This window comes from Ostrinia furnacalis, unplaced genomic scaffold, assembly GCF_004193835.3.
Source record: "Ostrinia furnacalis isolate ACB-3 unplaced genomic scaffold, ASM419383v2 OfSCF6279, whole genome shotgun sequence".
NCBI lineage: Eukaryota > Metazoa > Arthropoda > Insecta > Lepidoptera > Crambidae > Ostrinia > Ostrinia furnacalis.
The window spans coordinates 1-53186 of record NW_021136518.1 but is presented as its reverse complement, the minus strand read 5'-3'; the positions used below and the strand labels follow the sequence as shown (position 1 = coordinate 53186).

The 53186-nt window shown below is 38.3% G+C and overlaps 3 protein-coding genes and 1 long non-coding RNA gene across 6 annotated transcripts; 1 reads left to right on the top strand and 3 right to left on the bottom strand.

Moving 5' to 3' along the window:
* Positions 1–8441: 8441 nt before the first annotated feature.
* Positions 8442–33412, top strand: LOC114362190 (N-alpha-acetyltransferase 15, NatA auxiliary subunit-like). Of its 2 annotated transcripts, none has more exons than XM_028317487.1 (4): positions 8442–8561; positions 19748–19875; positions 20575–20660; positions 32054–33412. In XM_028317487.1, the coding sequence occupies exons 1-4, from the start codon at positions 8466–8468 to the stop codon at positions 32074–32076; spliced, it is 333 nt and encodes a 110-aa protein (XP_028173288.1). In that variant the 5' UTR covers positions 8442–8465; the 3' UTR covers positions 32077–33412. The 2 variants fall into 2 exon arrangements, with proteins under 2 accessions (XP_028173288.1, XP_028173289.1); XM_028317488.1 differs by having other exon boundaries at positions 33016–33038.
* Positions 10570–15443, bottom strand: Cp190 (centrosome-associated zinc finger protein Cp190). Of its 2 annotated transcripts, none has more exons than XM_028317484.1 (2): positions 15283–15443; positions 10570–15063 (listed from the first exon to the last, which is right to left on the bottom strand). In XM_028317484.1, exon 2 carries the CDS (start codon positions 15005–15007, stop codon positions 11075–11077), a length of 3933 nt encoding a protein of 1310 aa, XP_028173285.1. In that variant the 5' UTR covers positions 15008–15063; positions 15283–15443; the 3' UTR covers positions 10570–11074. The 2 variants fall into 2 exon arrangements, with proteins under 2 accessions (XP_028173285.1, XP_028173286.1); XM_028317485.1 differs by lacking the exon at positions 15283–15443 and adding an exon at positions 15153–15263.
* LOC114362191 (uncharacterized) lies at positions 18742–19522 on the bottom strand. Its single transcript, XR_003656659.1, has 2 exons — positions 19078–19522; positions 18742–19003 (listed from the first exon to the last, which is right to left on the bottom strand). It is a non-coding gene; the product is annotated as an uncharacterized LOC114362191 (long non-coding RNA).
* Positions 23791–36231, bottom strand: LOC114362189 (uncharacterized). Its single transcript, XM_028317486.1, has 2 exons — positions 35840–36231; positions 23791–27518 (listed from the first exon to the last, which is right to left on the bottom strand). The coding sequence occupies exon 2, from the start codon at positions 27516–27518 to the stop codon at positions 24210–24212; it is 3309 nt and encodes a 1102-aa protein (XP_028173287.1). The 5' UTR covers positions 35840–36231; the 3' UTR covers positions 23791–24209.
* Between the last annotated feature and the right edge of the window lie 16955 nt (positions 36232–53186).

Below are 53186 nucleotides of genomic sequence, written 5' to 3'. Positions count from 1 at the left end.
ACAGACAGACAGACAGACAGACAGACAGACAGACAGACAGAGTTACTTTCGCATTTATAATATTAGTTGGGATTTTTATGTTTTGATAATTACATTGTAAAAAGAAAAAAATAAAAATAAGAAAGAAAAATGAATAAAGAAATAATAATAATTTAAGGGATCACTTGGTGGTAAAGTCATTTAGAGATGAGTGGCGATATCAAGTTCTAACTGAAATATTTTGTCTAAGTACGACTATTATCCTCGGCACTTCCAAGATTCGAGTGACGCAATTAAAAGACACGATACTTGTTTATTGCTGTATACTCGTACTTATTCAGATACTCGCTTGTAAATAAAGACACAAATGTGTTTGTTTTAGTTACGAAATAATTGAATTAGTGATTTCGTTCTTATCCAGTCGTATTTAATTGGCACTGTTAATTGCTTATTTTGCAAGAAAAATGAGTAAGGTAGCCTGAAGTGCTAGAAACCGTACTTTGTTCTCCCATCTTAAAAAGACACCCTATATTTCTTTCGCAAAACGCGGTTGCTATAGACACCTAGTACTTTCGGGGTTTGTTCGAAAAGTAGAATGAAATCTAATCTTCGCCCAAGTTATAATGAGGTTAGGTATCTACCTATTGTCTCGAAGTCCCAAATAACAGCTGGCTTATTATTTATATTCTTGACCATACTTTTAACTGAAATCCTTTTAAAACTTTCAAGGATTGTAAGTAATTCACAAGCTTTTCAAAAGTTTGCGGGTACTTCTTAAAATCTTTTGTTTGTACTATTTTGTTGTCTAAAATATTCAGAACGTAATTCGCAAATGGTTTTAGGGAGTTTTGGATAAAAAGCTTATTTGTTATTTTTTCAAAGTTAAAAACCAAGGTACCTAATACACAGTGTAAATTAGTTGTTAAAATATAAATTCATCCAAATGAAATACTGTACGTTTACACACATAGCATTGTAGAAGAAACTTTTTAAAATTATATATAAAACACATCAACTTTTCTGCAGTGCAATCTACAACTTCTTGATGTAATAGTACTCACAGTAGGTATTTGCATTGATTTCCGTCATATGTACATTGAAATAAAAGGGACCTTTATTTGTTTATAAGGAAAATATGACTTGTGTATTAAATATACAGTCTAAATTCACTGTTAAAGTGTTTGCCTGTCACTCCCTCAAACTATTATAAACCCGCCATAAGTTTCAGCGCAGCCCAGCTTTGTTTAATGAACAACACACTAACTAAACAGTAACTGTTGCTAGGCCGGTAAAGGTTAACAATTACGTTATTCACATCTTCTAGGAACCCATAATGAATAATAACAGAGCAGCCTAAATAAACAGACACGGAATTCCATGAGTATCAGGTAAATGGCCAGTTACTTGTTATTAATCCACATTAATATTGTGGAAAGGTAATAAAAAGGTTTTGAATTGAGCTACATTCTGAAAAACAAATGACCGCTAAGTAGCGAACGTATTTTTTTAAACCGACTGCGCTAGAATGAGCGTTATTTATCCTAGGACACTTAAACACGTCAAACTTATGTGTGTTAATTAACCAATAGTAGCCGCTTGAATCTAGGCAGATAATAAATAATAATTAAAGCTCTTGAGTTAATTAAGCGCTGTTTGAATAAAACATTCAACGTTAGATTATAAATATACTAAGCTGTCTGTTCACCTTTAGTAAAGTTCATCTATATCTATAAAAGCAAAAGGTCACTGATTGACTGACTCACTCATCACGAAATCTCAGAAACTATAAATACTAGGAGTCACAAATTTTGCACGGAGGTTCCTTTTAGAACGTGGGTGCTCACTAAGACGGGATTTTGCAAAATTCCATTCCTAAGGGGGTAAAACGTAATCCACGCGTACGAAGTCGCGGGCGGCCGCTAGTTTAGTATAAGTACGATAAAAATATCTTATACTGTGTAAATATTGTTATCTCTATTCTTGACCTTTAAGTAATGACAATAAATGAGCTTCCTATATTTTTGGCGAATCTAATCGAATTAATGCCCGATAAATATACGACTCAACAATTTGTGCGAACTCACAGAATTCGCAAAGGCATCCCTTTGTACCAGCTCCAATTTAGTCCAGAAGTTGAGTCTATGAGGAATCAGGAACGTGACCTCGACTCGATTTTAGCAATGCTCCATCTGATTTAGTGAATCCAATAATTGGAGAATTTAGTGAGAATTATAAGTCTAGGGCAGTGGTTCTTAACCTTTAAGTCACGAGGGACCATTTTACCAAATTTCTGTCTTGTCAGGGACCACTTTTTTTTTCAAAATACTTTAAAAGGGGAGGTCGATTTCTCGCCCACTGTGACTGAGCGCCGTTTGCGTTGTGTTGACCTGACTCATCACGTCACGTTACTTGTTTATTACGATGTCTTCGCGGACCACTTGGAATGCCTCCAGGGACCACCAGTGGTCCGCGGACCACCGGTTAAGAACCACTGGTCTAGGGCTTAATTCAGGCCGTATCTGAGGTAAGGGAGTGGCACGGGAGGGGTCACATTGAGATATTGTGACGTGGGCATATAAATCTGAAGGAAATCTGGAGTCTCGTTGATGTTTGTAAGAAAAAATTAAGATCTATAGTCTATACCTATAAATATTACTAACTAGCTTTCCACCCGCGGCTTCGCCCGCGTGGTTTGTTATTCCAAGTCTGATTCTTTTTTAATATACCACGTTTTATAGTGACTGACATTTCATGTCAAGTCACACGGGAATGATTTCGAACGGGATAAAAAGTATCCTATGTCCTTCTCCTGGCTCTAAACTACCTCCCTGACAATTTTCAGCTAAATCGGTTCAGCCGTTCTTGAGTTATAAGTGGAGTAACTAACACGACTTTCTTTTATATAATAAGAAGATTAATATCAGACTTCTAGTGAATGTGTTCTGTTATATCTTATTATGTAACATCTTATTCAACAAACACATTCTGCAAATAAAATAAAATTTAAATTTTTTCTCTTTTTTAATTTTTGACAGTAAGTAGTCTAAGTAGGTTAGGTACTTTCAAAGTTTCGATAAAAGTGTAAATATTTTTGTATATAAAAACATTCTGAGTTAAACTTTAAAACAACTGTTTAACATTATTATAAAAGTCGTAAATATAAAAGCACATTTAAGCTTTATAGGTTTCAAAACTTTTTAATTAAATTATTCATGATGTTTCTTAAAATTCATACTGTATTTTTTGGTCGAGCAACGTATATTCTATTTAAATAATATGTAAAACATTGAAATATAATTTCAAAGAAAACATTTATTAAAGGCCCGTCACGTATGCTTTAAAATCTAGTGTAACTGAATACAATAACTACTTTTTTTTAAGAAAAAAACAGTCAAAAGAAACAACATTTTATATTTACTCGTAATTTACACTTCTACAAGTTTTTTTTTAAGATAAAGAAATCTACTTTGACTGAAATAAATGTCTCTAGGTATTTTGAATGAAATAAATGAGAGATCTTTTTTTCTGTGAAAAGAAAGAGGTAGGTATACCCTCACTTTAACGGTTGACGAAATACCTTTATACAACATCTGTTTATCCCAGGTGCACATTTCTAAATTGCCGTCGGGATCACGCTTTCCTGTCCCAAATACAACTGTCAGACCCTTATCAAGTTCTAATTATACATTACCACCGCTTTCATTTGCCCAGTCAGATATTGCGAAGGATTTCTTGAGCGGCTTGGGCTCAGACCTAGACAAAGGTATTGATAGACGCCATATTATGTAATGGTAGACAATCATCAAGGTTTTAGTTCAATAGAATTTTAATTAAATATCATTACATCTCTATTATTGACTAATCGACACACCAGAGTACAAAGCTTTCCTAAAACCCATGATTTTCAATCGCATTTACACATAGAACTGAATACCAGTAAGTAATTGTTTAAAAAAGTATTATAGATATTTTTTGTCCTATATTCTTACCTATTTGCTGAGTTGAGCTTTGAGTTTTAGAATGTAAAGCCAAACTACGAATCACACGAGCATCACAAGCAACATGAAAATCTTACTAATATTATAAATGCGAAAGTTTGGATGTCTGGATGTTTGTTACTCTTTCACGCAAAAACTACTACACGGATTTTGATGAAACTTTACAGTATTATTGTTTATAACCCAGAATAACATTCTAGGCTATAATTTATGACGATCTGTGACAGACTAAATTTCACGTGGGTGAAGGCGCGGGCAAAAGCTAGTTCCGAATTAAAACAAATATTGGGCTGTCTATTACTTAAAGCAGTCTGTGAACACCGAAAATGTTTTTGTGAGGTCACTTTTTTGTCACTTGATTGGTATTACACTGATGCTGGCTGGTACGAATTCATTTGATGCCGCCAACTTATTTCAAGCCGATGTATTATGGCCGCTACATTTTGTGGGCGGCGACGCTATTGCTCGGAAAACGCCTGAATCACGTACCCATCTATCTTTTCTTTCATCTATTAATAGTCGGCTCCTAATGTCTAACTATCTACAAGAAACAATAAAATAAAGAGTGCGAAATGGGTTAGGGACTTTACTACCAACAGACAAATAGAGAAAAAATTACCTTTAAAGTATCTACATAGTTTAAAGAGATTGTCTTCTTTATTAATTACTTACTGTTTACCTATAAAAGAATGCGAGGAAACATTCCAAGAATCAGCCGTAATAAAAATGCACTTAAACTGTCGAAAACAACTTTACAGTCTCTCAACTTTATAACTACACACGTCCCGAACTCAATCCAAACAAATCTGAGCGACCATCTATTGACACATTAAGTAAATACACACCTAATATTACTTTTGCAAATAAGGGAGTTGCCCCCAGGGAAATTCGGGTGCGTTCTGCCACCAGATTGCAGCTATTACTCCCCCACGTTTGCCGTTTGCCACCAGATAGTTATACCGTTCTAAATTATTAGCCACAGGTAGGCTGTGAAATACGACATGGGATTTGGAAAAATAGGGGAGAAAATTGGGATTTAGAACAATGAATCGTCTGGTTGGTTAACGCGGCTATGCTAAAGCGGCGAATGTTCGGCGAACTTTCAGGATTTTTACTAAAATGTATCGTGAACTTTTTTTTGCAAAATACCTAAGTTTCTCAAAACTTGTCTTTATCTTCAGCCTCCAGTCCGCACATAAGATTTTTTTCGAGCAAATTAAAATGATGCCTTCAATTTTTTAAATTAGCCTGAAATGCGAAGGTTCTTCAGGCGTTGGAATTTCACGATGAGACACATCAATGAGTACGAGTATAGTTAAATGAAGTAATTGTTAATTTTACTACATAAGAAATAATCAAAGATCCGTTCATGATCGGCATGCTTGCTAGCAAGCCCGAAGTACATAGGTATTTATTGAATTTCCGCTCATCTCCAACCCTGAATATAACCGGTATAGAACTGAGCATGTTCAACGAACGCGTGCATACCAATTCGAGTACAACGTACATTGAGAGCATTATATTGAGGGAGCGGTTTTCCTCGAAATTGCAGGAACGCTTTAGTATTCCGAATGTTCTGTGAGAATACGCGGTGCGTGCTCTAATGTGGTCGCACCTTAAGCTGCATCGCTCGCCGTTATTAGGTTTGGGTGATGTGGATGTGTATAGCAACAGCCCCTTAAGCTATATAATTTTGTTGCAAAATAGAACGTATGACCACTGCATAAGATATTCCACATGTAGTTAGTATGTGGTATATCGTCTGAAAGAAAGTAAGAAAGAAAAAATATTTATTTAGTATGTATGTAGTCTGTATGTATCTTGTCTTGCGTGCTTCTTTGGATATTGCAGTATACTTTTTTTGTAGGTGTAGGTGTGGTGTAGGTAAAAAACTAATAATGTACCATAAAACAAAGCGCTTTGTTAAGCAAACACATCTATTTTAATATTTTCATCGTGTAGTCAAGTTAAATTATTATTTTAACATCTTGTTGATAGAAAAATATTTGATGAGATATTAAAACTTTCATAAAAAAAACGATAATTAGTCTTAAGGCACGTAGGTATTTTCTGAGAATAAACGTTGTCTATCCAAAACAAATTTTGGGATAGATGAAATGTAAAAACGGCAATAGTTCCCAAATTATCCTCCGGGAGTGGCACCCAATCCTTGGCCATTACTTGGCGAGTAGGAAAAGTGCCCAGAAGGGATAAGTGCAGATAACTCGTAATATTCGACTTCCCCTTTTGATGTTGGCCTAACAAGGTGCCTTTGGTGCCAGAGTAGTGCCACCACACGGCGGGAGTAGTTGGGACTATTCTACACTGGTCATCACAAAAATCGGCCCACCACGTTTTACAGGAAAACTCGTTTCTACTGACACAATCATGGTGCCCCAACAATATTGGTGTTATTTGAAAGCCCAATAAATATCCTTAAAGAAAAACACATTTAATTTCCTAATAAACGATTAACATATACAATAAATGTGACTTGAAAAACTTGAAAAAAGACCTCACTTTATGCTCACCTCTGGGATCAATTAGACCAATTTTTATGGTTATAAAACCAAATAATGATCTCACGTGTCCTCTTTAACAGATGGATAGCGATTAATCCCAACTTAACAGTTTTATAGCCATAAAAGTTGGCTCAAGCGTAACTACCTATTTTTTGAAGAAGTGACTCTGGATTCTTCTACAGACACATTTTTGGGGTAAAAACCTTTCCTTTAATAAAATGAAGTTTAGAACTAGGCTTTTAAATGGTAATACAGTTATAGTAATATTGGTGGGAAGTGGGTATGCATACGTTTGAAAGTGCTTGTCGCGGGTGGGTCGATTTTTATGATGACCAGTGTAGTTTTGGGCCAAAGTTATTGCTCATGTACCAAGAGTGTCCATCTGGAGAAGAATCCAGGTTTTTTCTACCAGTGGCCGGTGCTGGTCGCGAGCTTACGCTCATTGCCCGAGCTTCTTCTCGATCAGCTAGAGCTGGTACGTCAGAAGACGGAGTACGTTCCAGTGATTGTCACTCTTCGTACAAAGAAACTGCAACTACAGCGGTGAGGTGACAAAGACATTTTAAGATGCCGGTCGGAGTTATTTCTCACTCTGTCCATCAGAGAGCTTGTTTTCTTACGAGTGATGGTCGAAACCATCAACTTGGTCCTCTCCGAACATCCCTGAGGCACTGTAGAAGCGCGGTAGACGCTATCCTAAAGACATTGTTGTACTGGGTTCATAAGGATCTTCGTCGAGATGTCTCTAGTGCCGTAATGTTGTCATAATGTTATTATTTACTCATGAAGATGTAGGAACGTTTAATTTGCTATAGTGGAGCTAGGGTTGAATTTTCCAGACAACGTTAAATAAATTCAGGACATCAAAAGTGGGCAAAAAGTTGAGAATATAATTATTTCAATTGTAAAACGTGTTCCAAACTTTTTGACTACTTATGGGTGTAATGACTATTTGACGCTGACTGTCCCTTGCAAGAAAATAAATACTGGTCACACTATACATGACTGAGTGGAGCCATCGAGAAATAACGATCAGTGAAAGCCTGGTTGTTATCGTAATAAGAGTTTTGATTTGTTTATGCATAGTGGCACAAACAACTTTTGCTCTTCATGAATATTATGGGTGGGCTTAGCGTGAGAGTCCTAAAATAAAAAATTATACACTTACGTTTAGCTTCAGGAGATTAATTTTGTCCAGTCTTTTTATTCTATTGTTTTTTATCTTTACTTCGGGTATTTTATTTTGTCTTTAATTTTATACGTGGGGTCTTAGGAAGGTTATAAACACTAAATACCAGTACGTAATGTTTATACGTACACTTTTATAAACCAAAGAAAATCATGATTTAGTTGATGCCTACCTACATGAAGGACGACATGAATACACTTTTACTGTTAGGGTCACTAGGGGAGTGCATGGGGATGTGTTAGGGTCACTAGGGGAGTGCATGGAGATATGTTAGGGTCACTAGGGGAGTGCATGGAGATATGTTAGGGTCACTAGGGGAATGCTTGGAGATATGTTAGGGAGCGTGATGCATGGAGATATATTATCATCATCATTTTCAGGAGTTTTTTTTTATGCAAGGCAAGGCAGGCGATTGTGGTCAAATGACCGCAATCGCACCTGGTGTTAAGTGAGATGCAGTCTAGAGTATGCGTAAAGCATTTCCCGGCGTAAAAAAAGAGTTGCATGGAGATATAAATTACATAGCCTATTGGGTACCACACAAACTGCGAAAGATACACACAGGTTGAAGTGGCATCAGAAACTTCATGCTGCAACTTCTCTAAAATACGGAACCCTAAAAAAGGAATAATCTTTCATCCCTGAAAATGTATTTTTTAATTGTTCATTTCCAATCTAAGTCGTCAATCGAGACCCCCTGATGACGTCATAGTCTCACATGAACTATTAACCCGTTCGTTCTTCACAGGAGTGCCGGCGACGGAGAACTTGAACGAGATGCAGTGCATGTGGTTCCAGACAGAGGCGGCGGCGGCGTACCAGCGCACGCAGCAGTGGGGCGAAGCCCTGAAGAAGGCGCACGAGGTGGACCGGGTGAGTTCTGCTCCAACCCACTCTAAGCTACAAATTAATCCATCTTATTAGCACACCATTGTGGCGCAACCGCTCGTGCCACCAAAAAAAGGAGGATACCTAGTAGTTTGGTTGCTAAATAAATTTGTTACAGGTAACCAACAAAAGACAATGCCGGAAATTGGCGTCTTTTTTTTTTTCGCGCGGCCATCGACCAAACCATGTTTTTTGGATATAAAATAGTGTAATAAACCAAACTTACAGTTGGTTACTGTTGCAATTTCTTACAAAACTTGCGCGCTAAAAGCAAATCTAGTATGTAAATCATCAAACTTCTAACGCTCGTAACTCAGTTCAGACTGAGCTTAGAGGTATACATGTCATAGTAAGTTTAGTTTATTACACCATTTTGTAATCAAAAAACAAAGTTAGGTCGATGGCCGCGCGAAAAAAAAAAGACGCCACCTTCCATACAAAATCTGGCATTGCCATTTGGTAGCACTACGGTGGTGGGATAGGGGAGAAGATCATACCTAGTTCTCATATTGAAACTCCTTATATTACTCTTCGTTACTTCTCTTTTCTCATAGTGTGTGCAATTTGAGCATGTTTTTAAAAGTTGATTATTATTCCATATAATCTGCCCGTAATGTCACATTACATGCGCCTATACTACTCATATGGGACGCTGCGTGTTGTTAACATGTCAAGCGACATCTTAAGATATGAAATATTAATATCGCATGTACATATTTTTGTAAAGGAAATACACTGACGGTCTTATTCNATAATCACTGTTAAATGTTATTAATTTATCACTTTCACCGCGACTGTCGGTAATTATTCATAATAACCGGTTATTATTAATAATTTTCAATTTATCACATTAACCGTAACATAGCCATAAAAGTCGGCTCAAGCGTAACTACCTATTTTTTGAAGAAGTGACCCTGGATTCTTCTACAGACACATTTTTGGGGTAAAACCCTTTCCTTTAATGAAATGAAGTTTAGAACTAGGTTTTTAAATGGTGCTAATATTGGTGGGAAGTGGGGATGCATACGTTTGAAAGTGCTTATCGCGGGAGGGTCGATCTTTGTGATGACCAGTGTTATAGTTGCATCATGTCATCAGACCATCAGTGAAAAAAAAATCGCCTATTTTTTTGGCAATATTTCGACATTAACAGATATTTACTATATATCTATTTATTCGTCATTAGAGTGAATAGCCCAGAAAAATAAATTAGTTTTGAAAGGCCTTAATATGGCTTTTTTGTAACTTTTTGGACTTTAAATAAAAGCCGTCATTATTGTAAGCCATTTTATTGATATTTACCTCGAAGATTAATGTATTTCATTTTATTAATAGGAAATTGTAGTTTTTTTTAATATCCGGTATCCGGCCGGATAGTGAGTTACTATCCGGTATCCGGCCGGATAGTAAATTAGGGCCGGATATCCGGCCTACCGGATAGTTGCCGGATATCCGTTTCATCTCTAATGGAGACTAGTCCTTGTTTATCTAGCCAGGCGGACTTAGTAGCTACAGACAGGGCCTGTAGTACAGGCCCTACTAATCAAACCGAGCAGGCCATTATAAAATGGCCCACTGGGAATCGAACTCGGGATCGCCGAGTCTCTTTCCACCTCAGATTAAGGATCACGTGGCTTTCCACAGTAAAAATAGTTCTATGAGGTTCCATCCTATCAACTTTTTTTATCGCTAAGAATCAAGATTGTAAGCACTTATTTAATATTTGTAACAACAGCCTAGGCAAGTGGGAAAACTTTAGTTATAATTTCCTAAAGGCATTTTTGTACGACACGGAGCGATTAAAAAAAGATGCCGGGCGGCACGGCCAGCCAGCCAACCCTAAATATTGTGTGGATAAAGGGCCATTAGAGGGGCAGATCGTAACCCTGAGATGGAAGTTATTAATTTAAATAAAACAAGAATAATTATTACACAATATATTTCCTGTTCATACATCTAAGTACGTTTACAATCGATTCTGCTTTGTTGTAACAAATCCATAAATTACAAATAATGCAAATGAAACAACATGTCCATCTTGTTTACCAAAATAAGTAACGTTTTTTACTAAATAAATATTTACACAAAACTAACATTATTGATAGTTTGTCATTATGATATAGGTAATAATAATTAGGTGTGTATTATACAGTTACACAGTTTAAATCAGTACTTTTAAAAGCATAAAAAAAACATTGGTACCAAAATTTACTAATAAAGAAATCCTTTAAACATGTTTATAATTATGAAGGCATGATCTTGATGTTTATTAATTTGACTTATATAACATTATGCATAATCTACTTAACATTACTTATGAAACCAATATACCACTTAAACTAAATTAAAAAAAATACAAGATCATTTTGCCTTACCTAATTCAAAGCACAATATCCATAGTAACAATTAAATTATATTTTATCAAGTACCTGCTTAAGACGTAACATTATTTTATTTTTCACTTTGTAATGCTTTGTTGATTTGGTCTATCAACCTGATTATTCTTTTGTCTCTTCCTCTTCATCATCCCAATCACTGACTAAACTCTTAATTTTGTCATCTTTTTTTGAGTTGTCTTTAGCATCTGATTCCAGAGAGGTAATTTGCTCAGTGTGTGTATCTTTTGTATCAGTCCCGTTGGTGTCAATGAGGTCGCTTTCAACACTTTCCGTTGGTTTCTCATCATTGTTTACAATTGCTTCCTCTTGAGAGTCCTCCCAGTCATTTAAAAGTGACGATATTTTCTCTTGAGTAGCTTCTACATTTGCAGTCTCCAAAACCATTTCTGGTTCTTTTGTTTCAGTAGCAATAAATTCTTCTGTTGTAACCACTTTCTTGTCAGTGATTTGCTTTTGAACTTCTTTGTTAATATTTTCAATTGACTCCTCTAGCTCCGATTCTTCTGTGCCAGTTTCAGCAACAGAATTAGGGACATTATCATATTCATCTTCAGACCACTCAGATGTTAGGTTTTGGATTTGTTTTTTGGCTTCTACTGGTGCAATAATGCTTTTCACAGGCATTTCTTCTGCAACAGTATTTTCTTCTGAAGTGGGCACATCTTCCACAATATTTAGTGTATGTTCAATGCTGTCAGTGTTTTCAGTTTCTGGCACACTGTTGCATTCTTCAATTATTTCCTCACAGCTTTGTTCTTCTGTTGACATAGGAAGAGGATTCTGTTGTTCTTGAACAATATCGACATTTTCATAAGTATCATTGGGACATGTTATTTCATGTTCATTTCCCATTTCTGCTTCTTCAGTGATTGTGTGAACTTTATCTGACACAGATTCTATTTGAGTCATTTCAGAGGGATGAATATCCATTGCCGCAGTATTATCCAATTGATTTTCTTCAATTACTGATATAGGTTCTGGAATATCAGCAGGTACTGTTTCTAAATGTATGCTGTTTGGTTGTTCAACACTGTCCTGAATTTGTTCTGATACACCAACCATTTTATTAAGTTCTACTTCAGGCAGATCCGTTATACCAGTTTCGATATCTACTTGTGTCATATTGGTGGATACAGTTTCGTTAATATTCTGTAGTTCATTTTCTGATGCTACTTGTAAATGAGCCTGGTTTTCAACACTTTGGTGACTACTCTGTGGCCACGTTTCATCCATTTGAGTATCAATCACAGTAGTAGATACGACAGGAGTAGTTGTAGTTATTGTTTCAAAGTTTTGTGCCATAACGGCGGAAGACTGGACATACTGCGCACCTAATTCTTGTGACGTTATGATTTGGTATTGTTTATTGGGGTCATCATGTTCCATTGCGTGACTATAAACAACAACATATTTCGAATTATCAGCAGCAACTGCTTCGGACACATTCAAGGGATACTCATCTTGAATAATCATCATGTCATTAGATTGATTGTTGTCCAAATCTATGGTGGTAGCATTCAATGTAGGATTCTGAGCTGCAGTTAAAACAGTTAATGTTTTGTTTGGATCACCATCGTCGAATATAATGGAATGATTAGAAGCCATTAACGCCTTATACTCTTCCTCATTTGAAACTACAATTTGTATGGGTTGTGATATATTTGCAGATTTTTTAAGAACCATTTTAGATTGCTGAATAATCTCAGCCGGGTGGAGGTCTGTAAACTGCATGGATGTTGTTGGATTAACAGTATTCAAGTTTTCTATGTTCTGTTCAGGTTCCGTTTCTATGTAATCTGATAAAATGTACTCATTGGGCTTCATTGTTGACTTTCTGGCTATAATTTGGTTATCCTTCATTATGTACTCATTTTCATTTAAAACCATCACATTATCTGCAGGATTGGCAGGAGTTTCATCATCTTGAATGTATTCATTATTGTCATCAGACATATCATGAACTTTCTGACTTTGACTAGCCACAGGAGTGCTAAAGCCAGGATTGAGAATTTTTTGATTAGAAACAGAAATTTTAGCTTTTTTACCCTCATTTCTTTTTTGAACTTGATACCGCATTTCAGGATCTTCAAAATCTGTTTCAATTGGCAGTTCATATTTTATGGTAGTTCTGATTTCACTTGGTTTCTCATCTATGTTATCATCATCAGAATCTTCTATTATTCCATCTTTTAATGCCTGTTCTTTATGAGCAGTTTTTATGTGTGCAAAGTAGTTACTGTCCCTCATGAACACCTTCATGCAATAGTTGCATTGCGTATTCATCTTTTTATCTTGTTTGTGACCCGTTTTTTGTATATGCCAAATCAAGAGATTGGTTGAACTAAATGTCGCAAAGCATAGAGAGCAGCGTATTGGCTTGCGCTCATCAGTGTGCGTCAGTTTATGCTTTACTAGAAAACCTTCAGTGAGTGCAATATAGTCACACATATTGCACTTGGGGAAGTGATAGTGCGGAGGTGGAGGGACGCCATGTTTGGTGTATATGTGGTGAAGCAAATAATTACGCTTGTGGGACTTAAGTCCACAATACTCACAAATAGTGGACACCGCTTTTTCTTGATGAACTTCAACTAAATGTCTTCTGAAGTTATAATATGAGGTGAAGTTTAATGCCCTGCCAGGTGTGCCACATATGAGACAAATCCATGGGCCTTTGATATTCTCAGCCCCCATAGCTATTAATTTTGCAGCTTCTTTAGAATCAAGTACATCTGTTTCATATGTATAACAAACTTCTTGCTTGAGTTTCACATCTTTTTCTTCTGGTGGATTGGGTATTGGACGTGGCTTTTTAGTCTTGGTAGGTGTATTAAGAATCTTTAATTTAATGTTTTTGTTGCTTTTTACCAAATGTGGATATTTCTTGAGGACTTCACTAATAATTTTGGCATGATCTAAATTACCAGCTAATTTATCTTTAGATTCTATGGTGACTTTTGTGCCTTCATTGTTGTCTAAGATTTGATCAAACAGTTGATTTGTATCTTTTGGAGGATCATCCTTCACACTCAAAAAAGCAGAGCTGTATACATCATCATAGGAGATAGATTGATTGACACTGTCATCAAAAATGTTATCGTTTTTGGAAATTTTCTTGCATTCAACAATATCAACGGTTGAGCCAGCGTAGGCCCGTTTGGAGCTAGTTGGTTCGTTAAACAAGTTACTTTTCTTAGCAGAATATTGTTTTGTTGTTTCTGGATGAACCATGAGAGGTTGGGAAGTATATGAAATGTTAGAGAATGAATTATCAAAAACATTGTCAGTGTCTAGTTCTTCTGGCAATTCATATCTGGTAGGACGAGGATCACCCAACACCAATTTTTTATTATAAAGTGATGAATCCAATGGTAATGGCGATGGAGCACGATGATCTTTTCTCTGAGCTGTTTTGTTTATTGGTTGATGGTATTTCTTTTCTCTGTATACAACGCTATTGTCATTATTAGTAATAACTTTTCTAGGTGTTGACTTATTTACTTGTAATTTATCAACTTCCATGGCTTTAGTAACAGATTTGCTACTTTCAAATGCTTTTGTATAAGATCTCTTTGCTGATGATGAAGAAAATGATGGGGAATGTATTTGTTTTGTAATTTCACTGGATTTAGAATGTTTGGACTTGAATGACATTCCTTTGCCTCGGTGGGCTTCCAAAAGTTTGCTTAGAACGGGCATATTCATAACCAATGATGTTTGATATAGCTTATCCAATGCTTCCATCCTGAATTCCAACTGACCTGTGTACATGAAGTTGACAATGGGAACCACGACGTCCGCTTGCAAGTCGTCCGGCATCACCAAACAATCTTCGTACATCTCGCATGTTCGCTCCAATATCTCGAAGTACTCGGTACAAGCGTTGAGGACCAATCGGTGCACCTTCAGCTGGGCATTATCTTGGAACTGCAGCGTCAGATCACAGTAATCGGTGCGGTTGAAAAAGTGCTTCAATCTCTGGAGGAAATATATCCCCCAGTTGTCCACTTTCACTTGCTTCACGTCCGACATTGTGAATGCAATTTAGATCATAATTTGCACATATCTTCGTAACTGAACGGCACTACCTGAAAAAACACATAATATTTAATTTACTTATCATTTTTACTACGAAAAACAGTTAGAAAATGTAAACGATCGATGAGTGACACTCGACATTTTTGGTTAGTAGAGATTGTAGATTCACAACGCGTTTGCAAAAACACTTTTTTCGGATATTACAACTATAAAATGAATATCTTGAATTTTCCGCCATCGTAGGTACGTGTTTATTTTCAGGAACTTACCAATAAAAGTACCTACTAACACTGATATTTTATTTTAGTTGCTCTCAACGAGACACAAATTGCATCAAATTCCAATGAAACCTGTAGTTGACACTAGTCGCAAGATGGCGGTGTTGCGGTGGTTCATTGGCGTGCTCCATTTTGGAACGTTGGAACTTGGAACGACGCTTTGGCTTGCTTTGAGGTCGATGGCTTTTGTATTTGACGAGTCAATACCATGACTTTTAATTCCAAATTAATTAATGGAGGCTTTAAAATTTTGTTAAATATGTATAGGCAAATCTTGATAAATTTTATAAGTTTTGACATATAAATAGATTTCTTTACAGTAGTGAAATAGATTCTTAACACTACTATTTCGCCTAGTGATGGTGCTGACATCTACCTCAAATGGGATAGAAGTTAGTATTGATTGGGTGCGTTCTCTTGGTTCTTGTAAATGTGTAGGACAAGCAAAGGTGACTCATCACGTCATGCAAACGGTAATAGTACCGTTCTATTAATACAAAATAGCTATTAAAAGACAGTAGATGGCACTGTTTGCACTTAAAAGTTGAAAACTTTTACGGTCTTATTCATAATCATTTTTCACATTTTATCAAATGCTTATTAGAGGTTTATAAAACGTTTGATAAAAATTGTTATTCATAATCGTCATTTAGCGCTAAAATCCTCTTTTATCTGTGTGATAAGTTATCGAGAGCTCGGGCCTTGTTTAAAGCTCTAATAAACCTATTTTAACCTAACTTTTATAAATGTCATTTCATATGAATGTCACTTCGTTGGTTTATTTATTCAAAATATCCTTGCTGTGATCCTTGCTTGTGAAAATGAATGCTATAAATGCAATTGTGCATTTAGCCAATAATGCCGACCCAGCGCGACGTAGAAAGCTCTACCGCCAACGAAGCAACCCATTCGATTTGCGGGACCTAAATTTTAAAATAAAATATAGGTTCAATAAGGACACAGTGCGCACCATCATAGATTTGGTGGAAGATGATCTGGTTCAGAGCGCTAGAGGTGGTGGCACGTGTCCTGAACTGCAAGTTTTAGTGGCCATAAGATGTTGGGGACGTCGTGAGGTAAGCACAAAAAAGTGTTTTATTTTATCCCTTTGTCGTGGCTGCTATAATTATTTTCATACATTTTCAGGTACAAGATGATGCTGGTGACCTCCATGGCCTAAGTCAGCCGACAGTGAGCCGGATATGCGCCAGAGTCGCGCATGCAATCGCGAATAAGGCAAATTCCTTCATCAAAATGCCTATCACTATGTAAATACGTTTATTCAAGTCGTTATCTTTAAGTTTAAAAATTTATTTAAAAGTTTTTTTGTTTGTTTGTAAATGTATGTTTATTATCGTAATTTTTCAATTAATTTGGCCTTGTGTTCTTTGGAAAACAAGTGATTCAATTGGAGCTCCAGATATTTATGGTTATTAATCCTTAAAGTACACGCGACTTTATGACTTTTGTTCCTTTAGTAAATTACTAAGTTATAATTATCCTACTAATATTATAAATGCGAAAGTTTGTGTGGATGTCTGGATGTTTGTTACTCTTTCACGCAAAAACTACTGAACGGATTTTGTTGAAACTACAGTATTATTGATTATAACCCAGACACATTATAACATTAATAAAAACCCGTGTTTTTATTAAATTTCAACCGATTTCAACAGTTTTAATTAATAGACTCGAGACCCGAGAAAACTCGAGACTTTGGCCTCGAGAATTCCCGAAACTCGAGAAAAAAAATAAGTCGAGAAATCAGAAACCCTACAAATTCATAATATTTTTCAGAACAACATATGGAGCAGGTCCCTGTAACTCCGCAACTTTCGACGGAGAACAGTGTTCACGACAACCGACCTTCATTGTTGAGGCGTAGGTCGCAGTTGATACTACAAAAGAAGAACGGTCATCTGTGACCCAGGCCCGACAGAAACGAGACATACCTCAGTTTTTTTGTCATGTCTTAATTAGTTAAATTATATATTTTTTATATTCGAAATCTATGTATAACACCAAAATATTGCCCTTTGTTTTTGTTTAGGCGTTATACAAAAACTAATACAAAATGCCTATTTATCACCAAAATTGGTAAATGTGTGTACCTAAATGTCTATTACAGCTGCTATGGAATGTATCTAGGGACCTGGAGATACAGCCGGATTATACAGGGTGGAAAAAATAATAAGTTACAAAATCCAAAAATTCAATGTTACCAGCTTACATTAATCTGTACCCTATCAATGGTACCATTTGAAAGAGCTCGTGAAGCACTTTCAGAATCAGTAACTAGTTTTTCGATATCTTGTATAGTTTAGAAATAATCGAGTGAGATCACTTATCGTTCCATATGTGTGACCACCCTGTATAATCCGGTTGTATCTCCAGGTCACCTAAATACATTCCATAGCAGCTGTAATTGACATTTAGGTACATACATTTACCAATTTAGGTGGTATATAAGCATTTTGTATTAGTTTTTGTATAACGCCTAAACAAAAACAAAGGGTACCTAATATTTTGGTGTTATACATAGATTTCGAATATAAAAAATATATAATTTAACTAATTAAGACATGACAAAAAAACTGAGGTATGTCTCGTTTCTGTCGGGTCTGGGTTTTTTTTGTATGGGGCGTGACCGTTCTTCTTTTATAAATCAACATTTTTGAATGGTACTAAAATACATTTTGATAAATTCCAACGATTTACTTTTATGTAATGTCATTTGAGTTCATGAAAATGTTGTATTTTAATTTTTCAGATACTGTTCCTGGCATCTTAATGAAAATAAAAAGAATATTTGATTGAAAAATACCTGTATTTCAATTTTCAGTCCAATTTGTTACTATCACAAAAACAAAACCTGTAGTTCTCTTTAAAAAAGCAATTATTCTGCAAAAATTCAAAACAAATTACTTTATATCACTAATTTAAGTACAATTAGTTTCAACAAACTTACTTATTAAAAATCACAGTTCAATTCTTTAAAACAAAGAAATTGCTTAAGTATAAACGTTTCTATTCGGAGGTTATCAACCTTCTACATTTAAAACAAAATAACCATAATTTACACTATTATTATAAAGGCGAATGTTTGTGACTAGGCATATGTGTATTTACTTTATATCACTAATTTAAGTACAATTATTAAACTTACTTACTAAAAATCACAGTTCAATTCTTATAAACAAATAAATTGCTAAAACAGATAGATTATATAGTCTCGAATAACATATAGGCTTCTTTTTATCCTGGAAAAATGCACAGATCCTGTAGGTTACAGAAATAGTAGTCTACGCAGGCGGAGTCGTGGGCAACAGCTAGTTAATAGTAATCTCAAACTCTTATTAAGTTATGACTAGTAAACATATTCATAGCCGTCTAAATATATTGCAGAAACACAATCAAAATGCGGATTGGAACTGCATAAAATACAACTCCATTGCGATTTTAACTGGGTAATGGAGCGGTTCATACCAGCGCACATTGAATTAAACCTGAAAAAGAAATGACAGGATTTTGAATTACAGGTAAAGGCAAAATTTTATATTGAAGGCAGAAATCAAAAGATGTACCAACGTTGTTTGTAAATCAGCCCAAGCCGCAACCTTCCGTTTATTCGTGTTAGTGTCTGTATTTTTATTTTCGATTGCATTTACTCTTTCTTTCACCAACTCTTTCAGCAAATACTGAAAAGCAAACACTAGGCGTCAAACATAAATAAAACCATGCTACAAAAATTAGTAGGCACTTTATCAGGCTAAAAATAAGTACTACCTTATCTTCCTCCAACCAGTTTTCTGATCGTTGCCTTTTAGGCGGTCTGTTCTCCTTCGTCATGGACATAATTAGTATCCGATGTAACTAGCCGGGTCGTCGTAAGAGCTTATTGCAGAGTACAGGGTAAGAGGTACAGAATCCAGAACATACAATCCCAAGTTTTATAAAAGTTTGATAAAACTTGGGAGTTGATCGAAAAAACCGAAAACTTTATTAAATTTTCGTGCCAAATGTCAATGTCAGTAAGTAAAACGTCACAGCTGCCAATTTTTTGTTTTTTTTTCTGCGATTTGTCTATGATTTTACATGGTCCATCAAGTTAAATCACCAAAAAAGCTGTTTTCGTTCATTCTTTTTGTATAGTCTGTGGAAAGAAAATATTAAACTCTGTTTTAGCTATCAAAGGTTTATAAACGATTATGAATAACGTTTTTTATCAGAGGTTTATAAGAGTGTTTTAAGCCTATCAAACGTTTTAGCTAATGTAGGTTTTAAACCTATATTAGCATTTTATTATGAATAAGACCGTGAGTGATTTGATAAAAACAATCATTTTTAAAAGTAACTGCTGAAATATCAGTTATCTTACACAATAGTGTCACAATTTGACTACAATATCGGCTCATTTTCATGTTCATAATAACTTAATAACCATTGCTTCTTGCAGCATTTCTCCGAGATAATGGAGGACCAGTTCGACTTCCACTCGTACTGTATGCGGAAAATGACGCTGCGCTCGTACGTGGGTCTCCTCCGGCTAGAAGACGTGCTGCGGTCACATCCCTTCTACTTCAGGTAAGAACCGCATCTAAATCGGTCCATTCGCTTGACAGCTATGTCACAGATAAACGCACATAATGGCATGTCTAAAGGCGGAAGTCTGCAGTACAGCTTATGACCGCAGTTTGTGGAGGAACAATATTTATGTGGTCGCGATCCTCATCAGTGAGGGACCGAGGAAGAAGAAGGCATGTCTAACTTATAACCCCTCTTTTTGGGTCGTGGGTTGAAATCAAGTGTTTCAATAGATAAATCTATCATTTGTCTGATTGTCAGGTTGTTATACACAAAAGTAGCAACATGCTAATAACGAAATAAAACATATAAAAAAATGTGACAGTCTCTGACCAAATTAAGGCGCGCGGACGCACAGGGTGACATACTAACCAATCACAGAGCTCTATTCAACGCTGTACGTTCGATTTGCTGCTTCAATTAAGCAAGCTTTGTGAATACTGGCGTAAGTTCCTCTCACTTTCCTATGGTGCCAACTGTTGAGCACAATAAACTATAGCACTCATTGTAAGTAGGGGTGTTATGGATATGTAGTTTCGGTTATGGATACGGTTACGGATATAGGAATAATATTATACCGGTTACGGTTACGGATATTTTTTTTATTTCGGATATCCGAAAGTTTCGGTTACGGTTACGGATATCCATAACATCCCTGATTGTAAGGAACGCGATATATTGTTGTCTCTTTCCCGGCAGGTGCGCACGAGTGGCCATTCAAGTGTACTTGCGGCTCTACGCGCAGCCGCTACAGGACGCGCCGCAGACCACAGAGCCGGATACAGGTCAGTGGAACTTTAGCACTTAAATGTCTTTGCGATAGAGCCTGTATTGCAACAAAAATGTACAGTCTGATGACAATGTGCTGTTGACTGTGACATTATAAAAAAAAAAAAAATCTTTGGACACTTTTCACACAGCGCCAGCTAGCCCCAAAGTAAGCAACTTAATGCTTGTGTTATGGGTGCTAGCTTAACGGATATACTACTTATATACTTTTTTTTTTAAATACACACACCGGCAGATTTAGAGGAACGGAAAAAAAAGCATCAATATCATCATTATTTTAGGAAAAAAATGCCTAATTATGATATTATTTTTTAATTTAATACTAAATATGAAAAAACTAATTGCCAACAGTATATTTTTTTAATTATTTTGTTTAAATTACCCCATCAACAGTTTCGTTGAGTGTTTTGAATTGAATGAAGCTTTTGCTAATTTGGATTTCTTTTACGTGAAAGATGTTTTTTTTCTGAGAATTTTGTTGTGTAAGCATTCAGTTACTTATAAGGGTTTATTATGCCCAGCTTAGCACCGTCAGAAATCATTAAGGCAGATGATATGAGAAGTAACGGCCATGCATACAAATCGGCTGCCGTAAGACGTCGTTGATCAGTATCGACCACCCATGGCAGTAACCAACGGTACAGATTGATCATTTCTGTCGTTAGGAGGAGGGTTCAAGTCAGAAAAAGGCGTACTTCGCGACGGGATGACCGTTTTTTACAACTTCGAGTTTTCAGAAAGTCGCGGTTACCTGCTGTTCAAGCCAGAAATAACCTTAAAGACACTCGAGGAGTAAGAGTGACTGAGCCCACAGTTCACAGGAGATTTACTGAAGTTGGTATAGGGTCGTGCATACCCGAGAAAGCTCCAACTTGTGACACAGCACCGAAAAAACATATTGAACTTTTCACGTGAATATCGTGATTGGGTCTTGAACGACTGGAGGCATGATCTCTTCACTTATGAGTGCAGAGTTCTCTTAAACCAGATCGATGGAAGATAGCGAATATGGAGACACAAAGAGAACGTAACATTTAGTCTTCATTTTGAAAATATCGTGGTTTATGGAGGTAGCTTAATTCTGGTGTGGGGAAGGATTTGTTTGGGAGCTCGCACGGAGTTAGTGGTGGGTGATGGAGGAAATACGACTTCTGAATGGTACACTAGGAACATTTTAGAAGAACATGATGTGCCATTTACTCCATTTATTGTGGACTCCTTTAGTTTAATTCACGATAATGTTCGTTTTCACAGTGCTCGCTCAGTACAGGCACATCTAAACCATTTGGATATACCCATGATGCAGTGGCTGGCAAGATCCCTAGACAAGAATCCTATAGAGCATGTCTTGGACTTTCTTAAAAGATGTGTTAAACTCAGAATACCACCGGTGGTGTTGAGAAACGCGTTACTAGAGGAATGGCAGACATTGCCCCAAAATACCCTTCATAACATTAACTGCAGCATGCTCAGATGAATGGAAACCATCATCAGAGCAAGAGGGGGAAATACCCATCATTAATTAATTCATTTGGTTAGTGATAAGCTACCCTAATTTTTAATCTGGCCACAATTTCTAATTTTTGTTCAAAACTGAAAAATTGAAATTTCGTTTCGATGATTTTTTATTAAATAAAAACGACTAAATATTTAAAAAATCTATGTTATTTTATTTTATTTTAATTATCTCTTTATTTTGTATAATAAATATTTCATAGATCGGTAGTAATTTTCCTTATTTTCATTCTTTTTTTTGCGTTCCGCTAAATCTGCCGGTGTGTGTACATACATATTATACATAGTAACACCCAGACCCGTCACAGAAATTAAAATTCACCATTTCAATTTCTGCTCGGCCGGGAATCGAACCCGGGACCTCTCGGCATAGTAGTCCGTTCTGAACAACTACACCAAACGGCCGACCAAAATTATATTATTTTATGGCGCAAATACACTGCGGATAATTTACCGAGACGAAGCGCTAGATCGCACACCGAAGTATAGGCGACGCACGGACGGGGGAAGTAGAAAGTAACCGAGATGGTGTTCACACTATTACGTTTCCCTCATAGTGTACTTGTGCCATTAGACTTTTTTTTCTGTGCCTTTTCCCATTTCATTTGGAGTTGGCTCTCTTCATTCTAAGGTGTTAGCTGTCTAGGGTTGTCTGGTCGTAGATTATATCATAGTGAAACTAAAACAGTATAGACGATAGCACATCAAGCGGTTTTGTATCGTATCTCGTGGAAATAAGGTCTATTGCCCTTAAAATGTGTGGCCGCATGTAACCTTGTTTGAGTGAAATTCAGACTTATTATTTTTTTTTATTATTATTTTTATTATTGATTGAGATATTGTAATTATTTACGTGCGCTTTATGTATAAGAAATATTTACATAATAAGTAAAAGACGCAATCTAGCGGAACTTTTTAAAGTTATTTTTCAACCGTCCGAACTGGCCACCATACAAAGTGTCATGAAAGCGTAAACTATTTTAATATCGCTGGCGATTTTTCATATTTAGTCCCAAGTATTTAGCAAAAAAACATCTGTCATTTCACTTATTATCCCTATTTAGTTCTGTGAACTTTATCTTTGGATTTAGTATAGCCTCGGTTAATTTGAGTAAAATGCATTTTCTTGTTGAATCATAGTCAAATCAAATTGCGTTAAGTTACGTCCATACTATAGCACCGTATTTAACAGAACAGAATTCGGCTTTTAAATGAGTCCAATTGATCAGCCTCTATTTCGAACATAATGGCTGTGCCGTGTTAGCACGTGTTCTTGACTTTAAAAACTTCATTTGTTTTAAGAATTAATGTCAGTGTCACCCGTTACGCCCTCAATTTCATTTCCTTGTCAATCGTGTAAGCTTGCATTTGCATTGTCACCTTGTTTTGTGCGGACCGTGACACTTGTGACCGCAGGTTCTCGCCGCAAATAGACTATTGAACCAGAGCGGGGACAAAACTACTGTTTGGTTAACTGGATATGATCTAATCTTTCATAAGGTGTTAGAAAATTACTATTTGCAATTCTATTTTGGGGTGCTAAGGACTAAAAAATAAAAATGAACGCAATAAATTGTTTAAAATTTTATTTTACATTTCTTTGTTTAATAAAATACAAAATCACAATGATTAATTTGTTATGAATAACAATATAGTAACACAAGTTACTGTATTCATTACAACAATGCTCACAATCATTTCACATACATATATCACATCACATCATCCCTGAGAGTTCATCGAGAATACTGACAAATAAATTAACTATAATTATGCATGCACCACAGTCTCTTAAAAAATAATTTAATAAATAATTCATCGATCGCAGAGCGTCCATTTTTGTATATCAACAAACTCGCTAACAACTAAATTAGAAAAGTTGCGTTTTTAAATATTATGGCAATGCGGGCGACCCGCTAGTCTTTCGTAATTCATTACACTACTTAGGACACTTAGAACATCACATTTGCGCTTTATTTACACGGGGCGTCGCGTGCGCGGCGTCGACAGTTCAGACTAGAGCTTTGGTTTCACCGGCCGTAGCCGGGCGGCCGCTGGCGCTCGCGCGCCGCCTGGGCCTGCGCCGCCTGCGGCGTCACGAAGTACACGTGCGCGCCCTCGCCCGGCAGCCGGTACGATACGAACGAGCCCGGCCGGCCCTCGCCCGCCGCGTTCGCGCTCCCGATCCACTCCGCGTCCGGGTTCACCGGCGGCAGAGGCCGCTTGTAATTCACCAGCGTGTCACCCGCCAGCGACGGCCCGTTCAAATCGTACTGCTCTCCCGCAAACTGCGGCCGCTGCGCCTGCTTCCTGTACTGCGCCGGCCGGCCCGGGTTCGGGATCGGGATGAACTCGCTGTCCGGGTTGATCGGCGGCCGCGGCAGCCGGTCGTTCACCGCCGTGTCGTGAAGCAGCGACGGCGGGTTCGGCCGCTCCAGCTGCCTCTGGTTCTGATGCTGGATCGGAACCGGAACGGGCTCGCTGTCGGGGTTGATAGGCGGTCGCGGCAGGCGGTCGTTGACCAGGGTGTCTCTGTCCAGCGACGGAGGGTTCTCCTGCCTCCTCGCGTCTTCGATGATCTCGTATGCGTACTGCAGATTGATGTTGTTGTCGATGGGAGTCTTCACTGTTTCCAGGGGCGCCGTAACGGCCAAACCGTTTACGTCGTGTGTGTTGTCCTCTATCTTCTTACCGAATATGTCGAATGAGTTCTTTGTGATGTCGTCGAGGTACCTTTCGTCTTGTTTAGTGTAGTACCCGTGGCTGATTGGGTTCGGGGTCGTGTTCGGGTACCTGTTCACTTGATGCACCGCGGGCTTCTCGCTTTGGATGGGTATGAGATTCCTGTTTCCTTTCGGCCGGACACCTTTGCTAATCGAAGCGTCGTCGTAGTCCTCGTCGCGTATTTTCTTCGGGTAGAATCTAGTCGATGTGGGTGTTTCGGTCGTGACCTGCACGTTTTCGATCAAGTACTGCTGATAACCAGGCTGAATCGAAGGGGTTATTGCGTTGAAATCGTTCCCCAGATTGAATGGCTTGCTGTAGCTCACCATTGGCCGGAAAGGTTCCGGATCCAGCTTCGGTGCACGGAATGATATTTGCTCAGGCCTAGGCTTGGACTGGTAGCTGAACTGGTAGACCGGTCGCGATGTGATAGCTTTGGGCTTGTGTGCGTGCGGTCTATGCGAGTAAGAATTTGGCCTCTTTGTAGTGAACAGCTCAATCGTCTGTTGAATGTCAGCAATTTGCTGGTAGAACGTTTCTGGTCGTTGTTTCGGTTGCTGAACATAAACAGGTTGCGGTCTCGGCCTTTGGATACTAAAGTACTCCTGAGTCAAAGTGCGTGGACCTTGTTTCTGTGGCCATAAGAACAACGCATCCGCTTGATCTATTGATCCATAAGCGACGTCTACATTCGGTGCGAAACCAGACTGAGGATTTATGTTCTGCTGCTGAGAGTATTGTGGGCGGCTTGAGGGCACAGTTTTGTAATAGTTGCGGCCATCGAAGTAAGTCGCAGGAGTAGGTGACGACTTCGGTTGCTCGTCGTAGAAGTAGAAAGAAGCAAGAGCGTTGTCATTTGGTTTTCCTCGATACACTGGTTGTAGTTTTGTTGTGGGTATGTTATTTTGAGCATTTGAATAATACGCTCTCAATGGCACTGGAGTTGAGGTTACTACATCATCGATAACATTTGGTGTTTTATCAGGTACGTCGTACAAGATGTAAGGATTTTCCGATGTTGTCGGTGTTTTCGGTGTATATTCAGGCTCTGGGTAATCATAGATGACAGACACGGAAATTGGTTTTGATGTGACCTTTGTCCTCGTTTTGTAAACTGGTTTTTCCGTTTTTGGTCTTGTTGTGATATCATCGGGAAGATTATGTACGCGAACTGGGTTTCTGGATGGTATGCGCTGTGGTTTTCGTACATTTGTGGTTACAATTTCAACTGGTGGCGGGGTTGTAATCGTTGTAGGTGTTTCGGTGGTTCGAGGATATTCGGTAGTAGTTGTCGGTCTCTTCATGTATTTGCGGTAAGACGATGTCGTCGTTTTCACGGTTGGCTTATGCCTTGTATATGTCGGGACCGTTGTTGGTCTCGTCGTCGTTCTAACAGTCTCTGTGGTTGTTTTCTCTTCCATCGGAGCAAAGAAATCTGGTGGCGGCGGCAGTATTATTCCTGGCACAAGAGGTCCTGCTGGCACGCTGTTATTGTAGTCCGCGCGGTAGGAAAAATTGTATGGCGGCGGATAGTAGATCGAAGGGTCGTCTTCGTCGTACAGGTCGGTCTGGTTGCTGGGTGGTGGTAGAAACGCTGCGCCCGGTGGAAAGCCTTCTGGAAAAGAGCCGTTCATGGATCCAGGGAAGGGGAATGGCCCTTCGCTCGCATTCCCGGGTAGGAATGGGAACGGAGGAATTGGCAACGGCGCTCCCCCGGAAGTAGCGTTTCCCTGATAGTCACCCGGGGCGTAGGGCGCTCCCGGCGCGAAGGGGAATGGCGCAAAAGGTAGAGGGCCTTCGCCCTCTCCCGTAGGGAAGGGTGGGAATAGGGCCGCAGGGACACTGCCGTTTGGCGTGAGGAAGACGAGCGGTCCGTTGTCGGCGAGTCGTACTGGAAAGGGCGGTGGCACTCTAGGTTTCTGCGGTAACTTTACTTGCCTTCTAGGCGCCTCGTAATCGTCGATGGGTGGCCACGGCCTGTCGCTCTCCTTCGTCCGCTCGGGGAAGGAGCCTCCTTTAAGAACCAGTAAATGGTCTTCGGCGAGCCATATTTCGTCTTTTTTCAAACCCCCAAGGGTCTGAAGGTTATCTTTATTTTTAGTTTCCGAGTTCGGCTCGTAGCTGACGATGCCTGGTCGTTCAGGCTTCTTGGAGAATATCTCATCCTGTATCAGGCCGTACTTTCCCTCAGCCACTTGGTCGGAGAGCGTTTTCCTTTCTTCGTCGTCCTCCTTCTTGACCGCCTCCTTCCCTTCGCCCGCGCTCGACATGAGCATGCCATCGTCCCAGATGCCCTGGTTCCAGCCTACGGTGCCGCCCGACTGGTCCGGCGCGAGCACGCCATTGAACTTGCCGCTCGACGGCTTCTCTTCGAAATCGATCGAGTTTTTCGCGGTCCCGTACTCTTTTTCGGGCTTAATTTTCATGTGTCCGCCGATGAGACGCTTGATCGTGCGCTGGGACTCAGCGGGGTCAGAGTCCGGCGCGCCGAGGCTGCGCTGGTCGCGCACGAACGAGTCAGGCGGCAGCACGTAGGTGGGCACGAGCACGCTGGCGCGCGCCTTGCACGCGACGGCCAGCGCCAGCACCAGCGCCAACGCCGCCCCTCTCACCATCTGAAAGTTTAGAAAACAAACTATTATTAATTATTTCATTTGCCGAACGATCAGCACACATGTTGTCGGAACACTTATCTAAGTAGGGCCGTCTTTGTTACTGAAACTCGCGCGGGCGGCATGAGCGAAGTGAAAGGTCCGCGGAGACAAAAGCGGCGGGCAGTAATTCTGGCACTGGCGAGCCGCGCGCCACCACCCGCCTTTTATCAAGTTTTACTGCGCGACCACCTCCGACCCGATGGCATTGAGAATCAACCGTTTAATTGGAAATTGAATGGCGAATAATGCCAGCGACACAGGAAGGCCGCGAAGCCTAAATACGAAAAAATCGAGCTGTCATGCCGAATTTAAAAATTAAGTCTCATTCCGCTAGAATGTTCATCGGGCTTGATTGCAGCGACTAATGAAATGTATTTGGAAATGATTATATTTTTCAGTTTCAATCAGCACGAGGCGACGCAACGTAATCTTCCGCGCGGAGTCACGAAACAACGTTCTTATTATAAACGGTTATTGAGCGTGCATAATCGCGTCTGTATACAATGTTGTCGAGTTTAGGTGTCGCAAGCTTGTAGGTGGGATGTGACAAACCTGCCGTGTGAAATTGAATTGACGTTATAAATTATGATTACGGCTAAATAGGTCATCTACAACAGCCGTAGGAAAGCGCTGCGAAACCGTCTAACTAACGAAACGCAAACAACCACAATGGTTGTTGCAGAACATTAGGGCAGTGAAGGCAAAGTCACCGGTGTCCGCTGGGCGTGCCAGGGCTCCGTGAAAGGCACGGTCACCTAACTAGTTCGATTTGCTTTCGATAAGCCTCGCCGAGCTTTGTAATTGGGCTCAACTATGCACCGAAAGTGTACCGACCCGGGCGCTGCGCACGCGCCGCTCTGCACTCCAGCGACGTTTTAATTGGCCGCTGTCACGTTGACCGACTCCGATTGCCAATAGCTCGTAAACGTTAGTTTCGTCCACTACAGTTACAGTTGTCGGGGGAGGCAGATCTCTTTGTCACGTGCTCCATAATGAATGACCTTGATTTAGTTAATAAACGTTTGTGTACAGCGTCGCGGGCGGTGCGTTGCGCAACTGTTGCGAAACGCCCACCAGTTGTTTGCTTTTCCAAACCATTAACAGTTTATTCTACAATATATCAATACCCCGTTGCATTATTTTGCAATGCTCGCCCGCACCGCTCGAACCTTAAGATCGGCGCTAATCGACATTTGCGCATCCTCTCATTCTCCAGTTAGTACTAGTTAGCCTTCGTAAAAATTGTGTCGCGATTGTCTCGATCCGACAACGTTATAAAGTCGCCAGCATTGTTTTTGTAATTATCCGACATGAGCGATTGAAACTAAGACAAGACAGCGACCTTGCAGCGGCAAGGTGCCCGATTTTTTTGCGGTCAGTACAAAACGTGAAGTGATTAACAAACCACTGGTTTGCTGGGAGTGTCGCGGTCTCGCTTACAACAATGCTGGCCGCGATTCAAAAATACGATAAAACAAAATTCATTCATCTAACAACGTGGGCTAATGTAAACGATGGAACATAAGTTTTAACATATCGAAAGGTTATGTATCCTAAATGTCAAATATTCCGCAAGTGACATCATCTGCCCTTCAGTATGCGCAGCCATTTGCACTCTCAATCTTCCTTTTAACTTAACTACAGTTGAAGCTTTCTTTTGGCTTCGTTAAAACAGTGTTGGGAAACATTCAAGTGATGCATTGTTGACGATTTGTATTCAATGCTCGTTCGGCGAGTGACTTTCCATCGGCCTTTGTCTGCCAACAAATTCAAGCACCAGGATATGCTCGTTTCATTGAGTTTCACGCTTTCCAAAAAACAGTGGTCACAAAGAGTTAACAGAGCAATCAAATCGAAAGAAAATATATGCTTTGCACATAGAAATTAAGCATTTCGCTATTTTACTGTAACCAATATGTTTCTAGTATTCGTCAACAAACGAGAGCTAGATAATTATCGTAACTGCACAAAACGGGGCCTATGCAGCTAGCAAGTAATTGCATGCATTGATCTCCTTGAGTTTGCGGAACGACGGAAACCTAGCTATGTATATTTATTACGGCCTACCGCTAGTTATAACCTGTGGCAAGCGTTTGTTGGCCACTCCTTAATGCCGGGGCGCACTTGTCCGCCAGACATAAACGACAAACTTGCGCAATCAATAAGAATGAGTTCAGCCGATAATCAATAAATACTAACCCTACGCTGCATGCCAATGTGACCTCTATATTCGACAGCGTAAGACTAAAAACACGTGTGTTATTAGGCTAGTTAGTTTGTCGCCATATTCGTGGTCTTTCGCAAGTGTAACGAATCGCCAAGTGTGGCATTGGAACCCCCAAGCGTTACAAATTGTACCATTATGCTCCGTCCTTACATGGCGAGTATATTAAAAGTGTAATACGACTATCATCGCATAACGGGCGCGTGCCACGAACATTTGTTATATTAAAAAGCCTTAGAACCGCAGCGGAGGTAACCAGATCGAATGGTAATAGAGTTTGCGCGCACGCATCATTAGCACCATTAGGGCTGAGGCGTGACTAGCTTATTTGTCATCATGTCTAGTTTTATGTGTATTGTTTTTGAATGGCATGCCTATGTTAATTGCAAAATTAAATTATTTAAAGTATTTCACGTCATTGCAAAACAGTTATGAACTTTGATGTCTTAAGATTAAAATTGCGAGTTGATAACCCTGCAGATGCATTCGGCGCGTGCCGTCCTGATTGATGTACGACCTCAATGCTATTTATCTGTATCGTGCGTACCCAACTTTTGTTTAAACCCAAAATTAATGGTCCCACATTGTTTCTGTTCCAAGTTTATTGTTATTCTTAAATCGATCAACATTTCGCAACTAACCCTGTTATTAATGATCACAGCTGTTATGAATAAACGTTAATGAAATGATCGCCTAGAGCTAGTAGAATGGATTGATCAGAAAATTACATGCGACTTAATGTATCGGTTACGAGGAATGTTGTATCGGAAAATGGTTGGTAAGACGTCTAGGATGCATCTACGTAAAAGGTTAGACGCTATAAATGTCGAGTTGATGCCATTTGTGCTATAGAATCTCAGAATTGCTAATAGTGTCATGGTTTGGTGCATACGTTAGCTCGAGGCCAAGGCGACCCCATCCCAGCACTGCAGGTTGCTGCAACCAGTTTAAGGTCTGTAGGGTCATCGTCTAGTTGCGTTATGTCATCAATGCAGTTCTCTCGCGAGCCTCCATAGTCTAAAGCGGCCTTGCATGTTAATGTGGGAAATCTTTTATAACGTCTACAACTTGTTAGCTCTAATTTGTATTATCAGATTTAAAATATACGAATGTTTTAGTAATTTTACGCTTTGTTATTATCTCTCATTAGACTGCAGTTGCAATAATGTAACGTACGATTTCGCAAAGATGCTTAATCTTTTTAACTGATTGCGGAATGGAGGGTAATGTTTTCAGAGTCTATGGCTGTTATTGTTTAAACGTTTTTAGTTGTTTAGATCAGTCTTCCTCTTACATTTTCTTTAAAAATGTTCTCTCCGTTTTTTTCTAACAATATCTGGTAGATAATAGTATTGTTACTGGTATTCTAAGGTCACCTCGTAAAAATCGATCTGATTCCTCGAGTCGTGACTGGCTGCGGTCGTGGCTGCGCACGCGCCGTCTCGGGGCCGCTCGAGAAATATTTTCAACTATTCCCTCTACGCCACTGTCATATGCTCCATTGTTGTCGGCACCGTGATTTATAAGGCATAACACCGTATCGTACCAATTCCAAGGCAAATTGAGCAAGCTTTGCTGTCTTGTTTGGTGATACAAGCTAAGTCGAACTATGGAAACACCTTACAAAACACAAAAAAATCTCACCCTTGAAACCTTTACAACCTTCTGGCCAATTAGTAAACATTTCCGCGTGTTGATCTCAAATTTTATCACACACATTTTATCTGTGATACAAATATTTCATAAAAAGTCGTTACTGTCTGCGTAAGTGCAGCTTAATATGGAATTTAACGGCCCTTAAGATAAAGGAAGTGGTCTAGTTATTACTAGAGCAAGCCATAAAAGCAGTTTCGACGTAAATGGCACACAACCGAGCCGGTTGATACCTTCGAACCGTTCTCAAGATTCTAAAAATGCAGATGCGTTTTTTGTTAAAGACATGCCGCGTGATACGCTTTGTTATGAGCGCGCTTTCGTTTCTTTGTCAGTTTACAACTTTCTTGTTTCTTTGTTTCGTAATTTCACAAACTGGTCCTATCCAGTGTTATTGTAGCCACGTAATCTTCCGTGTAATGGCCGCTGTTAGTTCTCATGTCATCTGTTCGTAATTGCTATTACCGCATCTTGAAATTTTACTTTTCGCATGACATTTTTCGTGCGTACGTGTCGCTGTGTGTTTGTTAACATTTTGAACTCGTACGTTGCGTTCTGGTGTAACGAATGCGACGTGTTTTGGATAGCTGTAATTAACCTTTTCTTTCTTTTGTTCCAGGTAAGATACTTGTAAGTGACTAGCTAACTGGGCGAGGCCCGAACCGAAAGGTTTTCGATCGGATCGCGGCGGTGGGCGGTGCGCTCCCGATGAGGTAAACATCAATTAGCTGATTTTAGATAGATAATCGTCGCTATTAGTTAGTTCTGTATTGTTTAATATGAACGTGTCTTGTGCAACGAGTTTCAAAATTTTTCCGCTGTTCTGGTGTTACCTTTTGGTGGTTTTCGGAGCGTGGCGGATAATAGGCAACCTTAGATTGCGCCCGAGTCCTTCGCTCGGAGTCGTGCGAGGAAAAGCTGCATATTTTAATAGCGCATTTTGTAATTTTTGGGCAATTACCCTAACGGTCGTTTAGATATCTGATCATTGCTCGAAGCAATTATATTCAAGGTGAAATAATATTCGCTAAATGAGTGCACACGTCGTTAGTTTGCGACAAAGGGTGGTTATTATCGTCGGTCGCGGTGATTAGCGCCGGGAGATGCGCGCGCGACTGTTCGCAGCGATCGTCTATTGTTTAGCTTCGGCGTGACAGTTGCCACACGCCAAAACATAACTGTCATTACAATTGTTCGCGGCTCTCTACGTTTATCTAGGAATAGTCGAGATCTCTATTAATCTTAGTGCTAGCTAGTGCCTACTCCTTTTTGCTATTCCTCGGCCAGCACGAGCCGGATACGGTTTTTTGTCGACGGACGCTGTGACCGCTGACGTAAGCCCGTGTTTATCATCGTCGCATGTAAATCATCTTGATTTCAAAGATAAATGGAGTGAATGTTTTCAAACAATTTACACGACTACCGTCAACGCGTGCTGCTGAGTGATGCCGCTATAAAATAAGCCATATTTGTTGACTTCAGAGTTGGAGTTGGACAACTATTCTGATATTACGATATTATTTGACAAGTAATTTATCAGATACGCAAGCTCGGAATTAATTTTAGCTTTCCTCCTTTTAGTATTGTGATTCACGATAAGTGGACAGTTGAGCATCGTTATGGCGAGGGTTATAGAAGGTGAGCAGCATTCGTGGCGCGGTGTGTCATAGTGTGTTTATAGTGAATTCGATTATACTCGTAGCTGCATCGATGCCTTTTTTATTTCAAATTCATTGTTCATTACGATTATCGCGATCGCGAGCCTTGATCTTTGATGCCTGTCAATAAAACAAGCATCAAGTTGAATTTATTTAACATGCTCAATTCAACTACATACAATCGTAAACTCGATACTATGTATGTTAAAAGCTTATCGCAATAAACATTTGATATTGTTCTCTGTATTGAATTAGCAATGAGATTTAATTTTGAGATCAGTTTTTAACGTCAATAAACAACAAAAAGATAATAATTGTAGCAGGATTTACGTCATCGTATTATTTTTTTAGAATCAAATTCAAATCATTTGCATAACGTGTGTGAATCTAAAACTAAATGACACATCATTACCGTTTGCTTATTCAAATCGGAATGCTAATGATGTTTCCCTCTAGATCAAAGGTTAAGAGATCACGTTTGATAATAATTTCACGGGCAGACATTATTTATCACGGACTCCATCAACACAATGGTGGTGATAACATTTTTTACTGCCGTCTGGTTTTACTCACGGATATACAAAAAATACCATCAAATTTATTTGCCACATCCGTGTTTTATAATTGCTGGTTGTTTTCTCACGACTTATGAAAAACCGAAGTACAGTCGCCGTCAAATAGTTCGTGACACCCGAGGCCAAATAAGTAGTTGATAACTCTAATAAAAACTCATAAAATTAATTTATTTTTGCAAGTAGGCTTTTAAGCACTTTTACACGTCCCAGTGTATTAACCCTACCACTGCTTCGGGACAATAATGGGCCAGTGCTGAGAAGAAGCAGCGCAAGAAACTCAGTCACACAACCTTTGGCTACGTTAGGTGTTACGAATTATTCGACGCTGACTCTACACCGTCATTGACTGTTTGTTGAACTCGCGAAAGCTTAGAAGTCTAGAGCACACAGGAACTAACGAGATGATTGCCAGTGCATGTTTACAGTGTTATGTCACGTTGGACTTACGAAGGCTCCACCAACGGCTTCTATTCCGAACCAGAGACTATCGGAAGGGGGCAATTTATGGTCTTACATGACGCAATATGCAGCACCAATAACTGCGGATATCATTTCCCGCTGACACTTTATTCTAGACTCTGATGGGTCTGGCTTTCTCTTGAGAATTAATTTGCTATGACTGCCTATTAACGGTGGCACTGCATGAGTAAAATCTGTACCTATTTAATGAATATTTTACAAAGATATTTCACTATTTGAAAGGTATATTATTCTTGATAAACACATACTGTTGTTGTGTAAATTTACAAGGGCGAAGCCGTGGGCAGAAGCTAGTTAAGCATAAATACAAAGCCGCAACGGCGGTGTTTAAAGTAACAAAATTATTAGCTTCTGATGTCCTTGCTGAGTCAGTGTTTAACAATTCATTCAAATGTAAATTCTCGTTTTTCCCATAATTCACTTGTAAGATTACGTAGTTTCTAAGTACTAATTAAAAAGTCAATCGTTCGTACGTGATATAATCGGAGTAGAGCCGGCTCGGTCAACGGAATTCGCATCGGTCACGTAATTTGTTGACAGAATGTATTAATTAACATGTCATCCACGTACGTCTGCGTTTGTTGTTCCGTTATCCGAGTGACATGGTCGAATATTTTTAATAGATTACGCACATGATCGGTATTTTTAACACTACCGTATAGGATTTACGGTTTTCCCCGAAGATCACACGTTTGAAGGAATCACTGTATCATGAGAACAATTACAAATAATACCTGCGATGACTAATGCCTCAAAACGCGGTGTTGCAATTCAATTAGGAAGGGAATTGTTAGACTCTACATAGAGCGTGCCTAATTCTGATCGAGACCATGTTATGTTATACTTTGTTCTAGAATTGTTATGATTGTTGACACCAACGCGATATTACTTACGTGCTTCTACTATTTTGAGCAATAAAATTGGGATTTGAACTGGTTTTATCGTTCGTATGTTACTTAACCAATTTTTATTGTTTTTGTGTCGTATTTACCTATATTATAATACGCGTTAGTTGTGAAAAAGACTACTAATGAATAGGAAGCTGACTTGTTATAATGTAATTAATTTTCTTCCGTCTGTTAATAAATACAAAGTAAAGTTTTTGTCCCGATTTCTCTTGTTATTGTTGCTAGAGGCTGTTGCGTTATTTTCTAGTGCCGAGATACATGCGGTTAGCTTTTACCGATTAGCATGAATGAGATGTCACCGTCTTATTTCAACGCTATTACTAACGCCTATTCGTTCATTCATAAAAACCTACGCGAGGTTTTCGGAAACATAAAAATAATACGTCTGAGCAATTACGCGTGGGCTTGTAATAGTGCAATTATTACTGTTAATCAAAACAATTGATGTTTGTTTTTGCCAAATGTTCTGAGAATTATAAAGTAAAATTTAATTGTATTTTGTTGTGTTTAAACAGCGATTCAAGGAATGGAAATTGTAAAGGCACAGCTGAAACTTTTGTTATCGTGTTCTCACAGGTGTTTCTGCGCGTCATTGAGTTTCGCGTCGAAGGCTGGTCTCTGTGAAACTTTGAGTCTAATATTGTGTCGCGACTCGAGCTGCATTGTTTCTGGAGTCGCGTAGGCATTGTGCCGCGTGAGATCTGGGTCGGGGACCGCGGGATGCATGATTGGCGTCGCACCATGTAAGACTAGAATCACGCACATAATTCTAAAACACTCTTACATTTTCGGTTAAACGGCTGAGGCTGCGGCTGTAAACACTTCGTAGACACTCTTCAGTCGCACATCACACGTCGTGCTGGTTATGCTTCCGAGTCACTTCACTTGAGTTTTGTCACTGTTCGATCACTGGCACATAGTGGGGACCGTTCGTGGCGTGGCTTGGAGTCGTAATGGTGGTTCCCGAGGGTCACCGCGCCGGTCAGTGGTGGGGTGCACGTGTGATCGGCAGGTCGCGCGGCGCATGAGTGGCGGCGGTGGTAGGGGGAGCCGGTGTAAATACGCCGGCGTAGCGCGTGCGCGCCGCCCACGCACACCGCTCTGCGCCCGCGCACACATGCGTACTAAGCGGCGTAGATACACAGCGTGACGTGCGACAACCGATGCTCGATTAAACACTTAAATAATATTGATGGGAGATCCCTGATGCACGCGGATGTCGTAGGCCAACTCGATCGAGGTATGCGCTTGAATTATGCATCGGGTGTAAGGGTTTCGACGCGGATATCTCATATTAACTCGCAATTCGGTCACGTATACCGGATTCTGTAATTAGAATTCCTGGAACTATTTGAACACTAAATACATTTAAACACCTCATTATTTTGGCGTTATGTAAGATGTAGCCTGAATGCAATTGTGATTATTCATAAAGATACCTTGATGAAAACACAGTCTTGTTTACAGATTTGTTTATATCTTTTCAAGTAAAATTTCTCTCCATTTTAATTTAATACAACATACGCTAACACCATAGGTATAATATATCAGCGTCAAATGTTAGGCTAGGTAGGTGAATTAATTAACCATGGGAAATCCGTTTTTTTAATGTTTCAAATCCGTTGGAAAATACCTGAACCGTAGGTCATGTTTGTCTTTTACAATCACGTTTCGCTTTTACAATCACGTTTCGCGTGGATGAAACGTGTTATAAGTACCATGTATACTGATTGGCAGTTATTAACCATCATACCATCAATTTTTCGCGCATGCACTTCCCCTAAACCACGGTCACCGGATTGTTAAGGTTGCTACACACATAAGCGGGCCGGCATTTATCGGCAAGAAGCCGCTCGTAAATGTCAAATGTAGATAGATGGATGTTCGGGAAAAAGCCGCTCGGCTTTGCCGCACATAATAACTCTATCCACTGAGCTGAAAAAGTGTAATAATAATCCCTTATTACTACACTTTTTCAGCGATTATTCTATTGCCGTGTTCCAATGATACACAGTCTCCGATCTACTGGAGCCTGGAACGTGTGAAGACAACAAACATCAATGAACGTCTTTTGAGGCCTTAAGCAAAATGTTGATACTGGGCCCTTTCAAGGAACGCTACGTCACTGGTACTAATGTAGTAAGTTTCCTCAGTTAGTCTTATGCCCGTTTTTACCATAAATCCCTAATTTTTAAGTGACCCCTATGTAAACATAATTCCTGTTATTTGTTACCATAGGGGTCACTTAAAAATTAGGGATTGATGGTGAAAACGGGCATTAGTTTTTCAAAACCGAACCCGCATAAGTGTGTAGCACCCTAGCCGCGATGTGGCTGCGCCAGCGCCGAGTCATCGACACCGCGGCGTCCTCGGAAGGTCGCTTGGCCATCATCGGTGCCCAATTTGCATATATTATCTCCGTTTTTTTTCCTTATCAACATGTTATTGAATTATGTTTATCAACCCGGATCTATTTTTATTGGTGCCATTAGATTTTTTCACTGAAATTCCTTGCATGCGTCAATAATTGGAAATTTGGAATATTTGATTTATTTTAGTGATATTATTTTTTGAGCTAATCCTAGATTTTTATTTATGGTCTTACTTTTTGAAGTTAAAATTTTAACATAATTATGGCGTTTTTGAGCTGCTTAAGGTATTATATGGTTTGTTGCAATCTTATTCTTACTCTATGTAATCTCTCATTTTGTTTTCAAGAATCACCATTTGCCAGCAAGCCAAGAACCCAGTCTCAATTATTTAGATTTAGGCATATAACATTCTTGGAAAATTCGTAGTCATCTATGTGACATTGGCATTGTGTTAGGAAAATACAACATTATATAATTTTGACATTTGACTTTGTTGTGACTGCAGTAAGTATTTGGAATTTCCTTTTTCTTACTGTAGTTTTAGTGCATTGGACGTTTTCCGACTAAGAAGAAAAGACGAAGGTAATACGAATAATATTTGAATTTTCCTGACAGACACTAGTACCTAGATAAGGGTAGCAGATGAAGTCCCATTTCATTTTCATATTCAATTGTTTATATCATCCGCTGTCTTAAATTATAAGGTCAGACAAGGTCAGTTAAGGTCATAAATTGCTCCAGTAAGCCTCTGATTTTTATTTCTTCTTTCCCCGAACCGTGTTTGGGTGGTGCGCATTCCGCGCCAGAGCGGCGCGCGCGCATCGCCATAACTCGATGGCACTGCGCATTTTGAGGTTACGAGGTGAGGTATTCAGTGTCTGGTTTTACCGAATATTATTATGGCGTCTAGACAAATTGTCATTGATAATATGGTGAAGAATGTATAATCAATTTCTTAATTTTTGCTTCAAAAACAAGTCATAATTTTGGTTTTCAAAAGCTTTCAATAACTTCTACAGCAGCCGAAAGTCATAGATTTGCATAAAAACAAAATTGACCTATTCTTAACTTAACTTAACTATAACTTTATTAATTTTATATGGCTGTTAGGTTATGGAATCTAAAAAATGTCACATGAGTCAAGAGTTGACCTCTGGGTCAAAGGTCAGCTAGGATTTGATCATGCGAATAACTGTGGTGTGTTATGAAGGTCGTAAAATGGTTTTAAGGTCAGGATTTGGACTAGGTCAAAAGGGCAATTATTATTTTGGTGATAAATTCCGATCTCTTAATTTCTTTGAGTTATAGAGGTAAGGATTGCCCAAACTGAAACAATGCCTTATTTGTACAGTACAGTAAGATGCGAACACATATTCAATGATACGACCATAACGATGCGGGGGTATTTCAGATTTTGAGGTTAGGCGGTTGAGGTATTAAATATCTGGTGCATCAAGTATTTTCATCTTTGGACAAGTAATGAAGTATTTCATAAAAATATTTCTGTATTTTTCTGCTCTATGTCATTTTGAAAGAGTTATGGTCATATTAGTAATGATGAGACGTTTCTTACTTTTCTCTTATAAGGCTATTGGTTAGGAACTACATTATTTTATGACTATTAAACTACATTACCCTGGCTTAACAAAATCTTGTTAGCAAAACATAGTAACTAGATGGTTTTCAGTGATAACAATGTATAAAAATGCACGATGATACGATCTATTAACAAGAAATGTCGCGTTAATAACCACTGTTGATATTTTTGTCTTGCGAGTGTGACGCACACACACATCAATTTGCATTAAATTCGTGATTAACTGAATTTATAAGCAGATTTAAGGTTCACGGTAAAACCGCATAACATCCGCGCAGGCGCCGGCCGGCGTCGTCTGTCCACTTAAATTACGTAATCGAATATTCATGACGCCTTTTGGGTGCATTGCTTATTTTTATACGATCTTATCATTACCCCGCGGATTCGGCGCGGCTTTATCGATATTTAGAATCGGTTTCGCGGTTATATCTTCGATTACTCTCGTTACTTTTAACCCACATACCTTTTTTTGGGTCTAAAATCGGACAATATGAGCGTTTCCGGATTATTTTTACCGCAAAACTTTACGATTGTGTATTGAGTAATCGTTATCTTATTGTTGCACGAGACGTCGTAAGTTTAGATAATACCCCATCCAGTTTTCATATCTTTTTTTGCCCTAAACCTTTGCCCGATGGAATTCGTACACATTGTTTCTTTGTTTCCTGGTTTCCATTTTAGGTCACAGTCGCCAGCAGTATCTCGATTCGAATGATTAATCGACGATTACACTACTGCAGATCGATTTGCCTTTTTAGTAATTACTGCGACATCAATTAATTGTGTTGTCACACTTCATTTGTTGAAATGTATTTTATTTTTCTTTTAATCTTGTCATTGTAACAGCAAGGCTTCTTGATTATTTATATGTTTGTTGTAGTTGTTTGAGACGTCATCTTTTTATTTCTTTTGAAAACAATTTCCGCTATTAACACCTCAGTAGAACGCATGTTAATTATAGGATAATTTCGATTTACGGCCGTTTACTTAAGGAAGAGTCCGCTAATTTGGACCAGTTTTTTTCAATCCCATTTTACACACAGTTTTCTTTTGTTTTTGCTAATGTCCATGGTATATAATAAAAGATACATTATTCAACTTACTATTTCATAAGTATTAATTAACATGATTGTTGTATATTTAGCACAAATCAACAAAGTACGAGTTCAGAGCTTCGGTCCAATTTAGCCAACCGGTTCGATAATTTGTACCACAGGGTTACTAAATTAGATTTCAATAAATTTCAAGCCTATAAAAAAACTATGGCAAAATATTATACGATACATTCTTAACAAATTAAGAAACGAAAAGGAACAGTAGTTAATAACATAGACAATCGATATTGTTTTACACGTTATCACGATTTTGAGTACAAGATTTGTAATTCCAATTATCGTAACGCACACTTGTACCTAATCTACTTTGCCAGTCTTTTGCTTTCATTTATTGTTAGTCATACATAACTACGCTATTATAACTTCAAAATATGATTTACAAAAAAAAATTTCAAAATCCTTTGGTAAAGTTCCATACAACTTGATGTGGTACAATTTAGCCGACTAGGTGATAATGCTTTTAAAAAATCGGTAAAAAATATTGCTTATAAATACCGAAAAATGTTTCAAATAATTGTAATCCACACTAATTTACGCTTCTAAATAATATATTAGAAACACCCTGTGATTAAATTTAACAAAATTACAAACTTAACATGTATTGTCAAAAGTTACTTGAAAACAATGAAAAAATACTTTTCAAAATAAAACACACGTGTTTGTTGTCACGGCAATAACCACATGGCCGATATTAATTGATTTTAGTTGTGTATCGCTAAGTGTTGCAATTACAAACATTCAATAAATACTTTACGAAATATGAGGGTGGTACAATTTACCCGGCGGTACAATATACCGAACTCTCCCCTAATAAGTCGATTCGATTCTCACGATTAGAATAGCGAGTTTTTTGTCCGACTTCTCATTACTATTCGATCTTGTTATTGTTTATCATTGGAAGCTTTATTTTTCATCGTTAAAAACCTAATCTACATTCGAGACGTCTATAAAATTATTCAGTGACGTCTGTCGCGATGCTCTATTAGTTTTGAAACGGATTTGTTGTTTTTTGTTGTAAATAACTCACATATTATTCTAGGTGTGTAAGATTCTTTAAATTCCGATATTTTGACGCAAATAAGCGCCGGTATACTTGATTTGCTTGCGAACTGGTTTCATTATTAACTTCCATAAATCTTTTGTGTTTTAATAAGCACTATGGTGCATTCCTCGAAATTGGTATTAACGATTTTGTGGATATTATTCTGATTAGTGTAAAATTAATATAGAAATATTTTATTTATTTAATACTTTATTGGCACGTTTAATGGCATATGCCGTACTTTTATCAGCGAACTAATCCATATTACGACTTTATTAACCTCGGTATTCTATTTAACTGTGCATACAACTGAAATTTAGGCAGCGATAAACGGTATAGTTATTAATTGTAACAACTTACTTATCATGCATTCCATGGACATCGCCGCACTAACTGTATTGCGAAACTGACGTTTTATTGTTTACATTTCGACTCCTCTTACTATTTTAATATACAAGCATTGTTAGTGTTGCAACACGAAAAAACAGCCTTTTTGGTATATACTTATTAACGAGCAACAATGGAATGCGTGGTTTAGAATTTTGTCCAATTACTTGAAATAAAAAATGGTACGTCTGACCACCAACATTCTTCAGTGATTTTAATTCAATTGTTCAACAGTTTTCGTGGTTCCCATGTGGTGTTGAAATCAGGGACCTCGTTCTAATTAGTGTTGGGTATTTTAGCACATCTCGATGCTTTAGCGCCTCCTGCATAGTTTGTGCAACGCGAATTATCACGTGCAAACAATATAACGGGGCCTTTAAATTCTAAAGGGTACCAATTCCAACGTGTTTCGTGACTTGTGAAAATTTTTACAAAGGGATTATTTTAATGTTGGGTTATACATTATTATTTTGTGAAGTGATGTTTTGTGTGCCTTTCATTGAATGCTCCGATTCGATTTTAGCATCATAATGAAATCATAAAGCATGCGCATGCATGTTAATTATTATGTAGGTATCTTACTTAAATATGTAGCTTTCTTTCGACTCAAAAGTCCCGAGTTCGATAGCCTGGAGTCGATTATTCTAAATAATTTTGTGTATTTTTCAAACGTCTGTGACGTCAGGTAACCAAATAAGAGATGGTTAGACTGGGCCATTTCAGACGCAAGCAGCGGCCCATAATCTTTGATATCAGGGTACAGACTCTATTATCTACTACACTGAACATAAAAATATAATATTATGATGTATTAGTAATATTTCATCCTGAAAACTCGTGATAGTGAATAAGTAAAAGTTGATTTTGCGAAACGCATTTTTGTCGAGTCAACAAACAGAATGTTGTAAGTGCTAAATGCTTGGTTGATTTCTTGCCCAATACTCGAGAAATGCGGTAAATAATATTTAATTTAAGCGAACGTTTGCTATCATAGTATAATTCAAACGTAATATCCTTATGGTAGTTCTGAAATTGAACGTTATTGGCCTTACAAAGTGTGCTGAACTGCTGAGTGTTGTAATATAAGCAATGTTAAGTTATTGTGAAATATAATAAAAAAAATACGTTTTATTAGGCTATATTATTTACTAGCGACCCCGACTTTGCACGCCCCGGCTCTAAGCTTTCAATGGTACGACTTACTTGCTATTATACTAATTCACAAGTATCATACTGCATACTGCAGTTTAGCTCGAATAAATGCAAACAAATTGTATAAATTAAGGTAGGTAGGTAAATCCTGATTTTACCTTAAGAAACTAAGCAGTGCGGATTTAAATGTTGGGAAAAAACCGTACCGTTGCATATAATTCGGATTTGGGGAAAACCTATGGAAATATTTTTTGTTTGCTCTCTTATTTTTTACTTTACTTTTTTTAGATGTTTTGTTGCGAATTAGGCCAAAATATGTAAATTAAAAAAATTAAACAGATAAACTAATGTGCAAAGAGTCAACGTTGCAAGTAGTACATTACACGTAGAGCTGTCGGTATCAATTTCAACCGTTTAACTGATTAGGATTAAACTGTTATCGAAGAAAACAGTTTTTTTTATAGTCTGTCAATATTATTGTACAAACGACAGCACTTCAATACTGGGGTCCTTATTAAATGTTAATAGCGGTGGTTTATCTATGATTAACATATAATTAGAGACAATAAACTCATGTTTGTATCAAAGGCAGTTGTCCCAAGGTCATCGGGACCGTGTCCACTGGCCGTGTGGGTGTGGATACCCCATAATTCATAACGGCCCGCGGACAAGGTCGTCGCACTGCCGAGATTGCGGATTTCGCCGGCTTTGGCTCAGGGATGGCAAAAATGCATCTTGAGTTGTTGTAAAAATTGCATTCTACTTACTAGGTATTAAGCTTGGAAAAGTAGTAATTTTAATACATGTGTTTTAATCGCAATATTTACCTTTTGAGCACACTTATAAGTGTATGGACTCACCTTGTCAAGGCAAGGGATACTTGGCACGTATCTACAACATCTAACATTTATTCACATTTAATTTTAATTTTAGATGAGATTTGGTTGCAAGTTGCTAAGCTCTTTGCTCATTTTTGTCGCATTGTGAACCTTAAGTTTGCTATTGTATAATTATTGAATCAAACATAAGATATTTTCCTTAATGTACTTTGCTTGTACTTGTCTGTCTTGTTGGTTATCCTAAAAAAAATGTGTGTCTGTACATATCGTTTCAGCCAAATGACGTCCACTGTTGGACAAAGGCCTCCCCCAAGGTTTTCCACAATGAACAATGGGTGATGGAGCGGGCTATGCTCGGAGTTTCCCTGCGTGATCGAATCAGAAATGAGGAGATTCTCAGGAGAGCCAAAGTAAACGACATAGCTCATAGAATTGCTAAAATCAAGTGTCCATATGCCTGTTGCCTAATAACTAAAAAATAAATGAGGAAAATAATAATATTTTAAAAAAGCCATATGGCTACTGCCATCCCTGATCCACATCGCGAAGAAAATATACCAAACGAGTGTACCATGTCGAATGAAAAAATGCAAACGAGCGGGATGTACGCGGATCCTGCCGGCGCCGGCGCACGCACCTCTGTGGGGTTCCCGGGGCACACAAACATGCACTTCAATATCTCTCTAATCTCAATTAAAAATAAATATCCGCGGGCACTTGCGTTAAATTGCTGCGACATCTAGTCCCAAACGAAGCACTTTTACCCAAACGAAGCATCATAATTCATAGTACAAGCTTGTACTATGATGGGCACCAGACAACGGATATAAACATATATTTTTTAAAATACATATCTACTAAAACGCTATGAAATTGAAATCTGAAAAAAAAAACATGGATTGAGAACCTCCACTTTTTGAAGTAAGTTAAAAAGAGAAATATTCATTATAAGCGACGCTATCTCTAGGATTAATGCTCACCGTTATTTTCCTATTCCAATTTTAATATTTTCGGCATCATTTCCAATATAATTTCCTGGTACATTTAGTTATTTAGCCTACAGTTGATCGCCACGAAGCTCTAGGAATATAGATGTCTATTTCTACATAGCATTCGGTAGAGTCGCAGATTCATAATTTATAATCGAGACGTTCTTTGCTATTACTCCGTAAGGAATTTATTCATAAAAGTTTATCAGCTTTTAATCAATGACAACGGCTTACGAACGGAACCTTCTATAGTTGTGAGACATTATAAATTCGACTTCGTTTTATGTGTACCAATTTATGGGATCCCACGCGAGCTGCCAGTATTACGCGTGTCAGAACTTAACTCCGCAGTTTATGTATCATCCGGAACGATTAAGCCTAGGTGCAGACCACCGACTTTTAGATGGCCGATGGTTGGGTCGGGCTGTTAATCAGTATGGACATGTATGAAAGTGCTCACATTACACCGATTTGGTATCAACCGATTCTTCATACAAATTAGGTTCGGGCCCCACTATCGGCCAACTAAAAGTCGGTGGTCTGCGCCTAGGCTTAGTTATTGTTATTAGGTGCGTAGAACTTTCTGGAAACCAGATCTAGATGTAAATATACGTGTACTGGTTTTGATCTTGACGTTGATTAGTTTGATACATTTCTTGTTATTTTTTATTTGTTGGTGACTGACCTTGATACACATGTTTTTTAAGAATGTTTATATCCTCTGAATTCCTTTTTCGCTGTTTATATACTTTGTCGTCGTAATAATAATAATGTTAAGTTATTATCTACAGTAACTGGGTTTTGTTGTTGATCATCTAAACAAAAACGCTGGATTAGACACAACTTGTATATTGAACGCAATAATGTATCCTGAACAAATTGTATAGTCTACACTACAGCACATGAGACTATACAATTCTGTTGCGATATAGCCAATAAAAACTCGTTAAGTAACCAATTTAGCTTGATGCACCGTCGCCTGAACATGGAATCTGCGTCGCAGACTGCAGCAACAAATAATTTCAAGTTTTTTTGGTTTGCCGCCAAATATTGTCGTCTGCCAAGGACACCTGTGTCCGCCCTGAGATTTATGGTCCCTCCACGAGATAAACAGATAGCGAACAATAATGGCCGCTTGTTTGCCATTCTGTCAAGGTACCAGGATACGAGACCTAAGGAGTTACGATGAAATCGTTAAAATCTTAAGAATGACGCGAAGAATGCTAAAAAGTTGAGGACTTACTTGAAAGCGGATCATGTGAAATCCGGGGACTCTGCCAAGAGTGCAATCAGTAAATAAGGTTGGTCAAAGGTTTAGAATTCAGAACATGATCACTGTAGCAAGATGCTACCCTGAGCCACTTCTCCAGTTTTGAAAGTATGTGTATTCCAAAAGCATCAAATATGTTTGATCGCTGTCCAGTCTATAGGTCGGTGTCACAAATCAAGTTTCAATATTTGGAATCTATGCTCGAGTTTGAATCGAACTTTAGGTGTCGTTTCAGAATACGGTCCTTGACATGGAACAAATAAGGCCAACCTTGCCAAATGCTACCGCGGTTACGGAATCTAGAAATTGCTGAATAACTTGATAAATATGATAAAATTAACACTTTTATTTGCTCATTTAGGACTTTCACTGAAACTAATTTTTTTACAGCTGTGACTAAGCAGAGCATAACTTCATGGTTTGATTCATTTATAAATAGGTATCATAACAATTTAATAAAAACACCAGCAAAATTTCTAAGCATTAAAGGCAAGACAAGATTACAGAGCCATTCTGCAATGCCGGTATTTTCTACAAAGGAAATTCTTTGCAAGGGCCATAATTTCTACGAGTTTCTACAGTCCGTATTTATAAGCAGACCCTGTAAGCTCTAATATTTTTATATTAGACTAGACTTTATTGAGACGGTCACAGAAAATCCTGGAGGCAAAAATAAAAATGACCAACAAATCTCCTTAGATTTAATGATCACAGATCAGGGAGATAACTGCCGATTAATGTTAATTAATTATAGTTTAGTTCTCTAAATTAGTCTCTTTGCCTTGAAGATCGCGTGAGAGGTCGGCGGCTCACACGCTTTTTGAATTAATTATATCACAGTTTAATCTACATTTTCTCCTTTACCAGTATAGATAAAAAAAAAACTAAAAATAATAAGCACAAGTCCTAACAAAAACAGATTCAAGGTTGCTGTCATGTTGACATATTAAAAAGCTTACACTAATTAATTAAACGTTTCATCCGCCCATATACGACATTAAAGCGAGCTTAAGCTGTGTAGCAAGCAACTAAACACTTTTCTTTTATCTCTATTAAAGCATTTAGCTGCATAGCGGTTACGCAAGCCTGTTCCCGCGGACGGTAGCGATAGAAAGTCTCCGGGATGTAGAAACCCGATCTATTTCAATGCTGACCGAGCGAAAGGGTTCGGGTCCAGCTGAACAGGTTACTAAGGGCTCTTACACATCCACTATATGACGTCGAGTCTTAGATTCCCAGGTCCAAAAACACAAAAGCCGGACTCGGTGCTTAATTTGGCTGGACATTAAACCCTGAAAGCCGGAGATACCTTACCTTACCAGTTACTTTAGTATCATACATCATGAGTAAGTTAAGTACTATCTAATATCATTTCGCTAGCCCACCATCCAGATACGCGCATGTCTGCCGATATTATTCTGTGGCTCGACTTTCGATTGGCCTAACAAAAGACGGATAGGCCAGAAAAGAGAATATTTGGCCGAACAAGTCCTTAAAAAGTCAAACACGTCCGAAGCAACCGTAGTTGAGTCACAACAAAGCAACATCGAAAATCGTAGAAACTCACGGCGCACTCCTTTGATCGACCTGTCATGCTTTTTCAATATTCAAAGATGATAGACAATATTTAGGTGGCTTGTTGCGATATCGTATATTTCCACTATACGATGTCGCATCGTGTTTATGTGTAAGAGCCTTAACTCCCAGCTGGACTTAATTGCTCCGATATAAAACCATTGTAAACGTAAATTACATTTCTAGAGAGAATTCGATTTACAATCTTTTAATGGGTTCAGTCATAGAAATGAGGTTTGCGTATCCTTAAGATTATTGTTAGGGAAAGCGCAGTGTGTGGGAGATTATTGAGCATTTATTGCAGGTACTTAAGTGTATAAATGATTACCCTAATATAAATTAATATTAATTGCTTTGGCGCTACTTTATTTACTAAGCAAACCTATAGTTGTACCTTTAATTAAATGCTTTTCGATACTGAGTCATTATTACATAAGAATGGTTTGTTTGTCTGTTAGTTCTGGAAAGTTTTATCATTCTTCAAATAGGCCCTTGTCCCTATTAGCTATAATTGTATTGACCTCTGTGCTTGTGATAGCGCAATTGATGCTTCGTTTACTGACGTTGGGTGTGAATAACCGAATTATGTAAGGCAATAATTGAGTAAGAGATTCGGATACAGCAGCACCGCTACAAAATTTCATTCATAGAATTCCCGGACAGATTCTGAAACGAAAAATTTGACGGAAGAAATACTTTTATTCGCGCCACAGTGACCAAAAAAGTGCCTAAGCTCAGAAATTTAAAACAATCATAACTCGAAACCTATCAAAAATTGCAAAACATACATGGGGGTGATTCGGATAGCCCTAGTGATGCTTCACCTCTGGGCTTCAGCTTGACGCTACTTTTTGGGACACCCTGTATAATATAGCTTCATATACACTTCAAGCCACGTCACAAATCCGTGGATACTGGACAAATAGGCCTTAGACTCAATATATGCCGGCGTCATTGCACGGATTGCACCACATTACTTTTTTTTTAATTAATTACGTTTTGCGCCATTTTGTCGTGTCAACTAGAGCGGAATTATTTAAACGCATGTCCATCAACGCGGATCTTAGAAGAATCTTGAAATAATAATGCTAGAAAAACAAATAATTATAAATTGAATCTTTCAATAACAGTAAATCCTGCTTCAATAACACTTAAGGCGATTAGAGTCCTCAATGACCTTGGGCGTTTGACCTTCACGCCGCGAGCAACACCCGCGTACCCCGCACCAAAAACTCCGATTTGACACCGATCAAAAATACACGGGCATAGGTAGATACAGAATAGAAGCTCTTTCTTCATACATTACTGCCTATTATTTTAAACTTAAATTGATGAACCTTGATGTCGGTGTCATTTAACTCAGGCGTAAAGGTATTTAATAAAAATAACAAAATCCATGAACATTTTGTACGGGATAAAATTTTATTTTATTTTTCGTAAATTTTCTAATGCTTTTGTCGGTTCAGTCGTTCTCGAAATTTGAACAAACCCGACTTTATTACAAGCTTTTATTTAGCTTGCAATTTATGATGTAAGCCAAAGAAAAAATTCATTTTGATCGCTAATGTCAGTTTGCAGCGAGTGACACAACCTCCCCGTCTGAAGGCCAGCGGCCGACTGCCGCCCGCACCCCGCGAAGGCCCCCTCAACAGCAAAACGTTCGGAATTTATCAAAAGTAAAATTTATGAATGAAAGTAATGTTCGATTGAAAAACGCAACGTGTCATTTAAAGATTAAAGAATTCCTAATCTATTCGTGCAAAAATCTTTTAAATTAACATAGCCGTTTTGGAGGAGTAGGGAATTTAAGTAAAAAATCGATGTCCCGTATTTATTTTTTTAATCCAAAACAAAGAGACGTAGCGAAAATTCAAACGTCACAAATGTAGTCCTTGAACTGTTGTATAACATATATTTTTTTCAACTATTTCTGTCCAGCAGTAAAAGAGGAGTAGGCTTTACAAAATGCCCATTTGGCGCGGATTGAGGACTCTAATCGCCTTAAATGGCAACGGTCTAAAAATACATTAAATAAATTAATCTATCGGAAGGAATTTTTATTTAGTTTATTTGATAAAATAACTCCCAATAATATTTTCTTTGATGGTAATAGTCTGAAAGCAGCCGTGGAAGGTTCGAGCCTTTTGTATCTTTTCCTATTAGTAAACAAAGTAACGTTTCTTGCAAGAAGTCAATCGTCATTCGTCGTAAATAGCTCTTAGACGTACATTTCTCATATTTAATTACGTTTATTCAATGTAATTATAATGTATAATTTTGCTCAACTTCATTACAATTTGAACAGCGGTATAACTCGGAATGTAACAGCTTTATGAGGTTTCGGTCGTGTAAAGCTTTCCAGCCCTCGAATTGACTATATTCGTCCGTAAGTTGGTCATATAAGGTAATAAATAAATACGTTAATTACAGGGAACATTAACGCCCTACATTTTCAAATAACCACGAGACCTTTAGAGTGGTGGTGGAGTGAGGACCTCTATTTCATAATCATTTCAGCCACAGGACGTCCCCAACTGTCCTCCCCCAATGACTTCCAGATTGGCCGGTAGGTCATCTATCAACCTTGTGAGTGGACGTCTCACGCTGCGCTTATCCTCTTCTATTTCTCTCTGGTGAATTAGAGAGCGTGCTATGGAGAGGACAATGCTCTTTGTTTCTTTACGAGATCGATTCAGAAATGAGGAGATCCGTAAACGAAATAAAGTCGCTGACATAGTCCGACTGATTAGCTAGTTAAAGTGGCAATGGGCAGGGCACATAGTACGCAGAACTGACGTCCGATGGGGCAGCAAGGTTCTGGAGTGGAGGCCGCGTACCGGAAAACGCAGCGTGGGACGTCTACCCACAAGGTGGACCGACGACATCATAAAGGTATCAGGAAGGCGCTGGACGCAGGCCGCTACCAACCGGGCAGCATGGAAAGCATTGGGGGAGGCCTATGTTTAGCAGTGGACGTCCAGTCGACGTATGGCTGAGATGATTATGATGATGAATTAGAGAGGGTCGTGCTGCTGCAGTTGAGACTGAATGACCCGATGATGCTGATAGTGATGACTGATGAGATTGGTAGTGGAATGCGTTTGCCCAGCATTGGAACAACAATTCCATATGTCAGCGGTCCCGACCTTAGACGACTGGCTGACAGATAGGCCATTCTGATCACGCGATCCGATCTGATCGAAAACGTGCTGCCATTTTGAAATGAACTCACGTGTGTGTGCGACATTAATCAGATATTCATAATAATATATTAAAATCAGCATAATTATACATTGACGTCAAAAGGTTGGCTCTCTTGGAGACAAATTCAATTATTACCATTCTATTTTTAATCACCTTTGAACTTATTATAAAATCGACGAAGTTTTCTCAGAGATTCATAAGTTTATGATACCTGGAATTGAATGGATGCGTGTTTTTATGTCAAGGCATTACATGTTTTATTTTTAATTTTGCATGTGTGATGTGCGTCTACGTAAAAAGTTAGTTTATACATATACCTACCGACGTAGTATCTAAAATTTATTCGAAGTATATTGTTGAAATAAGTAAAGATTTATTATGACATTGCACAGGTATTATGATAATTATATGCTTAAATTATGTGCATTTTTTTACCAATAGGCATTATGTAAGTCCGTGTATGAAACAAACTGTCAAACTAGTTTGTCAGCAGTAAAAACTATTTAAAGCTGACCTTGCGAGTGTGTGCATGCAGAATATCGATCCTAATATGATTGATCGTTACAGACATGACTCCACGTTATACAAATTATTTTATTGACCTGCAAAGCTAAGCATGTAGCCAACTACACTTTTAAAAATTCAATATTTTTTAACTACTTATAGATAGTCTAAGATCCCGCTATACAACGACCTTCACCGAGATGCTTATTTGATGAAACATATTTTATATTCAATTTAACATGTCAATAATTATATTGCTTAAGGGTTGCCTAATAAATTTCAGTCCAGGATATGATAAATTAATCATTAAAAAAAGTTTTATTTTTAAATATTTCATCGGTTTGATTATTAAACAAACTCCATACCAATCGAAAGTATGAAGCCCATAGAATATGCAAACGTTAGGTTGCCTATTCTTTTCCAGTCATAAGGGGGCGTCCATAAATTACGTGAGGCTTTTAGGGGGGGGGAGGGGGTCAACAAAAACCTCACCAAATCTCACGTGGGGGAGAGGGGGGGTCTCGGGAAATATCACGTATTTTTTTCCACAAGAAATAGAGTTTGCCAGAAAACTGGGTTAAATCTTAAGTAAACAAATTGGCCAAGAGCGTGTCGTGCCACGCGCAGTGTAGGGTTCCTTAGTTGTCCGTCGTTATCACAATATATTTCAGAAGTAAGCAATTACTTCATCTAAAGTCACTTTTAATATTTTCTTCTAAGGAATTTTTATTAGGTATGAAATTTTATAATACATGAGTAAAACGACTATTACTCTTGAACTTCTATCTCTATCTTAACCGCTATAGTTTTCCTTGAAAGTTCATAAAAAGCACTATAATCTTGAATTTTTCCAGATTTATCAAGCCAACAGTTTAGTTTTTAGCGGGGGGGAACGCCCTACTCGGACAAAAATTGGCACTTTAAACTTTAACATTTTGCAAACGGATCCCTAAATCGAAAAATGGTCTTAAAACCTCAAAGCCATTTTAAAAGACCTATCCAACGATACCCACACGATGGGGTAGAAGACGAAAAAAAATCATCCCCACTTTACATGTAGGGGAGCTACCTACCCTAAAAATTTTTTTTTTTCAAAATTTTATTCTACCGTTTTGTCGGCGTGATTAATATACATACCTCTACAAAATTACAGCTCCCTAGTGCCAATAGTTTCCAAGCAAAACCTCGGGCAGACAGACAGCCAGACATATCGAAACCTTGTCAGGACTAAAAAATGATATTTGTATGATGATAATGTCATTTTATTCTATACAGTCTAAACAAATAAAACTAAAAATGCTTCCGTCTGCATGTGTGAATACTAAAATGCAGAATAAATGACGAAATGAAGAAAATTATAAAACAAGTTCTTTTTTTTAATCAAAATCGATTTTGCTAGATTATTAGTGATTTTGTAGAAAGGAACAATTAGACAAGGTACTTCTGTAAAAAAACAATGTGACCCTAGTACTAACCGCTGTCACTACAGGTGTTTTTCTGGATCTATTCGTAATCAGTGGGCTTAGTGCGACTTTACACAATCGGCATCCGCTAGCGACTGCGTAAAAAATGACATACATTAAATGTATGATGATTGTACAGCGTCCCTAGCAGATACATTCAAGAACTAAAATCTTTAACTTTATAGATCTTTTTGATGCACTCGTTACGCACACAAAAGAAAATGATTCTCAGTTATATTACTCCAAAACTATAAAATTTCGGTTTTTTTTTAATATCACGTGAGATTTGGGGGTGAGGGAGGGGGTCAGGCAAAATCTCACCAAATATCACCAAGGGGGGCGGGGGGGTTGAAAAATAGCCAAAATTGTCTCACGTAATTTATGGACGCCCCCTAACTCTCGGGTTGCCAAGTATAAACAGGTAAATTGATAGAGCATTTTGCATCGGTCTGATAATTTAATCAAATATAAATGAAAATAAAGATTATTTCATTATGAAAACGGTGGTATAGGGTTGCCTGCGAAAAATCAGTCCTGAATGACGGTTGTCGAATTTTGTAAAGTGAAATTAAAACTGAGAGGTGACATTTTTCGAGTAGTTGGCAACATTTGGGAAAGACGA

What these genes read in the sequence shown, in the direction of transcription:
- LOC114362190 (XM_028317487.1), top strand. Translation starts at nt 8,466, where the DNA reads ATGCAGTGCATGTGGTTCCAGACAGAGGCGGCGGCGGCGTACCAGCGC. An exon ending in AGGCGCACGAGGTGGACCGG is followed by an intron (nt 8,562 to 19,747) that starts GTGAGTTCTGCT and finishes TGCTTCTTGCAG; the next exon opens with CATTTCTCCGAGATAATGGA. An exon ending in TCACATCCCTTCTACTTCAG is followed by an intron (nt 19,876 to 20,574) that starts GTAAGAACCGCA and finishes CTTTCCCGGCAG; the next exon opens with GTGCGCACGAGTGGCCATTC.
- LOC114362189 (XM_028317486.1), bottom strand. Translation starts at nt 27,518, where the DNA reads ATGGTGAGAGGGGCGGCGTTGGCGCTGGTGCTGGCGCTGGCCGTCGCG.
- Cp190 (XM_028317484.1), bottom strand. Translation starts at nt 15,007, where the DNA reads ATGTCGGACGTGAAGCAAGTGAAAGTGGACAACTGGGGGATATATTTC.